At 38.4% G+C, this 72,089-nt stretch overlaps 3 protein-coding genes and 1 long non-coding RNA gene across 5 annotated transcripts; 1 reads left to right on the forward strand and 3 right to left on the reverse strand.

The window, feature by feature from the left end:
* Positions 1-10,414: 10,414 nt before the first annotated feature.
* LOC120108878 (probable serine/threonine-protein kinase DDB_G0291350) lies at positions 10,415-24,524 on the reverse strand. The gene is made up of 6 exons (XM_039122604.1): positions 24,192-24,524; positions 21,583-21,725; positions 18,249-18,392; positions 16,737-16,922; positions 14,251-14,375; positions 10,415-10,966 (listed from the first exon to the last, which is right to left on the reverse strand). Exons 1-6 carry the CDS (start codon positions 24,400-24,402, stop codon positions 10,732-10,734), a joined length of 1,044 nt encoding a protein of 347 aa, XP_038978532.1. The 5' UTR covers positions 24,403-24,524; the 3' UTR covers positions 10,415-10,731.
* A 2,662-nt stretch (positions 24,525-27,186) lies between these two features.
* LOC120108879 (protein NSP-INTERACTING KINASE 1-like) lies at positions 27,187-33,082 on the reverse strand. The gene is made up of 11 exons (XM_039122605.1): positions 32,531-33,082; positions 32,313-32,445; positions 32,080-32,151; positions 31,801-31,944; positions 31,628-31,699; positions 31,469-31,528; positions 30,835-30,932; positions 29,334-29,483; positions 28,879-29,220; positions 28,001-28,380; positions 27,187-27,770 (listed from the first exon to the last, which is right to left on the reverse strand). The coding sequence occupies exons 1-11, from the start codon at positions 32,631-32,633 to the stop codon at positions 27,450-27,452; spliced, it is 1,875 nt and encodes a 624-aa protein (XP_038978533.1). The 5' UTR covers positions 32,634-33,082; the 3' UTR covers positions 27,187-27,449.
* Positions 33,083-47,824: 14,742 nt separating this feature from the next.
* LOC120108881 lies at positions 47,825-53,873 on the reverse strand. 2 transcript variants are annotated; one of them, XR_005510027.1, is made up of 4 exons: positions 53,743-53,873; positions 52,730-53,140; positions 49,582-49,683; positions 47,825-47,980 (listed from the first exon to the last, which is right to left on the reverse strand). It is a non-coding gene; the product is annotated as an uncharacterized LOC120108881 (long non-coding RNA). The 2 variants fall into 2 exon arrangements; XR_005510026.1 differs by lacking the exon at positions 47,825-47,980 and having other exon boundaries at positions 49,197-49,683.
* Positions 53,874-55,486: 1,613 nt separating this feature from the next.
* On the forward strand, positions 55,487-56,557 carry LOC120108877. Its single transcript, XM_039122603.1, has one exon. It carries the CDS (start codon positions 55,487-55,489, stop codon positions 56,555-56,557), a length of 1,071 nt encoding a protein of 356 aa, XP_038978531.1.
* Positions 56,558-72,089: the final 15,532 nt, after the last annotated feature.

A 72,089-nucleotide genomic window follows, 5' to 3' on the forward strand; every position in this document is an offset into this window, starting at 1 on the left:
GGGAAACTCAGCCACCATGCCCCACGTGACCGGCACGCGCGCCCAAGAAGACTACAGCTGCCCCTTGATCCAGTAACCCGACCCCGAGTCGGATATCTTCGGCTTCGCAGCCCGACCCCGAGTCGGCTGCCCCTTGATCCAGCAGTCCGACCCCGAGTCGGATATCTTCGGCTTCGCAGCCCGACCCCGAGTCGGCTGCCCCTTGATCCAGCAATCCGACCCCGAGTCGGCAATCTCTCGACAACGACAGGCTGTTCCCCTGAAGCACGCCGCGACCTTCTGCTCCACTACTCCCTGCAACGGTCGTATCCGGCGCTGCTCCACGATCTCCTGTAACAGCCGTACAAAGCGGAGCTCCACTACGCCCTGTCATGGCCGTACCCAGCGCTACCCCACGACGCCCTGTAACGGCCATGTCAGTGGCAACTCCATCGTGCCACACGATGACCAACCCCCCAGAAGGACCCCCCAGCCTGGTATATATGCTGCTGGGGGGAGAAGGGGGGAGGTAAGCAAGAACTTCCAGTGCATTCTCCTACTGGCTACTATTATCTTTCCTTCTCCTCCAATCTCCTCTGACTTGATCGTCGGAGGGCCCCCACTACCCCAGTGGTGGTGCGAGGCTTGCTTGCAGGTTTTCCGGTGGAAAGTGGAGCGCAATCAACACCAACCAAGGCAACCCAAACGGAACCCCGTTCACACCGCTGTGCCAATCGTTCTCGGTTTGGACCACCAGCAACAGTTATCATTAAATATTATTTTTTAGGCGCAATTCATTTAGTATTGAATTATCGCTTAACTGATATTGATTCTTATTTATGCATACTGCATAACAACATGCACCAAGGAAACAATTCAGAGATGTAGAGTTTCAATAGTCTTAGGTGGGATCATCTTCATCTCAGTCTCTATGGTCCCAGCAGCCCCACAAGCTCCAGCAGCACGAGCCCCAATCCTAACATGAGCCTCCTGCTGACTACCCAGTGGAGGAGGATATTATGGATGAATATCCTATATTAATTTCTATTACAATCTAAATATTTTAATTCATTTGCTTTCAATTTTTTAATGCATATTTTATTATATTTTTATAGATGGACAGGAAAGAGTGAGGACGAGATGGGGACCCACTCGAGCAAAAGATGTGTGGCAGCTTCGTGAGGGTAAAAAGATCATCATCCGATGCAACAAACTAGGGCAGCCCATCAAGAGGGCTGGAAGCTTTTTAACAAGTTTTTTGGGATCGGTTGTGTAGAAAGGTTAGTTGTATCCACTCAACTATGTGAAATGGAATGATATACTTTCTTCGTATAAGGTTGAGCTTCTTTGAGTTGTACAGGTAAATAATTGAATTTGATATTGTATGTTAATTTGCTACAATCATAATTATAATTTTTGATTTAAGATTGTTATAACATTATGTACTTTGGTGTAGACTAAGTTTGTGCTCCCTCTAAAGAGCCATGACTGGGTGCTAAAGTCCCTCAATTATAAATAGAAAGGATATAAGGCAAAGTTGAAAACGAACTACAAGCGCAAGGGTATGACAGAGGAGGAGGTTGCTCGTAATTGTCCTCCTGATGTATACCCTCATCAGTAGAGGGAGCTTGTTCACTATTAGTTTTCTGAGAGAGAATACGTTGTGTATACTCTCTCAATACCTTATATTATATTTATTATTAATATAGATCTTATTTTATATACATCAAATATATTACATTGTTTACTTTTTTTGGCAGACATATTTCGACATTGGTAGAGCTGCACAAGCATCTCAGGAAGTTCCTCACACATCAATCTTGAAGAGTTATGCCAAGGTGTAGAGATGAATTCGTAAGTTTCTTTGAAACTTGAAACTCTTCTATCATATATCACATATCATGGATTAACTATAGCTTGCCAATATACTTTTTGTTGTAAATGGAAGAGCATGGAAGGGAGCCTGGTGAGGTAGAATCTACAGAATGACTCGCACCCACCAAGATGGCAACTTTGTCTGGAAGAAAATGAGAAAAATAACTGTATGTATTCATCTTTGTTTTGTGCAACAATTTTTTATTAGTTTCAGTTTTTTCAAATATTAATATGTGACTGTTTTTTTGAGAGATATAGGACAGGGCTACATCTCTTATTTCAGAACGTGTCAGCGAGTCGTCATCATCCGACGAGGCCAGTCGTGTCAAAGCTTAGGTATTCGATGAATTGATGGGCTCTGAGTGTTATGGTCGAGTGGGGGGTTATAGCGTTGGAGTTATCCCCACTCAGTTGTTAGCAATGAGCCAATATATCCAAGATATCAGACAAAGTAGTAGCCCTGCAAAGGTTTGTAGTCTGAAGGCAACGATGAAGAAGATGAGGCAGAGCCATCATATAGAAATGAAGAAGATGAGGCAGAACTATCATACAGATATGGAGGAGTTGAGGCATAGCCATCAGACAAAGCTACAATCTTTGATGGCTCAGCTTGACCAGATTGCATCTATGTTGCATAGGTTTGCCCCTCCTTAGCTAAATAACTATATCCATTTGAATATTTTACATAATTATCATATATTTTTGTATTAGCATAATGATTTTCGTATTCTTAGCTTCTAAATTTTTTATCTTTTTCTTGTAAATTCTTGATACTTCTTCTACTCGTAGAGATGATGATGATGCCATCGACCCTTGATAGCTCTTAAACTATTTATTTAGGAGTTATATATATATATATATTATATTTTTTGAAGCATATTGTAAATGTCAATTGACAATATAATGTAATCACATTTGACAACATAAATATTTCAAATAATCTGTTTGATTATGTAATAATACGGCTTTTGTTGAGTATACGTTTAGCATATATATGTATACAAAGTTTTAATTTTTTTTAAATAATTTTTTTAAGAAAAATAATTCTAACGACGCTTTAAAACATTATTATAAAAAATATTAGCGACGCTTTCTAGCGTAACTAACTAGCGATGCGATTAAGCATTGCTATTACCCAACACAAAAAAGCGTTGGCAATGGGCAACGCTAATAAGCGTCGGCAATTAGCGACGCTTATATGCGTCGCTAAAAGCCGACGCTTATATGCGTCGCTAAAAGCCGACGCTTATAAGTATTGGCAGTTAGCGATGCTTTCTAAAAGCGTCAATAGTTTTTTTTCAATGCTCACATTGCCGACGCTTTTGTGATGCTTTATAAAGTATCGGTAATAAAACTAACGACGCTTATAAGCGTCAGTATAGGTAATAAAAAGTGTCAGCAATGCCTGATTTTTTATAGTGACATGAACACCGTTGTTCATAAAATTTTACTCCAAGCTAAGATGCATAAAATATTTGAACTTTTCTTTCAGGCATTTCTTCTATGGAGCCAAGTACTATGTTTATTGCCTCATTTCACATGTCAATAGCTTCTTATATTATGAAGGCTGGGCTGGAGTTTAGTGCCCAAGAATTGTAGAGCCCTGAAACTAAAATAACCAAGCAGCCTTTAATTTAAGTTCATTAAACAAACAACAACATATACCAGGGATCAGTGGCTCTATAAAAATTAGCAGTTTTTGATCCCTCCAAACCTTCTCTTTTTCTAGTAAAGAATTTCATGCTCCCTTATAGAATGGCCTCTGTTGGAGGAAAAATGGACCACCCCACAAATACAATTAAAGCACCTAAATTCGACAGCAAGCATGAGACTAGAAGGCCGAGCTCATGCAAGCCGAGCTCAGAAGATCGAGCTCATGCAGGCTGAGCTCATACAGGCCGAGCTCAGAAGACCAAGCTCATGCAGGCCGAGCTCATGCAGGCTGAGCTTAGAAAACCGAGCTCATACAGGCCGAGCTCATGCAGACCGAGCTCATCCAGCCGAGCTCATGCAGGTCGAGCTCATGCAGACTGAGCTCAGGTAGACCGAGCTCGTCGTCCACATACTACGGACACGCTCTGCAACAGTCTCACCGCACCATGATTTGCTTGCTAGCTACGCCACGACATATTTACAGATCGGAGAATCTAAAAAACGATCTACAGGTATCTCTATCTCCAACGTTGCCCCGCTCCGAATAAGGGCGCACGATCGCCAACAGATGAAGTCTGTCTCCTGTATGCGTCTCCAATGATGCCCCGACCAAGCTCGGGATGCCATTTCGACGCTCTTCGACGACATTCGACGCCCTTCGACGACATTCGACGCCATTCGACAACTCTCGACGCCATTCGACGTCCTTCGACGCCATTCGACGCCCTTCGACGCCATTCGACGCCCTTCGACGACATTCGACGCCATGCGACGCCACTTCGACGCCATTCCATGCCTTTCAACGCCATTCAACGCCTCCTACGACAACACGCCCCGATCTGAGTGGGGGCACCCTGCTGAGTCGACCACAAGCCAAAGAAGGCTGCTGAAGTCGATCTCGGAGCAAAGTCGCTTAGCTCGGCTTGGACAGCTCCGCTTAAGGCCGTTAGCTCCGACTGCACGAGAGGTACACCCTACTTAGCACATATAACTCCATAGACATTTGCCTATATTACAGGGCAATCGACGACTGGACTACTTCCTTCGCTCGAGCCAAAAAGCAGCTCGAACTCGGAAGTCGAGGGATAGTGTTGGGAGAAAAATGGACCACCCCACAAATACAATTAAAGCACCTAAATCCGACAGCAAGCATGAGCCTAGAAGGCCGGGCTCATGCAGGCCGAGCTCAGAAGATCGAGCTCAGAAGGCCAAGCTCATGCAGGCCGAGCTCATGTAGACCGAGCTCATGCAGGCCGAGCTCAAAAAACTGAGCTCATGCAGGCCGAGCTCATGCAGCCGAGCTCATGTAGGCCGAGCTCAGAAGACCGAGCTCATGCAGACCGAGCTCATACAGATGAGCTCATGCAGACTGAGCTCATGTAGGCCGAGCTCATACAGGCCAAGCTCAGAAGACCGAGCTCATGCTAGCCGAGCTTATGCAGGCCGAGCTTATGCAGGCCGAGCTCAGGTAGACCGAGCTCGTCGTCCACATACTGCGACCACGCCCTGCAACAGTCTCACCGCACCATGCTTTGCTTGTCGGCCACGCCACGACATATCAACTAGGGACCATACCCTGCTGCGACTGTCAGCAATTAGATGCGCATGATCTCTACGGACCCCCAGCTTACTCAAAATCTCCGGCCATCTACGGCAACTCATTGACTCACTCAACTACGTCCGGTCACCCACAACAACTCATTGGCTCCAGTCCCGTCCTCCACGGCAACGCATTAATTCACACGATCACACTCAATCATGACGGTAACTCATTTAATTCGTCCGGTCACATCACAGGTAACTCAGTATCCCTCCTATAAAAGGAAAACTTCTTCCTTTTTAAAAGGGAATTCTTCGGGATTCTGACTTGGAGACCCCCGCATGCAATATCTCTTTTTCTCCACTAAAGCCCCCTCTGATTTAAGCATAGGAGGGCCGGCGCCGGAAACCCCGGCCACCAGCTTTTTGCAGGTCCCCCGGAGGACGCAGTCCGCCGACGTACCATCTGCACCGGAGCTCCACCTTCTCAACCAGTGGTCATCTCCAGGTCCAATTTCCAGCAACAGCCTCTAAAAACGTTTCTCCCATTACAATTGGATTAATACCTCTGACTTAAGCATTGGAGGGCCGGCGCTGGAAGCCCCAGCCACCGGTTTTTTCCAGGTCCCCCGGAGGACGCGGCCCGCCGACGTACCATCCGCACCGGAGCTCCACCTTCTCAACCAGTGGTCATCCCCGGATCCAATTTCCAGCAACAGCCTCTAAAAACGTTTCTCCCATTACAATTGGATTAATAGCATTGGAGGGCCAGCACCGGAAGCCCCGGTCACTGGCTTTTTGCAGGTTCCCCGGAGGACGCAGCCGGCCGACGTACCATCCGCACCGGAGCTCCACCTTCTCAACTAGTGGTCATCTCCGGGTCCAATTTCCAGCAACAGCCTCTAAAAACGTTTCTCCCATTACAACTGGATTAATATTATTGAGATGCATATGATGCATTCTCAAAGAAGTCCTAATCCAAAATACTGCAAATTAACAGTGGTATAGACTGAACATCACCACCCTACACAGCCATTGCCTATCAATAATCAATTTTTCCATAGCTAGGCCTGATAGTTCTATAAATGATAGTAAACAAAAAATCATAAAGTTGTCCTACGATATTTAACCAGGAAGAGGAGAAAAAAAAAGATTCTTGTCTTTTCTTCTTCTTTTTTTTTTAAGATGAAGGAAGGCTTAGGAATCCAAAAATTATTCAATTGATATAAATTACAGAGTCAAGTTTGAAGAGAGGGTAGAAAACAAGGAGAACTGAGATGTATCCAGTTCCTACATATCAATCATAAGAAGAATTGAGTAACAAAAAGATATTCAGTGATACAGTGAAATCCGCCAATAAGTAATGTTGATCTTCTATACATGCAGAAAAATTTCTCCTTCCTTGGGCAAGTGGAAGATCATTCACTTTCAACCATAAATTTCCAACACCGACAAGCCTTTATGGTTATTAGGAAAAACCAACCGAAATAAGTGAAGATCTCGGGAAGCAATAACTACCACAGAAATTGCTTATTAAGAAAAATTCTTGAATTTCATTCCTTCAAACATTCCCAAGCTAGAGTCGCAATCAACATAAGTAAGATAGGTTGAGTAGGCTTTAAAAGCTTGTTTGGTTCGCGGAAAAAGAAAGAAAGAAAGTGTGGTCAACGGAAAAGTAATGAGATGCATCTTGCTTGATTGGAGTTTTTAAAGAAGAGAAATGGAAAAGTTGTATTCCCATGAGAATATGATTTCCATATTTCATGGAAAAGTCTTTCCCATTAGAAACATGGAAAAATTACTTTTCCGTGAGCCCGGAATCACTTCATTTTTATTTTTTTCCAAAAAAGCCCTTCAGTATTAAAGAGGCATTAAAGACCTAATTTTTATTAAGGGTATAATAGAAATTACATATAATTTTTCAGAAAAGTGGATGATCAACCAAACATAAGCACTCTGAAAATCTGTCACTTTCCTATTGTCAACCAAACATGCCAAAAATACTTTTTCAGACATCCTCTTTCCACGAATCTACTTTCTATGAATCATATTCTTAGAAGGAAAAATGTTTCCTGCGAACCAAACGAGCCCTAAAGATTTCTTCTCCTCCGATCAAGACCAAGAAACTGAAAAGAGTCTTGAGGATGAAGCACACCTATCAAGGAGCAAACGATCTTATAGGTTGATAAAGGAGAATTGAAAGAACAAATGATCAACTGTTTCGATCCATGATTATGCAGAATACACCCTCCAAGGTTTTTCCCAGGTTTCTTCCCAGGCAAATCTATAGTACTGAGTTTTTTTTCTACCAACAAAGACAAAGAAAGCAATTGATCTTGAGAGGGACAAAAAGATTCTAGAAATTGCCTGCAAAACTACACTTATGTCCCCTCGTATTCAAGAATTGATACATAGTCTGTAGAAAAACTTTCATTGGTATTTAGTTTCCAAACCAGCTGGTCTTCATTTTAATTGAACAAAACTAATGATAAAAGAGAAGATAATCGAGAGAATTGGGCTTGAGCATCAATAAGATAACCTGCAGGACTGTTTTAGGTTCCAAGTGGATTTTCTTGAATTAAAGAAATTAGCAATAGTTCCATTTTTCCTCCAGCTTAGTCTGTACAACAAAGAGAAGACAGATGAGAGAGGCATGGCATGCCTCAAATACGGGACATACATGGCCATGCTATCAAGGAGTATCACCCACGATAAAACGAAGCTAACAATCATAATACGTATACAAATCCACCTTAAATAAAAATATGACAAAATAGTCCAAATCCACTACCTGTTAAATAAATAAATACGATCGAGTTCAAAGCGACTAATCCAAATTTAATTATCTAAAGCCCATAATCTCAAAATTTAGAAAGCTATCAACTACAAATTTATAGTCAATTAAAAATACTAAAATTCTCCTCCAAAATCGCCAAGCTTGCCTGCGCGAACTCCAAACCTAGACCATCTTTCATTTCTAGTAAGTAAGTCTTTCACTACCTTGCCGAATCAAACACAAATTTATTCATGCATCAATAAATCATTTAGAGAAGATAACTACTATCATTAAAAAATAAAATATTTCATAATAACAGTATAATCATAAATCAATCATGCTTCTGCATATACATAAATCATGCAAATTACATACATATGATTTCCAATGCGTAAACAAAATTATAAACATGCTAACTTTATAAAGTCATAAATCATTTCTTATTTTGCCACATCATACTTTTTAATAATTCTCTCAGACTAAATGTTAAGGTCACTATCATACCCGTGATAGGGTCGTAATCGAAAAAATACCAGCTACTATTATCCATTTGTGAGGTCGTATGCCAACTACTATTACTAGCTGGCAGGGTTATATGCAAACTACTATTACCAGCTAGCAGGGTCGTATGCCAACTACTATTACTAGCAGCCAGGGTCGTATACTAAATACTATTACCCACTGGCAGGGTCGTATGCCAACTACTATTATCTATTAGCGAAGTCATATGCCAACTTCTATTACTCGCTGGCAGGATCATATGGATCTAGCTCCGGATGTCAATCTACCTCCACTTTCAAGGACTATACATAGCCATCTAAGAATCTTTTGCTATAATTCTTAAAATATTTTTTTCTAAATCAAATTTTTCTTAATTATACATGAATAAATTGCTAAATAGCTATGAAGAGTTCGTAGTTCATAATTATAACCTTTAACAGTAGAACGATCATAAAATTATTCTTTTCATAAAGAAAATACAAATTTTCGTAATTTAGAGTTCATTATTCATAAAAAAGTCATTAGCATTAAAATATTCATTGAACCAGTCTTTCATAACAAATCATGATTTTTATAATATCATCTGCTCGATCCTAAATTTTAAAAAATTAATATCATCAATATTTAATATTATTTTTATATTTTTATATAAATTATAAGTATGAAAAATATATGAAAATTTGAAAACTAATTAGGAGTATAAGGTTTACTTACAAGCTCAAAAATTAGTAAAGAGTATAAGATTTTCTTGCATCTTCCACCTTAGACCTTTAAACTTTACTAGGCGAATCTACTAAATCTTGGTTCTTGTGGAGTTCTCTAGCCTTGATTTTTGATGGGCACAATGTTAGAGAACGGTTAGAGCTGAAAAGTGGGCCGGGCCGCGCCGAGCCATGCCCCTACTCGAACCCAGCCCTAAATTTTTTGGGGGCTTCAAGCCGGGCTTAAGCCCAAAATTTTTTGGATAATCCAAGCTCGAGCCCGGTCCAAATCCGATTGGGCCGGCCCAAATTACCCATTTGGGCCAAAAATAAGTCCGGCCCAAACCCGATTGAAGTTTGATATTTCATAATATTGTTTCACAAAAAAAGGAGCTAATTACAAATTAAGCTCTCTCCTATAGTACATGTAGATGATACATGATACATTATTTTCAGCTAAACCCATTTTAATTTATCCTTTACTTCCTCATTATTCTCTCTAAATAACAACATACAAAAATAAATTGATTCGGACCTAAATCGAACACTGTTTCAGGCCTTATTCGGGCTTAGGCCGAGCCAGTAACATACCCGAGCCTGGCCCGAAAAATAAATGGGCTCTATATTTAAGCTCAAACCTGATTTGAAGTCTTTCGAGTCTAGCCCGGTTTGAACTCGTTCGGGCCAAGCCCGAAGCTTAGCCCGATGGGCTTCGGGCCAGCTTGAGCCTATTTCCAGCCCTAGGAACGGTGAGTTCGAAGGTAGAAAGAGGGAGAAAGAAAGAGGAAGGGGCGGTGGAGGTCTGGATGATAGAAAGAGGTTTTTTATTTATAGAGGTGACCTAGGGTTCTAGCAGCCCTAGGCCTTTTATTTCTATAAGGAGTCATGTGCTTCAGATGAGAAAGCGGACTCTTATTGGGAGTCCATTGCCGCTTATCCTCCTAAAAGAGCCCTAGCGGCCCTAGGTCTCCTATTTCTGTTAGAAATCACCAGCTTCGGATGGGAAAGCAGACCATCGAAGGTCTACTACTGCTCATTGCATGCGATGCATGTCCGGATCCAGCATCTGGGTCGGGCTGGTCATGTGATTTGGACCATGACCAGGCCATCACAAGACATCATAAATCCAACTAAAATAAGGTATTCTGACCATTCCCAATTTTGGAATGTGATTCATTCCAAAATGCTGGAAGGGCATTCACAATATCATGCCACAAATTGGAACATCTTTTGATAGGCTTCCAAGACAGAGAGTCTAAATTTTTTATGATAAGCATACTGGATTACAAAAAAAGAGAGATTTATTATGAAAAAGAGATTCTTCCTTCAGTTCTTACTAAAACTGAACATCATGAAATTTATTATGCATCATAGACAAGGCGCCAAAAAATCCTACAAGATGCTTTGACTTTATATATTGCCTGGAGTTCATTTTACATACGCTCACTAAATTGTTAATTACAAAACCAGCAGCATCCTCAATATCGTATGATGCATTGTTTTATTGGGGACTTCCTTAATATGAATAACATAAGAACTGACATATAATGAACCGAGAACTATAACTGTCAGTAAATTGATGATTTCTGTTAAAACTACAAAAACATTGTATTTTCTTAACAAGAGAGGATAATAATAAGGCCTTCAATCAAATGGCATAAAGATAATGCACTATAACTTGCACAATATTACCCCAGCTAGCAATTTTCATTGAGCTTGAGACGAGTATTTTGATAGGAGCTTGTCAACATGAATGATGATATCATCAATGTTAGGCCGGACTGCAGGTTGAGGTTGAAGCATCCAAACCACAAATTGACGAAGAGGCTCAGGATAAGGGGAGTCTGGACCAGAAGGCCATTTTATCTGCGCATTCATAACAGCCAACTGTAAGCTCCCTCCAGATTCTCCAAGTACATACTCGAAAGGAGATGAGCCGTACCTGCAAGGACCAATATTGCGTAATGTCACAGCTTCATATGAAATCTAGAAGAATTCATTGTTCTGTTTATTCGACAAAATGCTGTGCAACTAATTTGAGATTGACGGATGATGCTATAGCAGATTCATGTGTTACAAGATCAAAATATAAGATGGAGGTGATGGACTAGTTCTCATCCATAAACTCCAATTGCTAACAATAGAAAGGAGTATATTATCCTGACATGTACTTTTCTTTTATCTGTAGTAACAAATGATAACAAAAAATAATAAAAATAAATATTAGAATTATTTGTTCCATGGGGGTTTCCAAGAAGCTGTTCATGCACCTTTGTTCAGTCCTGTTTAAGTGACAATTTTTTTTCAACAATGGAATTGAATGGCCGCTGTCCAAGTGCTGCTAACCTAGGAAGCTAGGGCCTTTGGATACAAAAACCAAATAAGTAGGAAGCACCAAAAAAGCATGATCCGATCCTTCTTGAGAAATTAATATGTTTAAGGTCAGCAGTTAATACCATATCCTGTTCATATATACAAAATATCATGTATCCTTCTCTCAAGGAGATGCTAATCACGTTTAGAATGGTAACGGGTTTCTGATACACAGCTGCAATTGAAAAGTCCATCTAAGGCCCTATTTGGGAGAGCTATTGGCAGTAGAGCTTTTGGAAGTAGAGCTGTTAGAAGTAGAGCTTTTATAAAAAGCTATTTGTTGTTTGGTAACTACATTTCTAAAATGCTGTGGCATTTTAATATGTGTTTGGTAAATAAACTGAGAAAGTACTTTTGTATGACAAAATGACCAATAAAGATATTATATAGTATTATACAACAGAGCATAATAAAATATAATATATATTAATATATAAATATATAATATTATTGTAATGTAATATAATATTATTATAATATAGTACTATAACATTGTATACTATAGGATAATAATTTAATATAATATTAAATTATTTAACATAACATACAATATATTATGATATAATATAATATAATATTATATTTATAGTATAATATAATAATAAAGATATAAAATATTATAATTATTAGCATAAATTAATTTTTCATAATATAATATAATATTAAATTTAACATAATATATTAATGTATTATGATATAATGTAATATAATATTATATTTATAGTATAATACAATAAAGATATAAAATATTATAATTATTAGCGTAAATTAATTTTTCATAATATAACATAAAAGGCAAAGTCATCTGGAGTGTGAATTTCACTTGGTGTTGAAAACTGCAGTTATTTTTAGTGTGTTCAAATACTATCGATATTTGAAAACTATAGCTGGAAATTCTTAAATTTGGTTCCTTTGGTACAAGTTATGGCATACTGATGGAACACTCATCTTTGTTAAAAATAATATTTTTGAAACTTAGAAACAATATGCTTTCAGATTTCTTAAACCATTTCTCAAATTATTTTTTTTTTCTTTTTCTTTCTTTTCTTTTCTTTTCTTTTTCTTCTCTTCTTCCCAAACTTTCCTTTCCTCCTCTTCTTCTCTTCTCCCAACTTCTTCTCCCTTTCCCCTCTTCTCCTGTGAGGCAAGGAGGCGATCGGAGCTCGGAAGGGGGCCGGCCCGAGGCCAGCAGCGCCTGCAGCAGTCGGCCCTCTCCTTCCTGCAGAGGAGACACGCCGGGAGAAGCCGGCCGAGGCCGGCGGCGTCGCAGGATGCCCGCAGCCGAGCCTGCAGCCGCTCCCCTCCTCCCATCCCAGCCCCTCCACCCGCCTCCTCCCATCCCAGCCCCTTTGCCAGGCCACCGCTGGCGACGACCTCGAGTACGACCGCGATCCCCCCCACCGCCTCCTCTATCTATCCGTCTACCCAGGAGGCATCCTCCGCCTACAGATCGACGAGGACACCTCTGCCCCCCGCCGTCGATTCCAGGTCGCCGACGTTCTCCTCCCCGACCTCGACAACCGCCGCCTCTGGCTCCTCCGTCTCTCCTCTTCCGCAACCGGATCCACCTCCTCCTACCTGGCCGATGGCTTCGGGGGGCGGCAGCGGGGGAGAGGGAGCAGGAGAGGAGGAGGGAGAAGAGGGGGAGGGCATCAAGGGCGGTGGCGGGGGACAGGGAGCGGCAGAGGACGAAGGAGAAGAGGGGGAGGGCGTCGGGGGCAGTAGCGGGGGAGAGGGAGAGGAGGGATTACTTTGGCATTGAAGAGGGGGAGGGGGATGGGTGGAAGAGGATGAGGCTGGGGGATGGAGTTATTTGGGAGGAAAAAAAATTTTAGTTGGGGATATTTTGGTCAAAAAAATACTTTCCGACAAAACTGAAAACAGTGTTTTCGGAAAGCTCCAAAATGGAGCTTCTTCCAAAAAGCTGTTTTCAGCTTGTTGGGAAAGCTGAATCAGCTTTTCGAAATTTTTACCAAACACCATTTTTTGTCCATAAGTACTTTTCGATGGCCAGAAAGTGCTTTTCGGCCCTCCAAAAACTCTTCCAAACAGGGCCAAGTCAACATACCACTATACTGTTTTTCTCATCCACATGGAAGATATCCCTTGAAGATAATAAAGATTCCATCATGTGCAAGCATTAAGCTAAATATCCCATAAAATTTAGCTATACGGTTTTACTGGTGTTAGAGCATTGATAAGATAATCATCTTTATAAAAATTGCATCCACAAAGTACAAAGAAGCTCCTACTTAACCCACTGTGAGCTAATTTCTAGAACTCAACTACATGTAAAGTTGTAACTTTAGCAAAATACACCTAGCATATCCTTTTAAATCTATTACGAAAACCAGCTTTGTTTCGTTTACGTTCCTATCAATCTAGTATTACTTCATACCTATTGCATCTATTCTACACTAAATAGTTTTTGATATCATTCTTTTGATTTGTGTATGCATCAGTTGGCATTCTACATTTGTGACAACGTTACTTTACGATTTTATTACAACATGAAGGCATATTAGCAATTGCAAAAGAGACAGTATATATTCTTAGTTTCCATCAAATCATTTAAATGTTGAGTGTTTATTTTCATATACATAGTCATTCTTCCATAGTTGCAAGGATTACAACGATCATATATGGTTTTCTTTTGACGACTAAGCCCCATCAACAGAATCAATTTATGGAAAATGAAATTCTAAAAGCTGCATCATTGATAATTGCGAAATTATGTGTAAAACAAATACCTGCAAAACATGGTATTGATACATGCATAGCTAAGAAGTAATAATTAAGAAAATAATTGCATAAATTAAAGCATAGTAAGATAAGAAACTAAGAAATCCTTACATTATTGCATATAAGGTACATCCAAGAGACCATATATCTGTCCTCTCATCAATGTTAGCATGGCTTGGACAGTCCCACAATTCAGGAGCTCGGAAGGGTGCAGAACAGTGCTCAGCAGCCCATTCCTACACAAATACAAAAAACGAAAATTAGAAAATAAATAACAAGTTTAACACATCTTTTGATTGTTGAGAAGCAAATCCTGCAATTTTTTGTAAAGGCTATCCTGAAAAAACTTAGATTAAGCCAATACTGCAGATTATATCCAAATCATCATGTGCTGACTGGAATCTTTGGATGTATCATGTAATACAATTTTGTGTCACCATTCTATTGAACTGCATGATATTATTAACAAAAGACAATTAACAAAAACTTTATTTAAGGAAAAAATTAGAAAACTATATAAGTTAAGAGGACAGATTGACATCATTTTAGACTATAAGATTATTTGGCGAGAATGATGTAGACCAGATACATGCATCCATGCAAGATAACTAATAGCATTTTCATCATATACATTTATTTGGTAAGAAGAGCTAAATCTGATTTGATTTATGGTTTGGACTGGTTAAAATTTGCTCTTTATGTGTTCTAAGATGCCTAATCATGATGAACAATGTGGACTTTTGTTTTCCGCCCATCATGTATTCTGGCATGCTGACTTCTTGTATCAGCCATGTCGTGTCAACTTGATGTGTAAATACGAAATCCCTACAACTCTGATTTTTGGATTTTAGGCAACTAGGATGTTGAAAGCTATGACAGTTGATGCAAATTCAGAATTTAAATGCCCACCATGAATACTGCATCAGTAGGATTCAGGCATAAATTCTAATGGCATGATCTTACCTAACTGCGTCGGGAATTAAAATCTTTTATCTTCCCCCAGTTACAACAATGCTGCCTCAAAGCGAATATTAAGTCTGTCCACATCACTCACTATGAGATCATGGACCCATTTATCATCATAATCATTGCCATTTATGCGGGATATAGCGCCTTGAGAGATGGTATGACATTTGGAAAGAGAAGAAAGAAAGACAAGGGGTAGAAGGTTTGAAGAACGAACAGCCTATACTTATATGGTCTCATAAAACCTCTCAAATGAAAATCCCTCCAGATCACAAAAGAACCTAAGAGGTCTGATGCCTGTTTGGTCAGTGAATAATCAAAGCACTCTGTAAATGAGTAATATGAAAAATTGTGTTGCATGGGGCCCTATGCATCACAGCCTATACTTATATGGTCTCATAAAACTTCTCAAATGAAAATCCCTCCAGATCACAAAAGAACCTAAGAGGTCTGATGCCTGTTTGGTCAGTGAATAATCAAAGCACTCCGTAAATGAGTAATATGAAGAATTGTGTTGCATTGGGCCCTATGCATCACAATTCTTCATAAACAAGATATCTATCTTATGGCCAAGGATATATTTCAGAATAATACAACTTTATACAAACTATTTGTCATAGGAATGCTAAGTGGGTGATACCTCCCAGCTCACAGGCAGTCCCAATGCTTAGCATCCACTGGTGGGAAAAATTATTTCCTACTTCTGAAACTCTTGGAGCACAATCTGTAGAGGCTCCCCAACGAACTTTTGCATCTCGATACATAAGACTAGAAATGGGCCAGGCCGGGCCACTCCCCTACCCAAGCCAAGCACAAATTTTTTTTAGGCTTCAGGCCAGGCCAGGCATAGGCCCGAAAACTTTTGGAAAATCCCACCCCGAGCCCAGGGTCGGGCCCGACCTGAACCCGATTGGGCCAATCCAAATTATCTGTTTAGGCTAAAAATTGGGTTGGCCTGAACCCGATTGAAGCTTAATCTTTCATACTATAGTTTTACATTTTTTTGATGAAATACTATAGCATCACATTAGCAACCATTTGATGATCAGAAACATGTTTACCAGAAAAGCAAATTGATAATACAATCGGAAATGGCACTCCTATTTTCTAAGCAGTTCATAAACAAGTACCTAAGTTTGGGCTACATTTTGAGCCTGAGTTCGAGATGGATCCAAGCTCCATTTTGGGCCTCATCCAGGCAGGGCCAATGATAAACCCAAGCCCGGCCTGAAAAACATATGGGCTCTATATTTAAGCCGAAACCCAGTCCCAAATCTTTTGATCCTTAGCATGTAGCCTGGCCCCGGCCCAATTCCAGCCTTATCCATACATTGGCCCTTCATCCTTCTCACGACTCATGGGCATCGAATCATAGTTTCTAATAGAATCATTATAAGAAAAGAATGCTTTCCTGGATAAATGTTGCTTTTTTTGTCTAGTTTATTATCACCTAGATACAAAAATAGTAATCCTACTGACATATACTGATATACAAGTAATAAGAGGCTGCAAAAATTTCATGCCAGCAAGAGAAATAAAACTATACAACATATAGCAATAATGTATGAAGAAGTCTTAGTAAAGAAGAAAAATAATCCACATGTTTAAGAATAGAAATAATGGGTTCTTACCTGTATTTGTAATGCTTCTGCACGTGAACGAACTTCTTTCCTTGCTGGACGAGCACTTCCAAAATCCATTAAAATTGCAAGAGGTGGTTGACCCTTTCTATGCGTTATCAAAACATTACCAGGTTTGACATCATTGTGAGCATATGGAGGATCAAAACTGTGCATATGCTTCAGTCCTGCACAAAGCTGTACATAGAAATATGTTAACTGGCATGTCATTCTAATCCATGTATAAAAAGTTAATGGGAAAGAAAACAGTCCAAAATGTACACTATCTGAGAAGTACAAAGACCAAGGTTAAAATTTCAGGGAGGAAAATTCAGCAATGTCCAAATACTTGCAATGTTACATATTGCCTTTTCAAGGGATTGTGCCGTTGTTCTGTTAGTACACTACAGTTCTACTACTTTCCTATTATCTTAAGTTTTCATTCTTAATGAAGTTGACATTGAACTAAAATGTGCTAATTTAGATGAGAAGGAAAATGCTCATGAGTGTTGTCAATCATTTCTTGAAATAAATCAACATCATTGTTTGGTAACCATGTACCTGTTATGTACAAACAAGAAAGGCAATATTTTCACAGAATCACAATATATACCAGCTAAAACTACATTATCTCAGAAGAGATGACTGCAAATTCAACATCCATCAAGCAGTTATGACTGAAACATAGCTATCTAGAATAACTGCTCTGCAATGTGAATCACTTAAAGTATAATTAAAACAAATGCGTATGCTGAGTTACTGGAGAACCATTTTTCTCAAGGGATCAGGGAACCACAGACATTGCAGAAGGTCAGGATTGCAAGAGTGCAGATTTCGGTACATCAGCAGAATAAAGTCATACATGCAAATTAGGAAGAGACCTTTGAAGAAATCTAGAATCATATAAACATGAACACTTCTTTTATATTTGGAAAAGCTTGTTCTGAAGAAGCATGTAATCTAGTGAAGCCTTTCTTTCAGCTCAATACAGCTAGTCCCTCCTCGAGCAGCTTGAGAGTGTTTTTCTTTTGTAATTCGGTTCAAAGTTTGACCTGTAAGTAACATTCTATAAATTTACTATAGTATGCATCATTTACATGATTTATTGATATTACTTATATTTTATTTCATTTCTTCTATTGTTCCCTGTCATTCCAAACTTTTTTTAATTTCTAAGCACTAAAAGAATCATACTTTCCCATGTTGAACGTCCTATATGTCCTAAAAAAGGAGAATATACGTGTGTGTGCATTTATTCTTTAATGAAACAACTAGCATATTTCAACTCATGGATTGGATCCTGATGGATAGCATAAAGGGTTAAAAAAAAAGAGTGGAAGTAAACTTATGATGATATATCCACAAGAGGCATTTAAAGCAAAACTAAAAAAATAATTATGAGATAATGTATTTTTGACAATAATAACACATGCATGCGTATTTTATATTTTTAAAATTAATATGATATAACATTTTCACAGCCAACAAAAATTGCACAAAAGAAGGATGTTTATGGGTATATACCTGTCGGAATATGTCAAGAACAGTGATTGTTGGAAAAAATTCCTTCTTTGTTTGCATAACTTTAGTAACGTCTAGTAAAGTTCCATCCAGATGAACAGGGAACAGCAGGTAAGCTTCATGATTCCGTGATCCTTGCTGTGCGCCCTAGATAAGTATAATGACTAGTAATTACATCTACAATGACACCAAATCATAAAACAACTAGCATATAGGATATCAAAACAAAGAAACCAAATCTTAGTCTGCATATGCAACTAACATGATGGAGCTTCAAAAATGGTAAATGATTTCTCCACCTGAATTACTATGACAGAAGACCCTGCTAGATTATAAACATGGATGCTGAGAAACCGTCTTCTAACATCATGGAGTATGTTGGTAACATAGTGAACTTGTGGATGATAGTTGATCAGCAGAAAAAGACATTCTTAGATCCCTAGAAATTGTGCAACTCTTTTGTTCAGTAATGCATTACTGCAATCAATAATTTTATTGGATACATGGAACAGTTCATTTATACATTAACAGACTGATATAAAAAAGAATTCTTATATGACTATCATGTGACAACAATTTTGATGCTCTTGGTTGCTAAAGAATATAACAGAATGTTCTGAAGTATCCTTCTGAAAATTTTGGAAGAAAAATGCACAGAATACATGTTTATATAAAGCCTAATGTTATAAACTGGATAGTGGCAAAAATGCAGTGCTTCAAATGAAACATAGTAGCTATGCGGAACTAAGAACAATCCAACAACACAAGTGGGCACAGAAGGATTATAGTGCTAGAGAATCATTTTTATCAAAGAAGATTGAACTCTCCGCTGTAACTATACAAAAATAGTAGTAATATCTTCCATCTATGCTTTATAAATTCAATTCTAAATTAATAACTTTTGTTAAGCTAAAATTGACAAAAGGCTACATGACTGGACATTGCTTTGCACTGACGAACATCAAAAATGGGCAGACCAAGAGAGACTAAAGAGCAATAGCATTATTGAAGGGAGGTGGGAAGAGAGAGGGAGAGCGAAAAAACAGTGCTTTCTAAATAATGCTATAATCAAGTATTCTAGGATCCAAATATTAAATTAGCATAGTCGAAGTAGTGGCTACTATGTATGGTCTGATAAACATATAATATTGTTTAGATTTACATAAATTCCGCTCCAAGCGGTTACTCAATTCACCAAGAAAATGACTGATTAATGAACAGCTTTCAAGTTTCAACGGGAACCATCTGATTATTCCATATGGGACTGGAACTGGTCGGTGCAGTATTTTCAATCATGGAATGCCGTACCGGTCCGTACCGGCCGGTACGGGCCGGTACGTACCGGTCCGGCCGTGGACCGGTACCGGAACGGATAAAAAACCGGTATTTTCCGGTTTTTTATCCGAACCGGCCGGTACGGGTGCGTACCGGCCGGTTCGGGCCCGTATCGGCCGGTTCGGAGCCCGTACCGGCCGGTACGCACCTCGTACCGGTGCGAACCGGGCCGGTTCGCACCGGTACGATTTTTTTTTTTTTTTTAGAACCACAGCGCCGCGCGCTGTGGTTTTTGAAACCACCGCGTACCGGCCGGTACGGGACCGGTACCAGCCGGTACGTACCGGACCGGACCGGTACCGTACCGGTCCGGCCGGCCACCAGTACGCCGACCGGTACCGGTACGGCGGACCTTGTTTTCAATAGTAATTTAGTATAAATATAAAACTTTCTTCATTACTCAAGAATTAGTTATTTTTAGCAAAAAAAGGATTAAAACTTAGACCTGGTACTTTGCATAAGAGTTTAAAGATAGTCCCATTACTGACAGAGAAAGACTTAGAAGAAACAATTTGTAAAAAGGGGGAATGCCGATGATAGGATATACCCTGAAGTGGCATGACACCACGATGGGCACTGACCATAGAACATCCCATATAAATTCATTATAGTGAAAAATAATCAAGGATTAGCCAAAAGGCACAAAGATTCTTTGGACAAGACATTAGCATGGCAGGCAAAACTAGCAGGCCCAAATCATGACAGGTGATTTGGTGCACCATCACCCCTAATGGAGCTGTTCCCCTCATGGGTCACACAAGGTTGGTTTAGAAGTGGTTTCGAACCTAAAGGCTATCTAAATGAGTCAGTACAAGATAATTCAAACTTCTGCAAGCCCAACTTAGACCAATTCAGTTAGCTGCATTGTACAATTATACAAAAGAAAGTGCATAGATCTAAGATAAGAGGAGAAGAGGGAAGGAAGATTCATAAGAAACATAAACTGATTTCGTAACTTAACATTGACATGTACTGTCACTTCAAAATCAATTTGTGTTATTATTTTGATTAAAAAAAGTTATTCTTTCAGAGCTTTTTATATGAACAGCATCTTTAAATCTAACAGTTAGATTGGTGTGACACCTATGTACAAATAACTGGTACTTTTTTTAAAACTTTTTGTATTTCTATTTACATTAGAAAGTTTATAATATGTTTCCAAAATTGAGCCACATATAAATAACAAACTTATTTACTAAAACTTACTATATACTGTACTGATAAAAGACATATTTTGAACTTCAATCTTTGTAGCTGTAAGAACTGGTGCTGCACATATAATCCAAGTAGCACAACTTATAATTATTTTTTTAGAATATCTGTTCATACCACTAGCAGTATTGCTTATGAATATATATTCATACCATTCAAGTACTTAAAGACTTTGGTTGCTATGTATGGTTCTGTTTAGCTAGTGTTACCACTTGGCACAAGTAGCATACACAATTTTGGATTTTGAAACCTAGGCATAAAATTATAAGAGTTTCCACACCAAAGAAAGTGAGGGATTGTAAAGATGTTGGTCGTGCCAAAGAAAAATCAACTTGCCACTTAAAACATGGGAGTTTAACCATTAAAAAAAAAAAAGTCGGTGCAGTTTTAAGATGAAGAGTCACTATTATATGCTACAACTATACCAAAAAGACAGGAGATTTGTTGGTGTAGATGTATCATATAACAAAGAATGAGGTGAAAGTAGGATATGTAAAGATGCTAATGTATAGATACAATAAAAAATTCATTAAGTATGTGAGGCATCGATTTTTCCAAAAGGCAAACTTGTGATGCTAGAGTTTTATTGCAAGGTTCGTTACTACACGACAGTTACATATAGAGAATAAGAGAACACTTTCCACAATATAACTACCATGGCTTAATCCTTAACTTCAAGAACAACCTACAGTCTATCTGCATAATCAGTAAGCATGTTTGCTTCTTCAGAAGCATAACAGCACAAGATACTTGAACAGAAATGACTCCAAATGAAATAAAATTGGAGTACCTTAACCGCAATAATTGCATGATCAAGAAGGGGAAGCAGATTAGGATGATTAAATAGGGAAGAAACACGGATCTCCTCCCTAACCAACTCCAACTGCTCCTCGCTTTGAATGAGAATTTTCTTCATAGCATAAGTTCCATCACCTGAAGAAATGTCAGAAATCAAATAAGATTAGCACATCTACCATTGCACTGGTCATATAACAAGCATGAACAATAAGTGGCATGCTCTTAACTTTAAAAATTACAAAAAATATTATATTAAGGAATTAAATGAAATGTTTCTATTGCATATAATGCTACAGAGTTGGGTGAGGCTGAATATTGCCACAAAGCCAGTACAAGCACACTAATACACCCTCCTGATCTTGTCTGCCAGTATAACGTCTTAGAGAGAGAGGCAAAGGAAATATGCCAAAATGGGTTTGGTTTTACCAGGTCATATAACCTACGAAATAACACCATTCATCAAATATCGTTACTATCAAATGAGCCATGTGCACTGCACATGATAGTGTATATAAGTGATAGCAAGGAGATTCGCATATTTGAGAGCCAAGCAATGTTCTTCTCTTTCTCTTTTTTTCCTTTTGTCTTGTCTCGGATGGAAGGGAGACTTCATTAGTTGAATAATTCACCATTATTCAGCACAGGGTAGAGGATCCAAGGTAGAGTTCAAGTACCATCCAATTAAATTGAGCTGATCTCCCTTTCTAGAGGAGACATTTTAACTCCATACTGCATTTCATTAATTGAACTCGAGCCACAGTTCTACTGATACTTAAGCCCAATTCATACAGCTTCAAGATATGTGGCGAGTCAACTAAGTTACAAATCCACACCTTAAACATGGTTTACAACATCTAATAATGACTTAGAGAGTGATATCAATTTTTTTTGGAGGTTTTTACCCATGAATTCAGTAGACACAAGATTAGTTTTTAATAACAAGATAAATGGCCTCATTTGATTTAGGATTTGGAAGTCTCCAAACCTATTTTACTTTAGACAATATGTTTTAAGACGTGTAAAATATGAACTACACTCTGTACCCTTGATTTTTGTTCCACCATGCATTTAACAATGAAGCTCAATCTGTAGGACAATCCTATAAGGTGTTAGTGCCAAAATATCACTTGAAACTTAAATCTCACAAAAGTTCATGTGATGTGGCACAATGCTATGCAATCCAAGAAAACCAGGTAATGCATTTCGAGTGGGTAATTGCTAGCTAGCCTCGAACAAATTCCCCAAACCTGCAGGAACTCAAAGGTGGATTGGTGCATGCCTAAGGTGCACATAATTCTAAGAAAAATAGCACCTTGTAATTTCCAGCAATGTTTAAGGTTGTGTAGGTCTTATTCCATAGCATGAAATATTTAGTTCAACATCCACATAGGTTCTCCTGTCTTTTGATACCAATTACACAAGAACTGCAGCAAGCATAGCCTTGATATTTATCTGTTGCCTACTGTGACTTGGCATGCATCAATGTCTAGGTCAAGGTACTTTAAAACAAATCTGGCCTCGTATCTGTATCTCAAAGAAGACAGTCATGATTAGAAATGCAGTTATTAAAAGGAAAACTATAATGTACTTAAAAATCATATAAATGCTTATAGGGATTATTTTCAAGTTCACAGTATAAATGCCAATAGGGATCACATGCTTCTGTTATTGGTATGCTTAAGGATATGCATCTATGAGATACCTACTCATGTGTGATTAATCCATGCGCAACAGCATATCACCATGTGACACTCATACTTGACTTTATCCGAGTTTAGTTTATCTTTCAAGCTACGTCATCGGCTTAAAATTTTAAGAGGGGGAGAAACAGGAGATTTTCATGGCTAACCAAAGCCTTCATCGTCTCAGAATCTAACAGGCAAAAACTTTTTCTTGCCCAACTCACAATAATAGGAATAATAATTCAACGAAGTGTCAGTAAAACATGCTTCGGATAAACAAAGCAGTGATATTCTCTATTATGAGACCTAACAGCCCGGTATTCTGACCGAGACAGGAGGAACTTATCATAATAAGATTCTGCAAGTCTATAATAAAGTTGCATCTTCCTCAATATTACCAGAAGCAAACATAAACTCGAATCTATCAGCCTTGCAAGATGTAAGAGGAAGAAAGGAAAAAAAAAAAACAACCGAAAATGAAAAATCTTGCTAAAGTTTAAACAAAAAAAAAAATCATCTTTTTGAACAAGATCCAAGAAACTTTTTAACGACCCGGTTGCATCAAATGCTCACTAACTCAGAGATCTTTAACTACGCAACTCAAACAAATAAACAAGGAAAATGCATTCTTTGTATTTCATACTATGATTGGCACGGAAAATCTCAGAGCAATTTAAAGAAAAAGAAGATAAAATTTCTTACCAGCCAGCAGAATTCGCCATTATAACCCAAGGATTTCAAGAAATTAACTCAATATTAGCTTGCAATTTATTGCCCCTAAAAAAATCGCAAGATCAAGAAACTAGTAGATCACTTTAAGACTCAAGGCCCAATTTTGGATGGGAAGAAAAAAAGCGAAAACCCGGCATCAAGAACCGACATTGCAGGCAAGAAACAGAGCTCGGATCTAGAGGCAGACCTGAGATGTGCGAAGGGTCGACGGATATCTTCTTGGCGAGCCCGCCGCCACCCCCACCGTCGGAGACGACCTCTTTGACGAGGTAGACGTAGGCGAACCCCCCTTCGCCGAGCTGCCTCAGGATCTGGAACCGGTTCTCGTTGATCCAGACATCCCCGCCAGCGTTCACGGCGTCGTATAAGGCGTTCAGCCCTGAGAACGAGCATCCCATCGTCTCCCCTCTCACTTCCTACTCCTCTTTTCTCTAATGGCGACCGCACTTTATTACATGCAATGCAATTAGGGTAGGATATGATGGGAGTATCTTATTCCTCTCTTTAGGCTTGCCCTTCTCCCATTGCAAGATCCTTCCTCAAAGTAGATCTTAAGTATTTAGTGGCTTCAGACCTAAAAAAATGTACCTTTTGAGGATTCATTGACACCGACTTATGGGCCCAAGTGCTCATTGTCCAACCGAAACTTAGGCCCAGGCCGCGGGCTTGTTCTCAAACTGAGAGACATGTGGGTCCAGGCATGGTGTAAGTCCTCACATATTCATTTTTAAGATTTTTTTATATAAATATTCTTCTAAAAATTCAAATTTACATACATACTATCTTAAAATTTATATTAATTTATGTATCCTCATAAACACTATTTTTTACAAATATTTCTAATATAACGTCTTGTTAATAAAAGCCATATTTATTTTAATTAAAAATAAAATAAAATTTTAAAATTATTTTTTTTCGTCCTCCATCACGATCGTCTTATAAATATTTCTTTTTGCACATCTAATCATTACAAATATTTTAATAATTTTAATTTAAAATTATTAATTTTTAACAGTATTAGATGGTGTGGATACATATGTAAAAATAAGACAAAAAAAAATAGAATAGCAAAACAAGTATTTTATGATGGTATATATGCAAATATCAATTTGAAAAGAGTATTCATGCAAAATTTGATATTTAGGAGGATATTCATGTAAAAAAAAAATCTTTTGTTTTATATAGAGCGGAAGGAATACGAATGTGTTTGATAGATGAAATCCATATGTGTACGCTATATTTTTTGGGGGTATCCAGATACACTTCCATGCCCTTCGGGAGTTGAAGAGAGATCTAAAAGCGTGAAACATGGCACATGTAGTATGAACGTACCAGTTCTCTCGACTAATTTATGGGGGGTTAATTCGGTGCACGTAGATCTGGTCTGGAGTTAATATCCAATGGAAGGTCAAACCAAGTGCAGTAACCAGGCTCCACGTTGGAGCTTGTTTTATTTGTTTTCACATGTTGGTTCGACTCTGATAGAACTTTTGTGTGCGTGCGTGTGTGTGATCAAGAACCTCCAGTCCAAGGTCTTAATACGTGAATTATCTATGTCAAATAAATTTTCATGTTCTATGAGATGAAGGTTTTCATGACCCAGCTAACTTTACTACATTAGCATTATTCCGTAGCTTACGCGCCCTATTTGGTTTTCTTAATTATCTTTTTTTTTAAAACATATAAAATTCGATATAGAAAATAAATTTGGTTATTCTATTTTTGTATCTATTTTTTTAAATAACTTTCATTATTTCTATAATAAGTGAAAGTGAAAAATTTACTGACTCCCCGAGCTTCGTTGATCATCTCTCCGCCCGATATTAAGCTGTTTTCCATCCCCAGCTATATCGCTGCCCCATTCCTACAACCCTCCTGGCTGCTCTTTTTGCCTGACATGAAGCTCTCCCTCACTTATGAGCATGTTATCATGCCTATACCCTCATTGTTAAAAAAAGAAAAAAAAATCAAATATATTTTTTATTGTCAGAATTCTGTGGCAACAATGCGGCCTTAGGTTTTTTTTCTCCTTCTAAAAAGAACTTGTCTAATCATCACGCCCTTATGTTAGTCAAATCATATTTGAGAATTGGTTAAATTCAAATTTTTTCAGCTTAAGTAAGTTGAGACACTGCCAATTTCTTGAAATTATTGGATATTAATTCTATTTAATTTTTTTGAGGAATCAATGAACAAAGGATATAAACTTCTTGGTGGTCATGTATAATTTTCACTTTTTATCTCTGTTTATCTTCTAAAGACTCTGATATTTATTCTTTTACATCTATTCAATTTTTAAATATTTAATTTATGGAATTCCTCTAACACGTGTGACTCCTCCAAGTCAAGTAAATTGGTGCAGATAGGACAAGTCTTTCGTGAATTTTCCAACCTTGCTCTTACTACCAATAGACCAGGATTTGGTTGGGCCTACTCGTGTGCCGTTCGGCCCAAAGTACCATGCGCGTTTCTCAGCTCTCACCCAGCCCAGGCTCAATTCTAGGAATGCGATCAGCTCTGAGAGAGAGACTCGAACCTAGCCAGGCCCAACCATGGACCTTAAATTTCGAGCTTACTCGCATATAAGCAAAGCCCAATAACTACCCAGATCCGCCCTGTTACCAGACGTGGTAGAACCTGATGTCGTTGGCTCCAGATGAACAGCGAGAATAACGTCTCTCCATCGTGCATGGATGCAGACCAACTTTTGGTGATGAAACTCCTCCGTTTGTCCAGCTTTTTGTCCCAAAAAGTGCCATTTTGTTCTCCTCCCCGTGATACATCCGGTTTGTTTGTAATGGACCCTTGATTGATCGAATTGCTGCATGGAGTCTTAGGCAGCAAATAAACTCTGTATTCTTTTCCTTATTCAACAAAAGCCGGGTTGTCATTACCTTCCTTTACATCAAAACAGAGTCGCCTAAAACCAAATGAGACCAAATAAAGTAGATTATATCTTCTCCTTTCTCAAGCCAGCATCTCCAGTGACCCATTAACCATCTATTGCATGATAGAAAAAACTGAACTCAACTGGCTATATTTGCCTGATCAGAGATTGGGTAGCAACAAGCATCCGAGTTCCCTGCATCTGGGAGCATTCGGTCAGTGTCTCTGCTGTGGCGACTCAGCTTTGTCTTAGAAGAGGATCTTCATATAATGAACATAAAGCTGCACTTGCTGCAAACGAAGGAACCAAATTGCTTACAATTCCCTTCTTATGATTCAATCACATCACCTATGCACTGTCGCAATTCATGATAATATCATGTTATTCTATACAAAATGCTCATGACCCGTTCGCATTCTTCAACACTCGATCAAGACTGACTTAACTACCTCAATAGCTATTAAAACATAGTGGCCCTGATATATACTACACAAACTCGTCTCGTACAACGGTCATGGCTTGTTTATCTGCATTAATTCTCTCTTTATTATCGATTAATTACCTCGGGCCAGATAGCTCCATTGCTTGGACCAGCAGCGAGGAGTCATCAGTCAGGTCAGAGTAGCGTTCTGAGGAGGAGACTTCGGGCATCTTGAACTTTGGGGCCTCCGCTCTCTGAGAGGCTTCCCATCTCTCTGCGAGTCCATCGCCTTCTAGCATGCGGACCACCTCGGACATTTTGGGCCGGTGGCTGGGGAGATACTGCGTGCATAAGAGTGCCACTTGGACCGTCTCTTCGAGCTCAATCCGATCATAGTCATTCTTCAGGTCCTTGTCTACAAGCATGTCGAGCTTCTTTTCTTGGTGGATTTTCTTCACCTGAAAGGTTAAACAGGCAGAGAACATTTCTTACATGGTGATTGAGAGCATAAATGGCCATTTCAGCTGTGGTAGGGGATATCAGCAATGTCGAGCATAAGGTGGCTGAAAAACAATGGATGAATTCGGACTGCTTTACACACACACAAACACACACACACACATAGAGAGGGAGAGAGGGAGAGAGAGAGAGAGGTCATCAAAAAAGAGTTTGTGAAGTTTGTGCTTACCCAATCAAGCATGGCTCCTTTCTGGTTTGCTGCCTTTCCAAATTCCATGGCTCTTAGACCGGTAATCAGCTCAAGGAGAAGAATTCCAAACCCAAAGACATCAGTTTTCTCAGAAGACTGGCCCGTGGAGAGATACTCAGGAGCTATATGCCCGACAGTGCCCCTTACAGCAGTAGTCACATGGGACTCCCTGTGATCAAGAAGCTTTGCAAGCCCGAAGTCTCCTACAACAGCCTCACAGTAGTCGTCCAGCAATATATTAGCAGCTTTCACATCTCTGTGAATGATCTTGGGATCGCACTGCTCATGTAGATAGAGTAGACCCCTTGCAGCTCCCAAAGCTATTCTCTTTCTAGTGCCCCAATCCAGTGCTGGTTTTGCTGCAGCAAATATAAAAAACTAAAAGATTCAGGGTACATTCATGTATACGAAATTGGTAAGAAAGTCAAATTGGTCTTCTTGGACATGCTTGATCAAGCTGTTATAAGACTACCATATGGAGTTCCATTGCATGCTAGAACAAGATGATCTCTAGGACCCAATCTCTAGGAGAGAGGAGTTGACTTACAATTTGTGTACTGTTATACAATATATCTCATGTCATAAAATTAAAATTTCTCATCTAACACCATTGTCCATGATTCCTTTTATTGAAGTCATGGTATATATTTACTACTAAAATCTCAACAATTGCCATTATCCTATGTTGTCGTTAGTCCCTAATAAGAACCATCAAGCAACAAGGCTCAAAAAATTAGAGGACTAGATTCAGTTTTGACATCAGATAGCCGTACAACATTTGAATCCTTAGGATAACGACTCTTGCAGCTATGAACGAATCATGATGTATGCACTATAGCTTAGGCACAACATTTTACCTTTGAGTCGGGAAGCAACACTTCCATTAGACATGTAAGGATACACTAGAAGCCTCTCTGTAGGAGTCATGCAAAATCCATACAGCCGGAGTAGGTTTCTATGCACTGCTAAGCTTATCATCTCCACTTCAGTCTGGAACTGGATCTCTCCACCAGCAGCATTTCCATCCTTCAGCCTTTTAACAGCTACCAATGTTCCATCTTGTAGCTGACCTTTGTACACATTTCCGAAGCCACCTTTTCCTAGTATGTTTTTGCTGCTGAAGTTATTTGTTGCAATCTGAAGCTCTCTAAATTGGAATCTTCTCAGATTTCCAAGACAAACGTCCTCATTGTGTTGATCTGAAAGTGATATTATGCTTAGTCTAGATGGATCAACACAATTTTTTCATGATTTCAATCAAAAACTTAGAGAAATGATTCGTATCTTTTGCTTATCTTACATTTTCACTTACCATTTACATCAAAGAAGATTTGTTGGTTATGTCTTTGCCTCCACCAAAGAAATAGCCCAAACCCAAGGCTAAGTAAACAGATGCTTCCAAGGCTGGAAACAAATGCAATGATGACTTTGTGACTTTTGGGTCTTCCTGGGGTTGGAGAACCTTAAGTAAAAACAGAATGAAGATCAAAATAATAGAAATGATAAGCCCAAGCAGTATAAAAGGTGTTCAATCATGACAAGCACTAGCAAGAATAGCAATTACAGAGTAGAAGAACTAATCCCAGCAACTTGAGCATAACTGGAATAAAAAGATGGTTGTAAATTAACCTTTGAGAGCTTGTGTTGGCGTGTGTTTAGTCCCATACCGTTTGTGCGCTAGAGGGATTTTGGATACCTATACAGAGCCAGTGAACCCAAATAATACTTTTCGGCTAACCTTTTTGGATGAGGTCTTGGATTGTTGCAAAGGATATTGGAACAAATCCGGCCCTTGATCAATGTAGACTAGACGACACTACAACATGAGCTCTTTTAGGGCTGACCACAAGTCGACTTTGGTGTTTCCGATTGAATTTGAACTCAGGCTAGCAAGGATGCCAAGGCTTAAAATAGGGAGAGTATATAAGAGCCCATATTGGCATATGTTTAATCACCATATTAGTTATACATTAGAAAGATTTTGGATACTTATACAGAGATAATGAACCCAAATAATATCTTTCGGCTAGCCTCTTTGGGTAAGATTCTAGGTTGTTGCATAATAATTGCATGTATATTTTTATGCAGAGAAAAAAATATGGAAATAAATTTGTAAAAACGCAAAAAAAGAAACTCAAAATTAAACGTGCTAAGAATTTGACTGTACAATAAAATCTGTCATCTATAAATGGCAGAATGATGATGACGGCACTTCCGCAGGGAATTTTACAACAAAGGAGCAACAGGGAGTTCATCTAATGTCCAGAACTGTCCAAAAATCTTTTCGGGCAACGAAATTGTAACTGTTAAATTGCAAAAGCTGATCAGGACTTCACTGCTGAAAACAGATCAATTTCCACTTCCAATCTATTACATGCATCAATACTAACCCATTAGCAATTATTCTGTGAATTTAGATGGCTTGGCAGGAAGTATATTGGTGGCAGTATCAAACTGCTAGGTGCAGCGCAAGAGCTGATGGCAATGAAAGAGGCAAACATTTGGACTAGGTGGATAGAGATATTCACAAATAACTCTTGGCAATCATATTGCTGACTACCAAATTCACATTATATTTTCTAATTCTGTATAGAGAGCCAGAGTTTCGGAATTTAAAGATTTCGTCCTACATATACTGGTTGAATTTCAATTTAGAAACAAATGTTACAAATTATTAGATGCAAGCTAACCATAATCATATGCCAAATATCAATCCCATGTAACCAAATAAAGTAGTTCATTCAGAAAATATTATGAAGTAAAAAAGAAGAAGATTTTTTTTAAGTGAAAAACTGTAGAGTTAGAATCAGTACTTTGTGAATTATTCAAGTTGAAGGATATTGGCATATGTACAGTCCCATAGCATTCTTGCTCCGAACCAGTGGCACAGATTAAAGGATTCCCAACGATGCTGCAGCAAAATTAAAGTTAGCTTTAAGTTCAGCAATGAATCTTCTTTATCATAGAGGTAAGTGGGAAATGCAAGAGCAGAGCATATTAAATAAAAAGAAAACCAAATCAATCGCCTATTCTGCTAATAAGTATTGCCCCTAGACCCTGGTGGAAAGAATGATGGTTTGCCTCTTTATATTTTAGAACACTCATTTATATATTTCATGGACAAACTGCAATAAATAAATAAAGAAATAAAAGACTGGCCATGACAAAGGAAACAGCTCTCAACAGGTAGGAAGCAAGACCATGATAAATAATTGGGCTAGTCTTGATGGTTACATTTATGAATAAGATGCCTTCTTTTTTTTCAGCATGCTTTTGCTGAAGTGCTTTTTGGTGATAACTTTATGAGCTTGTTGCTCAGTTTAAGAACCCTGATCAACAGAATGTGCATTTAATGCAGAGTATAAAAGTTCAGAACAGGCATGAACTACTCTATAGAAATCCTCAAATAAATAGAATCCATACGAAGAAGGAAAGGGAAAGACTTACTTGAATGTTCTAGCTGGAAACCTGGGTACAGGACCCCTCAAATTATTATAAGACAAGTCCCTGAAGCATGAAAACCAGAGAGTCCCTTCCTTGGGTTAGAAATGATCAGAGGAGAAAGAACTTGGTCAACCCCAGTCGAGAGGAGCCAAAAAGACTTACAGAAAAATAAGTTGTGTGATTTTAGCCAGAGACATAGGAAATGGTCCCGAGAGGCTATTATTGTTGAGCATCCTGCTCTCCACCAAAGAGATGAGAAGAGAAAAGAATTAATAAGACATTGGCACAAAATTACAGAAGCTGCTTAAAAAGGTTTTCTGTTTATCTCCACTTACAGGTATCGAAGGCTTCTCAGGTTGCCTAATGAGGAAGGAATTTCACCAGAAAAGTAGTTGTTGGAGAGTTCGAGCGTGCGAAGCTTTGAGAGCTTCCCTATCTCTGCTGGTAGCGGTCCTGATATGTTGTTGTTCTGCAGAAGCCTACACAAGCATTCCCCACACACCAAGTGAGAGACAACTCCTAACCAAGATGTGCTCAGGAAGAGAAATTGAAGACAGGACAAGAGAAGAACATATTTAGAGAGAGACAGAGAGAGAAGGGGAAAAAAAGCTTACACAGTCTCAAGATTGGTCAAGTTCCCTATGCTTGGAGAGAGTGTACCAGATAAATTCTGGCTTGGAGTTCCTCTGCAACAATGCCATCAAAACAAATTCAAAACCTCCATTCCCATTGCCTCCCTCACTTTACAAAGAACATAGGTGTCAAATCAAGAAGAAAGCATGCATTTTATCCCCCCAACATGATGAGAAACAGAAGGGATTAATTAATAGAGGGTGATGGGAATTACAGGGTAGTGACTAATTTCTGAGATGAGCATGTCACCATAGTCCAGCTGCAAGGATCAACAGAGTCCTTATCCCAGTTCTCAAGAACATTATGCGGATCCTTCAGAAAGGCTTTTATGCCCATCAAAGCTTGCACTGGAACAGAAAAGCAACGGGTCAAGGGAAAAGTCTATCTCGCTTCATTGAAGAAGATTGGGAGGGGAAGAGAAGGAGATGCTACCTTCAAAGTTGACACCCTTAGGCGAGAGAATAGCAGCTGCACAAGCCCAGGACCAGAAGAAGACCATCCAAAAGATCCAAGCTTGGCCCTTCTTTGCCCCCATGGAACCCCCAGCCTCCCAAGAACACCAATACAACGAAACTACGGCCTGCGAGTGGTTTTGAAGCTTGCAAGGGGAGGTTGCAGTGGAGTCAGTCGATCAAATCATTGATGAGCTCTTTCTTACCTTCATCTCTGATTGTTTTCTGGCTTCTGCGATCGGACCAAGCAGGCAGCCTTCTTCATGCCTCTCTGATGTCAGCGAGCATGACAAAGGCTAGGCTTTGGTGTCTCGGAAGCATGCGAAGAAGAAAGGAAGGTGGAGCACAAACATGCCTGCCACTGGGTTTTGGCAGAATGAGGAAAGTGGGTATAAAAAATAGAGAAATCCAAGGAGCTTCGCAGTTAGTAGTGCAATGGCGTATGATGCTTCAAAAGAATCAACAACAGAAAACTCCTTGGTGGGCGGGTCGGTTGAATCGCTTGTTCGGGAAGCGTGTTTGGGAGAATATAATGGCAGAACAAAGAACGAGTAGTTTTATTTTCTTGAGACTAATGGGAGAAGCGTGTTTGGATACGTTATTTGATGTGTGAGAGAGAGAGAGAGAGAGCGGAAAATTCCTCTGCTACTTTGAGCGTGTAAAAAAAGAAAAAGTGTAAGAAATAAGCAAAGTATGATAAATAAAAAGCCACGGGATCACGGCACGCCTAAATTGCATAAAAGTTGCATTCTGATAGGGATGAAAGCTAATAATATTGAACGGCGCTACGTGTACTAGATCCATCGTACCAGCTTAGAATCTAAAATAAATACCAAATAAATAAAATAAAAAATACTTAAAAAATTTAATTAAAAAAATATTTAATTAAATTGAGTCGGTTCTTCACTTCTTCTACCCCACTCTAAAGAAGACACTAAAAGCAGAACATCATATAGGTGGATGTTTGATTTCTATTCAAAATTAAAAAACCAACACTCATTAGACGATAAGACTTGAAAATTGTTCTAAAAGAAACAAGGAAGCATAATAGAACTTGGAATAAAATCTTAAAATCATTAAAACTAATGACTAACTAAATAAGAATTCTAATATGATTATGACTTGACAATAAATTCCAACACTCTCTTGCAAAGTCCATGCCAACAATATTAGACTTATTGATGTCGTGAAACATAAGAGTAGCTATTCGAACGAGCATTGACTCTACAGTCACATTGTTGAGACTCCGAGCATCCAGCTTATTCGAACGAATATCAGGTTGCTAGTTACAATTGCTACTTACCAAGGTATTGGCTGTTACATGCACACTTGTAAAATCATCAGTAAAGTTTTGGCTATATTCACATATCTCCACTTGAGAAGTTTCACGTATTTGCATACAATTGGCTTTTATATATGAAATCAAATTCTCATGCATTGGGTCTTCTACTAGCTCGAACTTTGAAGTAGCTTCAAAATCAATTGGTATGGTAAAAACCTTGTCGAGTACGAGGCATAACATGAATCTCTCCACTAAGCATGTCTTTTTCCTGCTTGATCACTGAAACCACTTCAAAATTAGTCGGCTTTTCAACCTCTTGGCTGACTAAATCTCCATAAGAAATATCCATTTATTTGATAGCTTTAACACAAAACTCTTCTGCATTATTTGATTCCTCAGTAGGGATCTCTACGGACAAATCAACTGTAGTACCCATTGACTCTTTCTGAGCAATTTTAGAAATAACTAGTTCTTCAATCATGATCTTTTTTAAACTTGATACAATATCTACCTAATCAAGCTCTTCCTACTCCAGATTTTCTTTAGGATTTGGCTGATTCTCAAGCTGATCAACTTTGTCATGCTTTGAGTCTTCCGAACTTGAACCAGTCTCCAACTAATAAAGCTCCCCCTGATTCAAATCTTTATCTTTAAGCCAATTTTGTTCTCGATCATCCTGATTTTTAGGGAAGCCTATAACTAAAATTCAAGCAACTTTAATTTAAAATGTCTCACCCTACTTAAACTTGAGTGGACAGTCGCAAGAATATCTTGCGCTTTTTTTGGCTCTTGTATACCCTAAATATGGAGATAATTTTTTCTATCAATTGAAACTTGAATAATTCACATCACCTTTCTTGATTTTAGATTCTTCTTCTTTTTCACAACCTCATCGTTGAGAATATCTGTTGGCATCGTCTTTGACTCATCTAAAATATCCTATAATTTTTGTCTTATTAAATAAGACTTGATAAGAGCCTTCCAAATTGGATAACAAGTGTTGTTCAACTTGTGGAGAGAAATAGTAATAGCAAAAGCAGCAATATTAATGTTGGTGAGTTATGCATGTTAAACCCATTGGGAGAGAAAGTAGTAGCAACAGCCATGATGATTTATATTTTAAATCACTAAAATAAGAGTGCACACACTTGCCATGATGATTACCGGAAGCTTTCAACCACGCCGAGCTACGAACACACGAACCACAAATAATCAATTCACCGCTCAAAAAACTGCGCTCTGAATGAATCTGATCGAAGCCGCAAACCGCTCAATCAGTCTCCAATCTTGCTCTGATACCATATAGAACGCCACGCTATGTAGAGTAGATCGACCTTATTGACCCAAGATCTAAAACAAGCACCAAAAAAAAAAAAAAACAGAAAAGAGATGCTTAAAAAAACTAATTAGAGTAGAGAAAAGTATTAATTAAAAAATTGAACTATGAAAAGTATCTTCCACACTTCTTGTTAAGAAGGACAACTTTTACTCTCTTTTTTTTTCTTTTTTTTCATGCCACTCTAAATGGGACGCCAAAGACCTCTTTAAATAGAGCACTGTATGGGTGAATATTTGATTTCTATTGAAATTTAAAAAATCAATATGCACTAAAAAATTAAGTTTGATAATTATTCTAGAAAGAATAACTAAATATAATAAAATTAAAAATAAAATTTTAAAACCAATTAAATTAATAGTATATTTAATAAAAATTGTAATAGAATTAGGACTCGGGACGAATCTGACGATGCTACGAGGAAAAAACGTTAGACGGACCCAAAGGTCCACATAATATCGTGCACCCAATTCTCTTCTGCCTGATTGATGGACCACAGTTTGGATGAATTATTGGATTGAAGCACCGTAACAAGCCAGATATTTTAGCAGTAGGATCGATATCTTTTTTGTTTTTCGAGCTGTCACAAGTTAGGATCTCAGCAAAATCTAGTGTTCGTGCCATTTTCTTTAGTCCATGTAACACTTTTTTTTTTTGACTGATGGGGACATGTATGAGTTTGGCCGATCAATTCGACGGTCTCAAGGACAGCATGGAGTTGAAAACATGAGTGACTTTGGACCTGTGATTATTGAAGCACCCTCCGAGGGGGCATGATCTCCCATAGGAGGCCACAACAAGGTAATTAACCAAGACAAGACCATCCTTATGGGACACAAGACATGAAAAACATCTAAATTTAATCGAGACAGCAGGTACAGTTACAATCTAGGAACCCGATCCAAAAATCTTCAAACTTTTTAAATATTTAAACATGAAGAAATGAATTGCGGAAGAAAGCAGAGCTTGAGGGTGGAAGCAGGGGATGCAGAAAAAGAAAAAAACCGAGGAGGACAGGTGGGGTAAAGTGTGGTTTAATATTGGTTTATGTCCCGAGAATCCAACATTCCCTGGGTTTGGCCATTCATTAAGGTCTCAAATTCCGTCGTTTTATCGGGCTAAGTTGTGGGTGGGATCTCGAGATGCGCGTGGAAGCATATCTTTGTTGGGCGCTCCTTGGCGTCCTTTCCCATATTATATTGGTGTTTAGCATTAGAATAAATAGGAAATTATCTCAGGTAGTGTGTGGGGTTTGCGTTGCTTTATGGAGTCCCCAACTGAAGTCCTTTCATCCGGACATTCACGCACCCTGATCGACAGGTCAGGAGGCTGTCAAAATTCAGAGCGAAACGCATCAGAGATACAGAGAGAGAGAGAGAGAGAGAGAGAGAGAGAGGAAAGCAGAGCAGAGCCATTTGAAAGCAAAAGCTGCAGCTCTCTCTTTTTTTATCCACTCTCTCTATCTCCCCCCTTTGCTTTTTCTCGTATCCATATACGCAAAAGGAGGATTTTTGAGAGCTGAGATGATCTAGGACATCTCCATCGACAGCCAATATTGCGAAGTTTTGTGCAGCGGTCAAAATATATCAAAATCACCGTCCATCTTTACGTAGCTCAATTTCGATTACTATTTAGCAACATCATTTTAATATTTATTTACTAAAATATCCATTTTTTTAATGTAAAAGAGTAAAAAAGAGTCATCCGATTTTTATTGAAAATTAATCGTTTTTACAATAGAGATGAGGAGCAGAAACTAAATGTCTAATAATGGAGAAAAGAATTTCATTCAGATTAATAAATAAAAGCATTTATTGTCTGAAAGTTTCAAACAATCTCACAAAAATTTTCAAAAAACATACCAAAATTCAGATTGGTCACAAGCTCCAAATTGCACCGAAGCTTGGAACTTCATTTTAATATTTGATTATTAAAATATCTGTTTGAGTTGGAAAGAATACCAATTGGTTTGATTCTGAGGTTGTTACATACATTACTGTATATGTATAGTATGAAATATATATAAAGTTTCGCGAGCCAAATGCTATGCTATCTTGAATAGTATATGCTGTCTGTAAACAGTATGTGTTTACTGTTCTATGAGAATTTTTATCTTTTTATTTCATGACAGAGGAGAAGAGCGGTGCTCGTGATCCACCGTTTGCTTTCTATTGCCTCTGCTGCGCCAGGATGCTATTTTTATTATTTTTGAACTCACATGACTCGATATAAATAGTAATGTTATTAATATATATACCATCTTTTAAAATAATAATATGCAAGGAACGTACTACAAAATTATGTTATCTGTGTTGTGCAAATAAATTCGAAAGCAGAGTGTACAGAGAGATGGGAATATAGAAGTTCATATGGTTGGGTTTAAGGTCTATGTTCATGTTAGATGAACAGAGAAAGCCGCACCAAAAGTATAGAAAGTACAAAAAGGAGAAAATAATGGTTACCAAAGTCTCAATCTCACAAGTGCTTGAAAATCCTACAATGTAAAAATGTAATCTCAAATGTTGTGGAATTAGGCAAAATCTACCTCCAAGTATGCTCCACTCTTGAACCCTTGGATGGGTCAGTGATGAGACATCACAGGATAGACCTCAGAGCCCAAGTCAAAGGCTTGAGTAGTCTATCCTCTAAATACAAAACACCATAACAACTTGAATAAAAAATATTCAATTATTGTCGTTTTGTTGTTATGACATGATATCGTTCTAATGTTCATCTCAAGAAAGAAATGTTATTGTTTCAATGGCTTATAGTACCCAACGTCATATAGCAATACAATAATCCAACAAAAATTAACTATATTAGTTGGACCCTATCTATGAAATTTGAGATATATATATATATATATATATATATATATATATATATATATATATATATATATATATATATATATATATATATATATATCTTCATTACAAATTTTATTAGTTCAATAAATTGCAGTTTTCTTTGGGTGGAGGGAATCTATTATATCTATACAACAAGAGACTGACAACATAATTTTGGAAGGCGACTCCAGGACCACTATAACATGAATCAGAGCAGGGACTGAGCTCAGGGCACAAGCCTTCACCTGGCAGATGCCCAGAGGCTCATTTCAAGCTATACTGTTGTGTGATCAGACACATCTGCAAGTCAAATAATGGTAAAGCTGATTGGATGGTTTCTTTTGTGCAAATGGCAATGTTATGGTGCTATGGGAGTCTCTAGTTCCAGTATCCTAGGGATTCTGAGACATACTTGTGACTGATGCTAGTGGATGCATATATTCAAAAGCCTTCTAAATCATCCATCCCACACGAACCAATCTGCAGGATTACCATGTTGTTATTGAGATATCTAAACTCTCTCTTTTCCCATCCAATTGGGCAATTGGCAGGCATCCCAAATGGTTGTTCCGATGTCATTACCACCCTAGCAAGAACCTTTTCACCATGGTCCAAGGACTAAATTCTAAATCACCCAATTAAACTTCTAATGCTGCTACTAAGTATATATGTAACATATATGCACTAAAAAAAAAATTTGATTGTTAAAATCACCACATGTCCCAAAAGCTTAAGCTGGTAGGATGAGGTAAATTTATTTATATATTTTATATTTTTTTGCACTTCCTTTCATATATGGACCGGACTTCTCTTTAATGGATGAGCCCAATATGTGAAATTTTTAATAATGGAGTTAAAGAGTGTGGAGACAAGGTTCAAACTCAGAACCTCTATTTTTGATACTATGTTAAAATCACCACTTGTTCCAAAAACTTAAACGAAAAGAATAAGATAGATTTATTTGTATATTTTATATTTTTTTATGCTAATACTTAATTACATGCCATAATCAACCAAACCCGGACTGAGCATCATTTGAAGAGAGAAGAGATGGAGATTTCAATAGATCATGCATCAATTGCCAACGGTACAAGATGCCGTTTCGAGTCAAAAAAGAAGTCGAAAAGAGAGCAAGCACTAATGGGAAGTCGAATGAGTGATAAATTATTATGCTCATTGCTACTTGGAGCTGGTGGGTATCTAACAAAGAAATAACGTACTTTTGCCTTGGCTAAGTATGGAACCACATGCAATGCTTTGCCACGTGTTGGGCTCTAATGAAAGCTTCCAGATTAGCTGCACGTCCTTAGATACCATATGTCCCTCATTTACGCAAGCGGGCCATACCGAGATTCCTTCTTCTCTTTGCCACATTAATAATACTTAGTTTTCTATGCAAAGTTTAGTGCTGCAATGTTTTGAATTTGTTGTCCGACCTTTAATTTATTATTGAATGCATCCATATGTATGATATGGATTGGTGCTTGCCTATGGGTTGGATGGCAAAAAAGAAAAAGAGAAAAAAAAAAAGTTGCCCTAATAAGAGTGATAGAGAAAGAAATTCCGGACATTTCAAAGTGGCATTGGTATTTTCTTGCAGCATACTAGGTGAAAGCATCCACCCATACTTTACAAAGTTTAACGCAGCCTGGCCTTAGAAACGCGCACTTGCATTTCTTTAGGGGAAGAACATCTGTGAAAAGCTTTTCCCAAAGTAAACATCATGGGAGCTTCCTTTTGATGAGCAATGCTCATGTATTGGCCCTTTGAAGCGCTGAAAGGGTGCATCCTTCTCTCCAAGTAATAATCATTGCTAAAAGTGAGCAAGCATAAATTCCTTCAGACCACTAGCTAAAGTTAATTTACAGAGCTTCAGCAATAAGCTTTTTCTTTGTCCTTAGATATCTCGGTCTTTCTTGATGAAGTCCTAGAAGTGAGTTTATGTTAATTTTTTTTTTTTACCGAAGATTAAAAGATTGAGAAAGGAACGTAGATGAAAGCTTGGAAAGGTTGTCCCCAAGAACGATCATGGAGCCCGATATGGGAAAAATAGGCGTGGTCCCATGGCCAAGCATGGGTCCAAATCCTTTCCTAGGGATAGGTGTTGACGGAAAACCCTCTGAAATGACCCCCACAAAAGCTTATCCTATTGTCGTATAGATGAATTCGCCTTCCGCGTGATTGTTTAGTCTGGGGGACTTGCATTCGCTTGTCCTCCACTTCGCACGGCTTTTTAGGCTTTATGTCACTCTGGTCATTTTGTTCTTAGCCAAGACATAACTATAAGGTCCCCAAAAAAAGATGTATGTATGGTCATCAATAATAACTTCATGCCATGTAACTCAAGGAGAATGTTTGGTCCCACTCAACATCTTATTGGTATTTTCTCCTCCTCAAAGATGCAGGTGCGCCAATCTCTACTAAAAGTACAAATAGGCCGCGCAGCTCGCAAGCTGTTTGAGCTCGACTTAAATTATCGACTTGATTCAACTGTTACCGAATTTGAGTAGTACAATACTCGGCATGAAAGCTCACAAATTGAATCGAATATATATTTTTTTAATAATATTATATTATATTTTATATTTTATATTATTTGTTTAATATTTTAAATAGAATATTTTATTTTATTTTATTTTAGCTATTTTTTAATAATAATCAAGATTCGAATTCTAACTCAAATATGGCCCGGCTGATATTCAAACTGAGTCAAATCGCCCTCGAATATTGTCCGTACCAGATTCGAGTTTAGCTATTAAGGCTGATCTTTCTTGAGTTTAATTTTGAATTTTAATATTTTAAATTGAGTTGATCTCGAGCCACTTTGTGAAAGCACAATTTTGATGATGGAAATTGGAGCAGTGCTTGAGAGGTTGAGCCATATGTTCCATGCATGCCCTTTTTGTTCCCGATCCTCTCTTGAGAGAACTGCTGGCTATCGATATGCGGTACGCAAAACAATAGCAATTGACTAAATTTAAATTGTAACATGCGATCATAAACGTCGGTCAAAAAAATAAAAAACTCCTAATACGATGTCCCCTCTATCGTGACAAGCTTCTGTCACTTGGAAACAAAAATGGCAGCGCAGGGAGGACGATGCAAGTAAATGACGGTAGGAAAAGGCCACTGCAAGTGTCAAGAGCAATAGCTCCTTGTCAGCCACCGGTTAAAAAGATCTGACTCAAGGATCATCGATTCAGATCGGATTGGTAGAATATATACTCAGTTGGAATCGCTTGTATTCGAGCAAATGATTTGACAAAGCTTGGCCATTCGTCTCAATAAATAAGTCGGCTGAGTTTTTAAATGGATCCTTAACCCAACTCAATCAAATATTTAGAGTTGTCCTTAAAAAAAAAAAATCCTTCTATCTTCAAGTATACTTAAATTTACAGATATATATATATATATATATATATATATATATATATATATATATATATATATATATATATATATATATATATATATATATATGCGCGCGCGCGCGCATATTTTTATATCAAAATTGTCTATCTGTATTAGTGTATAAACATATACTAGCATGTAAGTATACATTTTCATGAGTTCGACATTGTATTGTATTAGTTATTTTTGTATTCACTCGAGTTCACTAGCTCGAGTCACCGACCTACTTGGATCACTGAAAATCCAAGCGACGATTACAGCTAGTCGTTCTCATACACATCCTACTTTTTTTTTTTTAACTCTAATGATTCTTACGCGCATCTTGTAAAGTTTTAGAAGCTGGCTATTATTAGTTCCTCTCCTGAATTATGCATTCTATTCTTGAAAAATGGATAGTAAGTAAATGGAGAAGGCAGCCCGATCATTAGGTTGCCCATCATAAATACCACATCATCTTCTCTCAGAAAACCCCGTTATCACTTTTGTGATCCACATGTGGAATGAAAGGTATGCCGCTGAAGAGATGACCAAGGGTGTTAGAATTCATTGATTGATTGATTATGCATTTTTTAGCCGGCCTTACCAAAATTCATCTTAATTGATTTATGATTGATTGTGCCAAACTTAATCGGTCCTATCAAATTTTGTGAGCCTTCTAGTACTATATAAAGGCTACTCTTTTACATTGTAATTGACAGGTAGAAATACTATTCTCTTTCTTTTCTAAATATTTCGATAAAGGGGATGATGTTGTGGTCTAATGAAGGCGATTTTTATGTCCTTTGTAGCATCTTTATTTATACACCACATCGCAGGCGTTCTTACTTCACCTACGCCCTTTTTGAATGCAGACCAAAAACAAGTCCTTTCTAAAAGGTCTAAGAATGATTATGTCGGAGTGCTTTCGATGTTGCATTGCCCTTTTGTTGAACCTAATGATTTAAGAGATCATGGCGCCTTCCCTACCAAAAGTCTGCACTCCATGTAACACAGTCTCGCTCCAAGCCGTGGAGCTCATTGATGAAACAAAATATCCAAAACTTTGTTGTCATTACTCTGGAAATTGTTTGTCCCCCCTTGTAGAACATAGCCAATCATGACTGAAATGGCTGCAACCAGGGCACTTTTTAATTTTTTTTTGGCAGCACACTAACCAACATGCAATGTCTTATCTATTTCAGGCCGCTCTTATGATATTAGAACCCAATTTTTCGTTCCAAGCTAGACGGAGCATGCTTGACATGCATGTAGGAATGCATGAAGGAGTAGATATGCGTGAGAGAGATGCCTGGGGCTAAGATGGTGTGGTTTGAGCTTAAATTTAGAAAAATTATTGCGTGCACGGCCATACTGATACATGCTGCCGATCGCTGCACTATATAGCAGTGGCGCATCACCGAGACGAGCATGCGGCGAATGGATTCATGCATAAGTATTCAAGTGATTGGTGGTGTACACCAGCATGGTCATGCATGCAATGCAGGGCATATGTTTAACTCGTTTGTTGATTCTTGCATTAGTCGCATGTAAAACCTGACCTAAGCATGATCTGGTGAAACGCACCAAACCTTTTAGGGCGAAGTATACTGGTCTTGGCTTGGCCAACCTAGAAAAGGAATCAAAACCAAATAAGGGAAAATTAATTTCAGTTGTTTCAGTTGGGTTGAGACTATATGATGACAAAGAATGAGCCCTCTTCCTCCATCTTAAAGTAGAGCAAATCATTTAATGAATCTGGTTTTGCCTTAGCGCGAATCATTCCCATTCTTTGTTCTTCTCTATAATTGGTTCTGATTTTGCTTGACCCCTCTTTCTGAGAGTTTGTTAAGAGGGAGAAATATTCTATTTGAAGGGTACTCACCACAGTGGTATGTAAGGGACATCTCCTTTCACCTGTACCCAGAGGGTGATGTAATCTTGTTTGTCCAAATACAAAACAAGTTTGCAGAATAGCAGCAGCCTGTACTCGCACATTTTAGATGTGGTAAATCTATGCACACATGTAGACTTAGCACTTCCTTATAGAAGGACATGCATGAAAGCAAGTTATGCATATCATAGCTCCTCAGCATCTTAACCTTTTGATTCAAATTGGGCAGAACTTATTTTGAGGTGATGTAGCAACTCTGCCATGCTAAGTCCACAAGGATAACCAAAGTCTGGTATTACAGTATTAATATACACATTTTTTTCTCTCAAAGGAAACACTTTATATGTCACGCACCAAACTCATCGTCCGGCTTGGCCATATGACACAACCGTATGAATCCTAGAGCAATATCATAGAGATTATGCAAAGCCTATGAATGAACAAAATTTTCAATGGTATCAGAATAATTAAATTAATTATAAAATTTAACCATAATAGCTGAACTAAATAAATCCATCATTAGAAGAGTTTACTCAATTACAGAATTTCAAATGTTTACTGATATCAGAAAATAAACTAACTAATTAATAACTCCATCACTCGAACTTCATGCCTAATCCAATCGAGACTACGCATCCCATGACTTTGAAAGAAAAAGGAAAGAGATGGTGTGAGCTTTACACCCTAATAAGAATTTTCCGCACTCACTCCAATATATATAAAGTAAATTTAAAATAAAGATTAGCTATGAACCATTTCAAAATACGGGCAAAAATCATAAAATCTCGTACCGACTATTTGGATATCTCAAATAAATCTATATAAATATGCACACACATATGTATGCCATTAAATATATATCTCATTCAAAAAAAAATATCAGGTATATCATGAAAATAGTTTTATATATCATATTTTTGATCAATAGTTATCTTTCTGATTTTGACTGTCTACGGTCATGCTTCGGCCCGTGATTAGAAAAATCCTATGCTCTAGTCTATGGTGGCAAATCATAATGCCACATTTCGGCTCGTGGTTGCAAACCAAAGTGTCACAATCTGTCTCGTAACTGACAATCCATAATATCCATACTTAGGCCCATGATGGCACATTAAAGTATCACGATTCATCCCATAATTGGTAATTTATAATTTGGTTGGTTCCATTCCTTTTACTCGGCAATCAAATTATTCAATTTCATCTGTGCCAAAGAAAATATAATTTCATATTACATTTCTTGCCAAATTCCAAAATAACGAGCATCATCTTCTAAACAACCAAAATCATTAATATTTGATACATCTATACAATAAAGAATTGTATATTTTTATATTCATATCAGAAATCAATCAGCAATCATACAGTGATATATCTATACAATAAAAGTGTATATTTTTATATTTATGTTAGAAATCAATCAACAATCATACAGTGATATATCTATACAATAAAAGTGTATATTTTTATATTTATGTTAGAAATCAATCAGCAACCATATGGAAAACAATGCAAAATCTAAAATCATCGACATGTTATAAAATACATTTTATCTAAAGTCTACTAGTGACAAACTCAAAAACAATGTCTATCCCACACCTTAATCTAAGAACCAGGGTATACAATACCTTGCCTAATGCTTTCTTACCCGGACGGTTGCTCCCTTACAAAATCAAGTTTTATCTTCAGATTAATCATAAATAATCATGGTTAATATTGAAATATTATAGATGGATGGGTAGATGGCTATACAACATGGGCTTGGGGTTCCTGGTTATGCAATATCGATTTAGAGCCTCTGATCACAAAATGCTAGCCTCTAAGATCCCTCCAAAGGTCAACCGATCAACTTGGGTCTACTCAGATATCTAGACCCTCCATTGGTCCATAAAATATCTAGAGAGAAAAAGAGAGAAACAGATAGAAAAAGAGCGAAGAAGAAAGAGAAAGAGAAGAGAGAGAGAGAGAGAAAGCAAGAGGAAGAAAGAGACCCACAGGTTCTCTTCTCAAGAGAGAGAAAGAAGAGAGCTCTAAATTGACAACCATCGGTGACAATTAGACTGCCAACAACAGCCAAGGGACTCGAAGATGGATATGGAAAAGGGATTAGGGTAGATTACCTCGTTTACGATGACAAATCGATGATGACTTGCCAAAAACGCTCGATGGAAACCAAGAAGATTTCAACATATTTCACCAGCAATTGATCGGGGTTCGAAAGAGATGCCAAGAGGGAATAGCCTTTTATAGATCATATCCTAGAGTCTTCACCAAAATCCAGCGAGCCCTAGGATCCCCATTTTTTGATGGACGTGGGGAAGAAGATGACTCTCATCAGAAGTCTTCCTCCCCCCTCTCACATGCGGGGTGCATGCTAAGCAGCCCAAGTGGCCAATCCAGACCAACTCTAGCCTGACTAGGCCTGAATAAAACAAGTTCTCACATTCTTTGTCAAGTTTTGAATTTTAGTACTTCATCAAGGTCTAATGTCTCGAACAAGATTAAGTACCATATATATATATATATATATATATATATATATATGAAGAGAGCATATCCAAGTCAAGACAATGTCATTCGAATACTCTATGAATATGCTTGGTTAGAAGATGTTGGGCTCTGAAATGCGAAGAAGAATGAGACTTCCATTTCCACTATTTGGTTGGAAGAAGTCCCATTCCTTTTTCAGATTCTGAAAGAAATGAGAATGCTCTAATTTCTGAAAATCCAACCTGAACTCTGCCCTAATATTCAAATTCCATGCCAATTTCGATTCTAGTCACAAACCAAATACATCAGAAACTATAACTGTTTTTTTTATTTCCATCCATTTCGATTCCAATAGCGAACCAAACACACCGTACATGTATGATGCAAGCCTAAACGGACAAACAGCAAATCCCTATGCATTCACACCTTTTGGGATCCCCCCTCCTTTGGAGCAATCCGCTTGTCTTCAAAGGGTTGATGGAATCTTCCTCAACACTGGGAGGCAAGACTGAATCCAGGCAGGGGAAACGAAGGACAAAGGATCTCATAAACCTTATAGCAGGTTTTAGCTGAAAGGAAGGTGGCAGTAGATTCAAAAGTGGGGTTTTTTTTTCTACCCAAAAAAAAAAAAGCAGATTAATGCCCTGATGCAAGCGCAACACGTCTGTAACATTGAATCAGGTATCTCTGGCCATCAGCTAGCGTACAAAACTCAGCAGTAGTAGCAGGTGGCTCGGTGCGACCGGTCAAAGTGTATTGCTTATCTAACTCTCAATTCCACGGCCCAAAGCTCTTTTCTTGGCATTTGCAGTACCCCTTGGCCCAGCATATTTGTTTGTTACAATGGAACATGTGAGCCACGTACACAATGAACAGATGCTGCCTGGCATGCCACGTCAGTATCTGTCCATTTTTAACCTGAAGCACTTTGAAGAGGTGCCCATGTTCTTACTTGCCCTCTTGACATTCCAGTTTTGGATTACCAGCTGTACTTCGATTCAACATCTCCTTCCAAAGATTTCATAATTTTTTCTCCAAAAAATTGAACCCATCTCATTAAAATAATAAATTAATAAATAAGTCAAAATATTTTATGATCTTACTGAATGGCCGAGGAAAGAAGAAAGGATAACGCCACCAAGGTGGTAGCCTAGTGGTACTCGGCAGAAATTCTAACCTTAAGGTCCCAAGTTCGAATCGCTGCGGCGACGATTAAATTGTGGACCGAAGCTCACTACTTTGGCCACTGCTTGGACTTGAGGTATAGGACCGCTCTTGAACCGCTAGTAGCCGGGGTGGTGCCGGATGTGACGTACTCACACTTGGAACTCGAGCCAGAGCCCAGAGGGGTAGCTGAGCCGGGCCCATGGGTGGGGAGGGTATGAGTAAAACCGGTCGGGGTGCCCAACACACGGCCATTTCTGCCCGCATCGAACATTCTCCTGGCGGGGCGGAGGCCCAGTGAGGGCTGCTACGCGGGGTTGGGCTTGTCCCTTCCTCCCCCCTACTCCTTTTTCACTAGAAAAAAAAAAAAAAAAAAAAGAAGAAAGGATAATCTTTTTTTTTTTCCTTGACATTTGCATTTATACGTTGGTGGTACCTTGGTGTTTTTACTTTCCGTTCTTAAAAAGCAATTTTAGGCTACATGGTAGGAATTAGGCCTCCGGTGGAAACCCCGAGAAGACACCAGAAATAGGCTAGCTGGCACCTTATCATGCATGAATACTAAGCATGCATAACCACTAACAACCACAATTAGACTAACCATACAAGGGTTGGATTTTGGTTGCCCGACTCGATTCAATAGGATTCGTTTCAGATCCTTGGTTCAGTCGCTCAGTTTTGAATCAGAATCAATATTTGCCTAGAGCAGGTCACAATAACTGGATGTGCAGTCCAGTTCCTTGGTGTGCTGACTCAGGAACAGCTACTTTGTCGGTCAAGTTGGGTGACGTACTTGGGTTGAGCCCCTAATCCAAGTTTTAAAAATATATATTATAATTTATAAATAACCTTTCACTCGAGATGGCAAAACAGTAGAAGTCAAAAATATTTAAAAAAATTGCTCTAAACAAACAAATCAGTGAAATAATTCATCCAGCATCCAGCATCCATCTAACATATCCATCATGTTGGAAAAACAAGAATAACGGAAACAGCTTTGGTCCTTTGTGCCCCACAAGAACACACAGCATCTGCATCTTGCCCATTGACATCGACAGCACATGAAACGGAAACCATAATAATAACATCAATAACAATAATAATAATTGCACGAGCAAGCGTAGCATTCTTCCTCTTCCCATCAGAAGAGGGAGGCTGTCAGCTCGTTTACCTCTTCTTCTAAAATCTGGTTGCAATCAGGTTTTAAAATTAAACTGGTATTCAATCATGTGATGGTCCAAAACCAAGATACTGCCGAACCCTATCCTAAGACAGCTTTTTCACTTATTTGAGTTAGTGATGGGTACGTTGCTCCAAGCAATGTTTTAAAACCTGGACTGCTGATTGAACCCGAAGAAAATGACCAGGTTATGTGTCACCTGTTCAACTGGGAATGAGCCATAACATGATAAATATATTAACTATTAATTATTTATATATCTAAAATTTAATAAAGAATTAAAAGATATGTATGAAAGAACTATCTAGTAACTTTCAGAGCTTTGTTGCACTTTCCTAGAGGGGTACTCCTTGAATTACATGCTACGTGGTACTTCGCTTAGAGAATGGCACTTCACAAGCCCTTGGGATTGAAAATGGTGAAGCTGCTTCACAAATTAAGTATATAGGCATTACCTTGCATCGACAATGCAAAACCAAATATTTAACAGTAGGGTACTCCTTGAATTTACATCTTGTCTAGACTTTATATAGGAAGGGGAATACAACCGGCGGGCCCTATATTGGATATCGATTACTAACATTCCTAGACTTGTTCTCAGGCCCCAGAAGTAATGGAATTTTGATATTCAAAATTACAGTTGTGCACTATTTAATATTAAATGACATTGACACAAGCAGTCTCTGTTGATGCAAACAGTGTCTGCATGAATATAAAGTTAATAGATGTTTATACCATATGATTTGTGCATGTCATGGTGTGCTTAACTATTACAAACACACAAATTTGATAGGCACAGGATTAGGCATGAAAGAAGGGAAGAGTGGAGGCCACAAGGATTTCATCAGCAGAAGGGTAAAAGTAGGAAGATCATGGTCATTTTAACTTGTTATCTTCAAATTTATACCATTAACCGCATGGAACACATATACAGAATTCAGTTGACCACATTGAAAAACTGTGATACACAAATGACTTGCACAACATCTACATGAGCAGACATGGAAATGCATGCCGTGTTGTTGGGCATATAAATTGCTTGTGTTGCTAAGGACTTCATGGAAAGATAAATGCATCATTAAAAATAATATCTTGAAAAATAGGATATGATATTAAGTTATTTACATCCTAAGGGCTTAAAATAGTTGGTTTGGAACTAAAAAGCAGCCAATATCCATGCAAGAACCTATAGATTATTTTGATAACCTGACCGTAAGTTCTTGAAATGAAGCAGCAACTAGGACTATTAAGTTCCATACACTGCTAAGAATGGCCCAGGCAGGTAATCTAAGTGGGCGAAAGAATATTAAATCTTTAAATTAAAACCATGAGTTGATGATGGCCTAGAACCCGGCCTCCTTATGGATACTATGGTATATATACATGGCCAATGCATTTGCCCAGCTACCGAAATGAAAAGGAACAAAAAAACGCTAACAGGGTACAACAGACCTCTTTTGAAGGAATATGTATGGAATATCAGCTTCCTCATATAAGATGGGCATATGTGTTACCACATCGATTGAGGAAATGTTTCCTGCTATAACATACAATCTGCATCCACCAAAGATAATCAGAATATTAAACATATGCTACCCGTGAAAGTACAAGGAAAATAACTTAGAAACTGACATACACTGTATAAACTTTAATTGCAGTATGTGTATTAAATTCTCGATGCATGAGCCATTAAGCTGGTAAAAGATGAGAGGATAAAAATTTTCATTCTTATCAATGCATGCCAACCACATAATATAAGTATCTACTATTCAACATAGTTCAACATATTGGGATGTATCCATATCATCCAATAATTATGTTTTTTTCTACAGGTGATTTCCAATACTCTACGTACCTCCCTTGTTTGTAATAAAGTAGGCCCAAGATATCCAAAACATATTGCAATCAACGAATTCTGGAATAAATTTGATTTCTGATACATAAAGAACAGTACCAGACAGAGGCATGCAACATCTCAAAAGTCTCCCCTGTTCACAAATCTTTTCAAATTGCACAGGTAATGTTTCCACTAAACAGCATCATCACATAACAGGAGAGAATCCATAGGTGTCCTAAATGACGGCATAAATTTGGCAAGCACAATATACTACACAATATTTAATGCAGCACTGTTCAAATTATTCCACAAAGAAACTAAGATTTTCTCAACATCAGATTTCGTCTCAACAAAACAATTTTCAGCTTTGTTAAATCATGTCACAAACATGTTAGTTATTGTATTGAAGACAAATTAAAGTATCAGAACGAATTGAGATGTCGAGTTGATTGAAAAGCTATTGTTGGCGGCAAAAACGTTGTTTTTCAGCAGAATCAAACATCAGTCAGCTAAATCTGAGAAAAGCTCTGTTTCTTATATTCTATCTCAAAGAAACGAGGTTCATTAACAAAAGGTTCATTAGCAAACATATCAAGATGAAGTCTGGGCAGAAGAGTTCTATTCCAGGTTTTCAAATCCAAAGGTCTCAATCACCTTGGTGGTTGGCCAATACCATGATGGACTGAGATCTTGGTTAATCTGGGCCAAGATGGAACCAAATGGGAAACACCGAGATATCCAGGGTCCTAGCCAATAATATAGGATCATCGATATCGAAATCTCAGCAAATAAAGTAAATATGAGAATACAATTATACCAAGGCACTGATTTGAATATTTATAAATACAAGATTAATTTAAAACGGTAAAAATTGACTAGAAAATGTCAATTGATTTTTATCATGCCAGTCAATTTATCAGATTATAGTGATTTTTATTGACCAAGATAGAAATGGCAGAGGTATTGATTATATCATCTCAATCAAAATGAAAACCTTGGCTCTACTGTAAAGATATGAAACCAATTAAAGCCAGTGCAGTAAAATTTTTAGCCAAACTTCCAATGTATAAGCAGGGCTGGTTCTACTTTGATTATATTCAAGAATGTTCTCAGAGTTGAAGCTCACTGGACGTGCTTCAATTGAGAACAACCACCATAAAGGCAACAAAAAAAAAAAAACAATCGGCTTTTCCTTCAGAAATGTAGAAACATATAGAAAATATGTATTTATGAAATGCAGTGGGCTTTTTATTATTGATGGACATCCCATCACATACCACCACTCCAGTTCCCAATTGAAGCTGCAGTTGACCTTGCACTTTGGTTCACAACTCCCTACTTTAACTTCCTTTGCATGCTGATCTAAATCATTGCCACAACTAGGTTGTAGATGGTGGTTGCCAAATTGCTTTCCAAAAGAATCTACTTCTAATTAGTGTAGACATAAATTATTGTACTTTTTAAAGCCACAAGTTTATGAAAAGTAATAGATAACACTAAGAAGACGTCTACAGGTCAGCTTTAAGAAGACCTTTGGTATTGCTATTGATTATTAGAGAACTCATACAACATGTTATAAGGAACATGGGGCATAATACAAGTGGTTGTAGTTACCAATGTCAATGGTACAGGTTTAATCAAGAGAAATAGATGGCTGAGGCACAAGGTCGGAGGAACCGATGCCTGACCCCGTATCGGTTCTCCGGCGTTTTTAGAAAGAAAGGCCAACCAACCTATTTAATCTTTTCAGGATTTTTTTAGAATTATTGTTCCAAGATTTTTGTTTTAGCCAACCCATCGAATCTTTTCAGCATTTTTTTAGAATTATTGCCCTAAGATTTTTGCTTCAGCCAACCCATCAAATCTTTTTAGCATTTTTAGAATTATTGCCCTTACAATTTGCTTTATTTTTCTTGTCTTTCTACTTATGTGTGGCTCGCTCTTATTATATAAAGGCCCCACTCCCTTGTATTGGAATCATTGAAGTTTTGAGTAATCAAATTATTCCACAAATTTTCTTTTGGTGTGATCACAAGAGAGCAATGTGCTTGCTCTTCCCCTTCCATCCTTCTTCGAAGGCGACGTGCTCGCCTCGACCCGCTTCCCCTTCGTCATAAAATTTATCAACAGAACTAACTACCTTTGAGACAAGAAACTCTAGAAGCATATGCCTCCACACCCTAAAAGTGTTATGATACAACCAAAATAATCCTCTTGTGACAAAGTCATTCACCATCCAGATTATACTTGTATCTCCCAATACTCTAGAATCCCCTTGAACAAAAAGTGTCTCTACAAAAGCCTCTAGAAATACCACAAACAATAACTAAAGCAATAATCAGAATTTATCTTGAATACAAATTCAATCAAAAAAGGTAGTTGATACAAAAAAGTTGCTTGATACAAAAAAGTTGCTTTCTAGTATATGACACCGCCTTCAGAAAGCTCATCTGCTAAACATCATCAATCTCTGATATGAGGCTGGGCAACTGATTAACAAGCAGACCATATGACCGGAAAAGATCAGTATACAATTAAATAAAATCTGTAAGTTATCCTGACTAACAAGATTATGAAGAAAAAGCCAAGCTATATAATCAGAATCATTATCAAAGGCAAGAATCGCCTTCATATAAATTATATCTCCGAAGCATCAGACATTCCAATGCTGGAAAATTTAATCATGCATCACCAAACAAAAAAAAAAGGAAAAATGTCAGCAAATAGTGACAATTAGTGCTTATAAAGTCTAAAGATGCTCACTGATACAGTCTAAACGCCTCCATCTTCAAACTCTTGCAAGACTGCAACAACAACAAGAACAACAGGAGTTATAATTAAATTCTATCCTGAATGGCACAACCAGAAGAAGAAAATACCCCTTAATCTAATAAAAGGTATGAAATTCCTTCACAAAAATCATATTTTACAAACATTGACAATATATCGGGCCAAGTTCAAAAACTCATTAACAAGCGAAACATGGAGAGGATAAGGGTCATTAAAGGGTGACAAGACTGAATTTTCGATGGAAACGGAGTTTTGCGAATTCTCCCCAGAACTGGAAGATCATTTCGAGATCTTCGAGCATATTCGAGGGTTCAATGTTACTATTGTCACTTTGGCAACCCCCTTCAACACAAGACGCTTCCACCAGTACCAGCCCTTAAAAATCTGCGAATATAGCACAGGTAAGAGTTAAAAGATATGCTGACTCGTAAGAGTATGAAAAGCAAAAAAAAAAAAGAAAGAAAAGGGAAACGCCAATTTATACAATCAAAATCTTAATCAAAGGTGAGATAAATCATGCCGATAAGTCTGATCGCGCATCGACATACAAATCAAGAATCAAGAATTAGAAATTCGTTGAAATATAAAAACTCTAAAACAAGAAAAGCTCCAGCATTCGATCAGAATTCTAGATGGACCAACAAGAAAAATAAGAAGACGACCGCAAAAGAGAATTAGCCTCTCAGTGCGGCGCCTTCTCTTTTCCCTCGCTCCTCTCTCCACTCTCCTGACGCTCTCTCCATCAGCGTTCTCTTGGGAAGGAGCTTCTATATTTATAAAGAATTCAGAGCCCAACGCTATATCATCTCGTTTTCTTGCTAAGTTACCATTGGCATTGTAAGTGCGTTAAAAATCAAAACCCTGAAAAAAAAATCCTCCAGCATTCGATCAAAACCCTAAACGAACCAAGAAACAGGTAAAGAGAAAACGAGAAAAAGGCGAAGGATGGAGAGAGCGAGGAAGGAGAGCACTGAGAGAAGGATCACCAAGAGGATTCTACAGCGTGGTGGACCTCCCGGTGCAGAGCCTTCTTCTTTTCCCCTCGACTCCCTCGCCTTCTCTTCCCCCGCTCCGCTCCCTTTCTCCTCGCTCTCTCCATCCCCCTCTCCGTAAACGATCCCTGAGACGAGAAGGGGTTATGTATTTCTATAGGCGGTATGGCTGTGGGCCCCGTAGGTGTGACTTAAACGCGGCCGACGAGGCTCCGTTTGAAAACTTAGAATTGAGGGGAAAGAAGTGGATCGGTCGGAAAAGCTAAAAATTTTGGTGTTTGGAAATTTTTAGTTAAAAAAAAGAAAAAAAAAAAAAAAAAAGAAGAGAGAACAGAATAGGATAAAAAATTTTGGGCTCCAATTCTCTTCTTGCTTTTCTTACATAAGTGGAAGAATTTGGAGAAAAAAAAATGGAACTTAATAAATTTTTTATAATACCTATTTTGTCTTCAAATTAAAAAAGTACTAAATTAAAAGGATAAATATATCCTAAGGCCGTAGATCCAATCCGACCCAATCCGATTTTTTAGTGAGTTGGGTCTGGGTCTAAAATTAAGACCCAAACAAAGATCTAGATTGGGTTGGGATTACTTATGATCCAGTCCGACCCGATCCATTTGCACCTCTACTTATCACCTCTACTCATAAGCATACCCCTTTTATAATAAGGGTATTTTAGTAAAAGTATTAACAAGGTATGTTTTCTTCTCTTTTCTCTCCAAACTCTCAAGCAAGAGGAAAGAAAGTACTTTCTCTTCCCTCCTAAACCTTCCAAATAAGAGGAGAGGAAAATCTATTATATTCCTTTCTTTTCTTTTTCCTTCTCATTAAAATTTTTCTTTCTTTTCTTTTCTCCCCAAAACTCCGAAATGGAGGGTAAAACTTGGGACTTAATAAGTTATAATTAGATTTTCTTTCAGATTTGTGTTTGTGCAGTCTGCAGTACTTTTGCCGACTTCTTGTGAACCTTTGGCTTCCTAGCTACGAACTTACAATTTAGAACTAACTCAAGCTTAAAATAGGGTATCATTATTAGTTTCCGGTCAGCATATTTTATATGAAACTTTTAATCTAGAGACGTATAATAACTTCATAACAGTAACTTGGGAATATGCAAATAATTTTTGATTAAAAGATGGCTGTTATGAATCCACCGTATTTGGATGGATGACCACTTAACCTTCACCTCTTGAGTTTCCCCACCTCTTGGGTTTTCCATCTTTTGTAACTCCTAGATGTGCCCCTTATCCCTTGGGGATGTCTACATTCATCCACCTTTTCACCTTCTCTTGTCCTTTAATTGTCTTGTGATTATGACTATTATATCTCCTCTTTATAACCCTAGGCCTATAAAAGGGTACCTTGAGGAGGATGAAATGTACACAAGTAAAAAGAGAAAGAAAGGCATTAGAAAGAAATGGAAAATACTATTAGTTCATGAAGAACTAATTTTCTATAATTTATGTGTCTTATTTATTTTCTTGTCTCCAATCTCTTTACCTTTTATTTCACAACACGTTATCAGCACGAAGGCTCTACCAATTGTGGAAGTACATGGTGTTCTTTCTACAAGAAAAATATTTTATATGCCATTCTCCAATCAGTAAGTTTCTTTTTCAAATTAGATTCTCAATATCTAATTTATGTTTTTTTTTATGATTGACATAGAATGGTCAAATTGTTCACTTGCAATTTGTATGATACAAATTCATAATCCTATGATTCTTGTTTGTAGAGAATGTCGAATCTTACCAAACTTGAATTCGTTGCTCTTGATATTTCTGGCAAGAATTACATGTCTTGGATCCTTGATGCTGAGAACCATCTTGATGCAATGAACCTTGGAAATACTATAAAGGAAGAAAATCAAGCATCCCTGCAGGACCGTGCTAAAGCAATGATTTTTCTTCGGCACCATCTTCATGAGGAATTGAAAACTGAGTATCTAACGGTAAAAGATCCCCTCATTCTGTGGAATAATTTAAAGGAGAGATATGAGCACCAGAAGTGCGTAATCCTCCCAAAAGCTCGATATGATTGGATGCACCTGAGGTTGCAAGATTTTAAGAGTGTTAGTGAATATAATTCTGCACTCTTTAAAATCAGCTCACTTTTGAAATTATGTGGTGAGAAAGTCACCGATGAGGATATGTTAGAGAAGACATTTACTACTTTTCATGCCTCGAATGTGCTCCTGCAGCAGCAATATCGAGAGAGGAAGTTTACAAAGTATTCTGAACTTATATCTTGTCTTCTAGTGGCGGAGCAAAATAATGAGCTTTTGTTAAAAAATCACCAATCTCGTCCCACTAGTTCCATACCATTCCCTGAAGCGAATGGCACATCATTCCCTGAAGCGAATGATAAATCATTCCAAAAGAATCGTAGATATGGGAGAGGACGTGGTAGAAAAAATTATCATGGTGGCACCAGAAGTGAAACCACCAAAAAGGGAAATAACAAGCGGGATGCACCGTACCACCAGAAGTGGAACCACCAAAAGTGGAATAACTCAGATAAAAGAGAAGGCTCTCAGAGTAAAAAGAAATTTGAAGATGTGTGTTATAGATGTGGTATGAATGGACATTGGTCGCGTACCTGTTGTACGCCTAAGCATTTGGCAGACCTCTACCAAGCCTCTTTGAAAGAAAAAGAACAGGGAATTGAAACAAATTTTGCTGAACCATCAACACATTTCAAAACCTCTGATGGGGTTGATATTACTCATCTTGATGTTTCTGATTTCTTTGAAGATCCTAGTGGTAGAATTGATCATTTGATTGGTGATGGAAGTGTTTCCTTTAATTAGTGCATTTTTCTTTATCATGTTGTAAGACTTTATGTTATGTTTTAAGTAATAAAATTTTACATATGTTTTGCATATTTGTAGAGACATGGATCTTACTGATGAATTGAATGGTGATGATGTTTGTCTGGTAGACAGTGCTACAACTCACACAATTCTTACAAATGAAAAGTATTTTCAATGCTTGAAATTAAGCAATGCCAATGTCAATACCATATCGGGTTCATCAAATTTAATTGAAGGTTCTGGAAGAGCATATATTATGTTGCCAAAAGGCACAACATTTTGTATTAACGATGCTCTATGTTCTTCAAAGTCTAGAAGAAATTTATTGAGTTTTAAAGATATACGTCGTAATGGTTATCATATTGAAACCACCGACGAAGGCAACAAAGAACTTCTTCTTATTACTCAAATGAATTCGGGCCAGAAGCTTGTTTTGGAAAAGTTGCCTGCTTTCTCATCTGGGTTGTATTATACACCGATGAAAATGATTGAATCAAATGTTGTAATGCACCAAAAGTGCACTGATCCAAAGATATTTATGATTTGGCATAATCGCCTTGGACATCCAGGTTCTATAATGATGAGGAGGATTATTGAGAATTCACTTGGGCATCCATTAAAGAACCAGAAGATTCTTTTACCAAGTGATTATCTATGCTCTGCTTGTTCTCAAGGTAAATTGATTGTTAGGCCATCCCCCTCAAAACTTGTTGTTGAATCTCCTTCATTTTTACAAAGAATTCATGGAGATATTTGTGGGCCTATACATCCATCATGTGGACCATTTAGATATTTCATGATTTTGATTGATGCATCAACTAGATGGTCACATGTTTGTCTTCTTTCTACTAGAAATGTTGCATTTGCTAGACTTCTTGCTCAAATAATCAGATTGAGAGCACAATTCCCTGATTATCCAATTAAGACAATCCGATTGGATAATGCAGGTGAATTTACATCTCAAGCTTTCAATAGCTATTGCATGTCAATTGGAATTGATATTGAACATCCTGTTGCTCATACACATACTCAAAATGGTTTAGCTGAATCATTCATCAAAAGACTTCAGTTGATTGCTAGACCTTTGCTTATGAAATCAAAATTACCTGTTTCTGCTTGGGGACATGCTATATTGCATGCAGCATCATTAGTTCGAGTTAGACCGTCTGCTTATCATAAATATTCTCCCTCGCAACTTGCATTTGGTCAACCACCAAATATTGCTCATCTTCGCACTTTTGGTTGTGCTGTATATGTTCCAATTGCACCCCCACAACGCACTAAGATGGGTCCTCAATGTAGACTTGGTATATATGTTGGTTTTGATTCTCCATCTATTATTAGATACGTTGAGCCCCTTACAGGAGATTTGTTCAAGGCACGTTTTGAGGATTGTCATTTTGATGAAACAGTCTTCCCATCATTAGGGAGAGAAAAGTCGATGCCTGAAGCACGACGTGAAATCACTTGGAACAATTTGCCCTTATCTCAATTTGATCCTCGTACAAATCAATGTGAACTGGAAGTTCAGAGGATTATACACTTGCAAAATGTTGCAAATCAATTACCGGATGTATTTACTGACACCAGAAGTGTAGTAAAATCTCATATTCCTGCTGTTAATGCTCCAGCAAGGATTGAGGTCCCTGAAGGACAACTTGCTAATAAAGCAGCGAATGAGTCTGACGCACGCCTGAAGCGTGGAAGACCTATTGGATCGAAAGATAAGAATCCTCGGAAGAGAAAAGTACAAAGAAAAAAAACTGGAGCTCCTGAAGAGGCCATACCCACAAAACAGACCATAAAATTTGGTGCTTTTGAAGAGACCATAACTCCCATTCTACAATCTCCAGGAATACAACTTCCTGAAAAGGAACCTCCTGAACAGTTATCCCCTGAAGAGGAACATATACTTGAAAATAATGAGATCTCAATACATTATATAAGTACAGGAGAAATATGGGATAGAAATAAAACTGTTGTCGACGACATATTTTCATTTAAAGTGGCTCTTGACATTACCAGAAGTAATGTTGGCATTACCAAAGGTAATGAGGAAAGTGAGCCAAAGACCATCGAAGAATGCCGACGTAGAAATAATTGGCCAATATGGAAAGAAGCTATTGAGGCTGAATTAAGCTCATTAGCAAAAAGAAAAGTTTTTGGACCTGTAGTCCAAACACCTGAAGGTATAATGCCCGTTGGATATAAGTGGGTATTTGTACGAAAGCGTAATGAAAATAATGAAATTGTGCGATATAAAGCACGACTTATTGCACAAGGTTTCTTGCAGAAACCTGGGGTTGATTATGAAGAAACTTATTCCCCCGTTATGGATGCAATTACATTCAGATTTTTGATTAGCTTGGTAGTTACAGAAAAATTAGATATGCGACTGATGGATGTGGTCACTGCATATTTATATGGATCATTGGATCATGATATATATATGAAAATCCCTGAAGGATATAAAATGCCTGAAGCATGTAATTCAAGTACATCCCGAAGCATGTATTCTATCAAGCTTCAAAGATCTTTATATGGGTTGAAGCAATCCGGGCGCATGTGGTATAATCGCCTCAACGAATATTTATTGAAGGAGGGATTTGAGAATAACCCTATATGCCCATGTGTTTTCATTAGGAAGTCAGAATCCGGATTTGCTATTGTTGCAGTTTATGTTGATGATCTTAATCTTGTTGGAACTCCTGAAGAGCTCACAAGAACCGCTACTTATTTGAAAAATGAGTTTGAAATGAAAGATCTTGGAAAAACAAAATTTTGTCTCGGTCTGCAACTCGAACATTTTCCAAATGGAATCTTTGTTCATCAGTCAACATATACAGAAAAAGTTCTGAAGCACTTTTATATGGATAAAGCTCATCCTTTGAGTACCCCAATGGTTGTTCGATCACTTGACGTGAAGAAAGACCCATTTCGTCCTCCTGAGGAGGATGAAGAAATTCTGGATCCCGAAGTACCATATTTGAGTGCTATTGGTGCACTAATGTATCTTGCAAATTGCACTCGACCTGATATAGCCTTTGCAGTTAACTTATTAGCAAGATTCAGTTCTACTCCAACCCGAAGACATTGGAATGGGGTCAAGCATATTCTTCGTTACCTCCGTGGAACAACTGATATGGGATTGTTTTATCCTAATGGATCAAACTCACAGTTGATTGGATATGCAGATGTTGGCTATCTATCTGATCCACACAGGGGTCGATCTCAAACAGGATATTTATTTACTTGTGGAGGTACTGCTATATCATGAAAATCTATGAAGCAAACATTATCTGCTACTTCTTCGAATCACTCAGAGATTATTGCTATCCATGAGGCAAGTCGGGAATGTGTTTGGTTGAGATCACTAATTCACCATATTCGAAAAAGGTGTGGTCTATCCACAATCAATGATAGCCCAACAATCTTATATGAAGATAATACTGCTTGCATCACCCAGATTAGAGGAGGCTATATTAAAGGTGACAGAACGAAGCATATTTCACCTAAGTTCTTTTATACTCATGAACTTCAGGAGAAAGGTGATATTGACGTCAAACAGATACGGTCAAGTGAAAATCTGGAAGATTTATTCACCAAGGCATTACCAACCGCAACATTTAAGAAGATTGTGTATAACATTGGAATGCGACAACTTAAAGACCTTTGATCATGCATTTTTCAGGGGGAGTCAAGGACCTTGAAGATTTTATGCCGATTATACTCTTTTTCCTTCGCTAAGGTTTTGTCCCACTGGGTTTACCTTTGCAAGGTTTTAATGAGGCAATCCTAAAGCACTTGGTGGTACACAAGAATACTGTACTCTTTTTCCTTTGCCATTGGTTTTTTTTCCACTGAGTTTTTCCTTGGCAAGGTTTTAACGAGGCATATTCTTTGTGTGTGGTCATCCAAGGGGGAGTGTTATGAATCCACCGTATTTGGGTGGATGACCACTTAACCTTCACCTCTTGAGTTTCCCCACCTCTTGGGTTTTCCATCTTTTGTAACTCCTAGATGTGCCCCTTATCCCTTGGGGATGTCTACATTCATCTACCTTTTCACCTTCTCTTGTCCTTTAATTGTCTTGTGATTATGACTATTATATCTCCTCTTTATAACCCTAGGCCTATAAAAGGGTACCTTGAGGAGGATGAAATGTACACAAGTAAAAAGAGAAAGAAAGGCATTAGAAAGAAATGAAAAATACTATTAGTTCATGAAGAACTAATTTTCTATAATTTCTGTGTCTTATTTATTTTCTTGTCTCCAATCTCTTTACCTTTTATTTTACAACAATGGCCTTATAAATAACCTTTTTTCCCGACATTGATATATAATTAAACATGATGCTGGCAGGACTTGCAGACTTACAAGGATTATGAAGCATGCTCGTTGAAGGACTTCCAAGTAATTGAAGGCTAATAGAGGGATGCTCAAATTTCCTACAGAGCATGCGATGGCTCTATAATTTCAAGCCTCTCCCGATAAAGTTGGTGGAATCGTTTCTTTCTATTTCCTGTGCTCTCCTCTTCCACCTCCTCTTCTATACTATCTTCTCCTCAATTCTGTGGCATCTACATTCCTTCTTCTGCCTTTTTACTTGCCTCCTTATTGCCACAGAATCCTGAATTGAAGTCGAAGCACAGTTTGGAACGACCTTGAGGTCGGCTAGAACAAAGTAGGATGAAGTGATTGAGGTGTGCTAGAGCTAGCTTCATCTAGAATGGCCTACAAGAAATCTGCTTGCCAGAGAGTTTCCGACGGAGACCCTCCAATGTTTAAATCATGATAGAGAGACAACAGTATGAAAGGAAGAAAGTTTAGCAGAATGGTACTCTCTGTGATCAATATTGTATTACGTCTTCCTTGTGTGTCATACCCGAGGTCTCCCAGACTGCTTATTTATATAGGAGAGTCAATTTTGTCGTTACCTAGGTCAGCATGCACCATAGTCAAATGGTGGCCAAAGTATGGCCTTAGTGTAGGTTGTTAGAATAATCAACTCGAAAAACTCAAATAATTCACAAATAATTTAATATCACTGAAACAATTGGTTCTGATCCGTATCTCTTTGATGTCATTTTCTTTCGATCTAAAATAAAATAAATAATACCTGTAGATCGGTCCGAGGCATGTAATCACTGTCTTTGAAAGAGATTCACCTCCATACGTGCACCGGATTCTGGCGATCCCTTCCCAAGATACAACGGACCGTTGAATTTGTAGGCGTGCACATTACTACAATATCTTTTGAACTCAGCAGGAACTTTTTTGTATGCTCGTACATAATAGATTTAGAGTCAAAGGACGAAGAGAGATCGGCGAAGAGGAGATCCCAACAGTAAGATCTCCCCTCTTCTCTTCTCCCCTCACCGCTTGAAAAGAAAATGAGAAAAGAAAGGAAAGAAAAACCAAAGAAGGAAAAGCCCCTAACGCATATGAAAAGGAGGAATTAAATGAGGGTGAGAGGGCTCTCCTCTCTCTCCCACTTCGAGTAACGTTGGAGCCCAACGTATATATGGCATTCACAATGGGTTTAAATGAGTTTAAACGAGGTGGAACGGTTTCATAACCGTTTCAAATTTCAAAACCTCTTACATTCCCCACCATTTTGAAATTTCAATTTTTTTTTGAGATAATTCTGAAAATGTCAAAAATTTTGAAAAATTCAAAATACGAGCATTCGGTACACTTATTTTTCGATGAAAGATGTCTTCTGGACTTGAATATTCATCTAGTTGGTATTTCACCATCTACACCCGTTCGAAGTGAGCAAAGTCTTGAACTTGGACTTTATGTATAGATTTTAAAATACCGAACAACTAAGAATTGACCCTACATGTGAGTTCCATCGGGGTAGCGCATTACGGCCGTGCGCAAATATCTTATTTTCTGACCATCTCTTAGAGAACAAGCCTTAATTCTCTATTTGACTGCGGCCCTACAGTCACACTCACATCAGTGATATATCCAAGAGTATACTGCAACTCTATATCTTGCTATAATAGCTTTGATATCATTAAGGCATTACGGCATCCTCTTGTCTAGTGCAGTTGAGCACCTACTCCATAGAGACGGGTAGTGAACTGAGTTTACTTTAAATTTGGTGCTCCTACCAGCCACTCGGTCAGCTTATTTGTCCCATTGAACCTATATCTTTCAAAATTGTTAGAGTAATTAACTCAAAGAACTCAAATAATCCACAAATAATTTAATATCACTGAAACAACTGGTTCCGATGTGTACCTCTTTGATGTCGTTTCCTTTCGATCCAAAATAAAATAAATAATACCTGTAGATTGGTCTGAGGCATGTAATCACTATCTTTGAAAGAGATTCGCCTCCTTACGTGCACCGGGTTCAGACGATCCCTCCCCAAGATACAACGGATTGTTGAATTTGTGGACATGCACAGTACTACAAAATCTCTTGAACTCAGCAAGAACTTTTCTGTATGCTCATACACAATAGATTTAGAGCCAAAGGACAAAGAGAGATCGACGAAGAGGAGACCAACAGCAAGATCTCCCATCTTCTCTTCTCCCCTCACTGCTTGAAAAGAAAATCAAAAAAAAAGGAAAGAAAAACCAAAGAAGAAAAAGCCCCGAACGGATATGAAGAGGAGGAATTAAATAAGAGTGAGAGAGCTCTCCTCTCTCTCCCACCTCAAGTAACATTGGAGCCCAACGTATATATGGCATTCACAATGGGTTTAAATGAGTTTAAACGGGGTGAAACGGTTTCATAACCGTTTCAAATTTCAAAACCTCTTACATTCTCCACCATTTTGAAATTTCAATTTTTTTTTGAGATAATTCTGAAAATATCAAAAATTTTGAAAAATTTAAAGTACGAGCATTCAGTACACTTAACTTTCGATGAAAGGTGTCTTTCGGACTTGAAGCTTCATCTAGTTGGTATTTCACCATCCACACCGATCCGAAGTGAACAAAGTCTTGAACTTAGACTTTATGTATAGATTTTAAAATACCGAACAACTAAGAGTTGACCCTGCATGTGAGTTCCATCGGGGTAGCGCATTATGACCGTGCGCAAGTATCTTATTTTGTGAGTGTCTCTTAGAGAACAAACCTTAATTCTCTATTTGACTGCAGCCCAACAGTCACACTCACATCAGTGATATCTCCAATAGTATACTGCAACTCTATACCCTGCTATAATAGCCTTGATATCATTAAGGCATTACGCCATCCTCCTGTCTAGTGCAGTTGAGCACCTGCTCTATAGAGATGGGTAGTGAACTGAGTTCACTTTAAATTTGGTGCTCCTACCAGCCACTCGGTCAGCTTTGTCCTATTGAACCTATATCTTTCAAAATTGTTAGAGTAATCAACTCAAAGAGCTCAAATAATCCATAAATAATTTAATATCACTAAAACAACTGGTTCCGATGTGTACCTCTTTGATGTCGTTTTCTTTCGATCCAAAATAAAATAAATAATACCTGTAGATCGGTTCGAGGTGTGTAATCACTTCTTTGAAAGAGATTCGCCTCCTTACGTGCATGGGATTTTGGCGATACCTCCCCAAGATATAACGGACCGTTGAATTTGTAGATGCGCACAGTACTACAAAATCTCTTGAACTCAGCAGGAACTTTTCTGTATGCTCATACACAATAGATTTAGAGCCAAAGGACAAAGAGAGATCGACGAAGAGAAGACCAACAGCAAGATCTCCCCTCTTCTTTTCTCCCCTCACCGCTTGAAAAAAAAATCAGAAAAGAAAGGAAAGAAAAACCAAAGAAGGAAAAGCCCCTAACGGATATGAAGAGGAGGAATTAAATGAGAGTGAGAGGGCTCTCCTCTCTCTCCCGCCTCAAGTAACATTGGAGCCCAACGTACATATGGCATTCACAATGGGTTTAAATGAGTTTCAATGGGGTGGAACGGTTTCATAACCGTTTCAAATTTCAAAACCTCTTACATTCCCCACCATTTTGAAATTTCAATTTTTTTTGAGATAATCCTGAAAATGTCAAAAATTTTGAAAAATTCAAAGTACGAGCATTCAGTACACCTAGCTTTTGATGAAAGGTGTCTTTCGGACTTGAACCTTCATCTAGTTGGTATTTCGCCATCCACACAGGTCCGAAGTGAACAAAGTCTTGAACTTGGATTTTATGTATAGATTTTAAAATACCGAATAACTAAAAATTGACCCTGCATGTGAGTTCCATCGGGTAGCGCATTATGACTGTGCGCAAGTATCTTGTTTTGTAAGTGTCTTTTAGAGAATAAGCCTTAATTCTCTATTTGACTGCGGCCCTACAGTCACACTCACATCGGTGATATCTCTAAGCATATACTGCAACTCTATACCCTGCTATAATAGCCTTTATATCATTAAGGCATTACACCATCTCCTGTCTAGTGCAGTTGAGCACCTGCTCCATAGAGATGGTTAGTGAACTGAGTTCACTCTAAATTTGGTGCTCCTACCAGCCACTGAGTCAGCTTGTTTGTCCCATTGAACGTATATCTTTCAAAATTGTTAGAGTAATCAACTCAAAGAACCCAAATAATCCATAAATAATTTAATATCACTAAAACAACTGATTCCGATGTGTACCTCTTTGATATCATTTTCTTTCGATCTAAAATAAAATAAATAATACCTATAGATCGGTCTGAGGCATGTAATCACTGTCTTTGAAAGAGATTCGCCTTCTGACGTGCACGGAATTCTGGCGCTACCTTTCCAAGATACAACAGACCGTTGAATTTGTAGACATGCACAATACTACAATATCTTTTGAACTCAGCAGGAACTTTTCTGTATGCTCGTACATAATAGATTTAGAGTCAAAGGACGAAGAGAGATCGGCGAAGAGGAGACCAACAGTGAGATCTCCCCTCTTCTCTTCTCCCCTCACCGCTTGAAAAGAAAATGAGAAAAGAAGGGAAAGAAAAACCAAAGAAGGAAAAGCCCCTAACGCATATGAAGAGGAGGAATTAAATGAGGGTGAGAGGGCTCTCCTCTCTCTCCCACTTCGAGTAATGTTGGAGCCCAATGTATATATGGCATTCACAATGAGTTTAAATGAGTTTAAATGGGGTGGAATGGTTTCATAACCATTTCAAATTTCAAAACCTCTTACATTCCCCACCATTTTGAAATTTCAATTTATTTTTGAGATAATTCTGAAAATGTCAAAAATTTTGAAAAATTCAAAATACGAGCATTTAGTACACTTATTTTTCGATGAAAGATGTCTTCCGGACTTGAACCTTCATCTAGTTGGTATTTCACCATCCACACCCGTCCGAAGTGAACAAAGTCTTGAACTTGGACTTCATATATAGATTTTAAAATACCGAAAAATTAAGAGTTGACCCTGCATGTGAGTTCCATCGGGGTAGCGCATTACGGCCGTGCGCAAGTATCTTATTTTCTGACCATCTCTTAGAGAACAAGCCTTAATTCTCTATTTGACTGCGGCCCTACAGTCACACTCGCATCAGTGATATATCCAAGAGTATACTGCAACTCTATACCCTGCTATAAAAGCTTTGATATCATTAAGGCATTACGACATCCTCTTGATTAGTGCAGTTGAGCACCTACTCCATAGAGATGGGTAGTGAACTGAGTTCACTTTAAATTTGGTGCTCCTACCAGCCACTCGGTCAGCTTGTTTGTCCTATTGAACCTATATCTTTCAAAATTGTTAGAGTAATCAACTCAAAGAACTCAAATAATCCACAAATAATTTAATATCACTGAAACAACTGGCTCCGTGTGTACCTCTTTGATGTCGTTTCCTTTCGATCCAAAATAAAATAAATAATGCCTGTAGATTGGTCCGAGGCATGTAATCACTATCTTTGAAAGAGATTTGCCTCCTTACGTGCACCGGGTTCAGACGATCCCTCCCCAAGATACAACGGATTGTTGAATTTGTGGACGTGCACAGTACTACAAAATATCTTGAACTCAGCAGGAACTTTTCTGTATGCTTGTACACGATAGATTTAGAGCCAAAGGATAAAGAGAGATCGACGAAGAGGAGACCAACAGCAAGATCTCCCCTCTTTTCTCCCCTCACCCCTTGAAAAAAAAATCAGAAAAGAAAGGAAAGAAAAACCAAAGAAGGAAAAGCTCCTAACGGATATGAAGAGGAGGAATTAAATGAGAGTGAGAGGGCTCTCCTCTCTCTCCCGCCTCAAGTAACATTGGAGCCCAACGTATATATGGCATTCACAATGGGTTTAAACGAGTTTAAATGGGGTGGAACGGTTTCATAACCGTTTCAAATTTCAAAACCTCTTACATTCCCCACCATTTTGAAATTTCAATTTTTTTTGAGATAATCCTGAAAATGTCAAAAATTTTGAAAAATTCAAAGTACGAGCATTCAGTACACTTATTTTTCGATGAAAGGTGTCTTCCGGACTTGAACCTTCATCTAGTTGGTATTCACCATCCACACCCGTTCGAAGTGAACAAAGTCTTGAACTTGGACTTTATGTATAGGTTTTAAAATACCAAACAACTAAGAGTTGCCCTGCATGTGAGTTCCATCGGGTAGCGCATTATGACTGTGCGCAAGTATCTTGTTTTGTAAGTGTATTTTAGAGAACAAATCTTAATTCTCTATTTGACTACGCCCCTACAGTCACACTCACATCGGTGATATCTCTAAGAATATACTGCAACTCTATACCCTGCTATAATAGCCTTGATATCATTAAGGCATTACACCATCCTTCTGTCTAGTGCAGTTGAGCACCTGCTCCATAGAGATGGGTAGTGAACTGAGTTCACTACAAAAGAAAAGATATCTTCCGGCGATTTTTTTGGTCTCTACCGACGCTTTTAAGCGTCGACGAATTTCCATCCCACGCACCCCAAAGCGTGGGTCAGACGTCGGGCAGGTGGGCGTGGGTCCGGTTTTTGCCGATGCTAAGAGAAAGCGTCGGCAAAAATTGGGATTTTCCGACGCTAATAAAAGCGTCGGCAAAAACGACATTCGCCGACGCTTTAAAGTATCAGGAAAGCCCAAAGCATGCCCAGTTTTGGATTTTCGCCGACGCTTTAAAGCGTCGGCGTAGGCGTGCCACAACTTTTATTTACCGTGTATGACTCTGTTCTGGTGGAAGCTGGTATTGCTGTATTACCAAATCGAGACAGGTTGACTTCTTAATTAGCATCTTGAGATTCTTCCTTAGAAATCTCAACATGTCACCGATCCTGCCTGTGAATTTTCTATTAGTTCAACGGTGAAAGATTGTTTCCGTTGTATCTTAGGAAAATCATATCCTGTGGAAGCACCGATGAACAGTGCGTTGAGCCACCAAGATTCCTTGGTGCAGAGAACTGATCAGAACATTGGAGCTCTACGTCTGCACCATTTCTGTGCTTATTAACTTGTGAGATTTGTTCTTTAACCAAACAAGCAAAAATTAGGAAGAGCAATTGCTGAATGCTGGATTGTTTTTCTAGATGCAGCATGTAATTGTTTTCTAAATATGCTTACCATTCTCCTCCACCAAACATGCCTAATTTTCATGTAAATATTATTCCATCCGAAACTGCAAGCTCTTCTACAAATCTAATCAAGAATCCACCATACCACCTGGCACTTGCTGCATAATCTTTTTTACCATACAAAACAGCATCTTCTCTCAAATCTGGAAGTAAAAACAGTGATAATAAATGTAATGCAATTATAAATAAATAAATGATGGGATAATTTACTTCTCGAGCCTCAACACCAGATCAAGACAGAGGTGCCAGCCAGCAAACTAAAATACAATCGGTCATGTCCAATTCATCAATCATAATTTTCTCTGAATTATATTAGCAACACAATCACATTTCCATCATTGTAGTTTGTACTGGCATGGTCTAAATCAGATTTCCAATCAATGAGTCGATAAAAGTAACATTTATATATGACCAATCATTCATTCGAGCAAGCTCTAAAAAACTCTTTAACCGGTTTGCAGGAAATTTATAAGAAAATGAGTTCATATTGAATAAAATAAATTGCCCTACACAAAAACTATCTATAGCTTGATTGGAAAACATATTTGGGCATCATTATCTAGAATTTACACAGTATTTTATTACATCAACCACAGTTACTGAGACAAGCAAAACATTTACTTGGAGTCCTTCAGATGTTTTGGTAATGATCTCCAAATAAATGGATGGTATACACCTACAATAAAATGGCACATATTAGAGGTTCTAAGCAATTTAAAACAATCAATTCAAAATTCACAAGAATCCCCCTTTTTTTTAGCAAAATAGAGGGAAGGACCACAATACATAAGAGTTCCAGATGTTTGGAGCACTTAAGAAGCTTCATTACCTTAGGTATTTCAAAGCCAAGTAGTTCAATTTCCCACTGAACATATGCTCCTTCAGGAACACTAGAAGGCCTGTTCATGAAATCTCATTAGTATTTTCAAGTGTTTTGTTTAGAAACCAAGATAGCCAATTGGTTCAGAAAATTGACCTCGTAAACTTATCATATGCATAATCTGGAGGGCAAGTAACAAGCGAGATCTCTTCAGAAAGCATTAAACGAACACAAATCTCCATACTGAAAGTAACAAATCTTGCGTTAAGTTCCTAGGAATACTCTTGACCACTCCTATGAGTAGTGAAGCCAAGGGAGAGAGGTTAAAATGTTAGGATTCAATTCCCTCTTTACTTACCAAAAGTGCAGGTGTGGGAGCAGATTCAGGTTCAAATATGGGGAAGCAGGTCTTTTATAAAAAAAATGATAAGAAGATGGAGGGACAAGTTTCCAAAGGATATCAAGAAGCAGGTGCAGTATCCCACGTGAAGACTTCTACTACTGAGGTTCCCTCTTTGAGACTATTCTTAGTGTTTTACAGTAAAGATAAAGAATCAGGATAAATCTCATGTCCATGCTGCATATTAATCTATGCTACAAGCCTATATAGTGTATACATGGTACATAACTAAACATTATCCCAAACTAGTTGGGCCCGGCTAACATAGTGCATACCTATATTAAAACAGAATACGATCCATACAGATACAGTGGGATGCATTGCAATCATAGAATACCTATATTAAAACACATTCATCAACCATCTCTGACAATAAAAATGGGTGTTAATATTCGTAAGATTATAGTTAGAGATGACTAACAAAATATTGGTAGATGTTAGAGAATACTAGTTTTCAATCATAGAAACCAACATGATTCCAAAAATATCATCACCACACACATACACAAATAATTATCCTTCATACGTATTGGGAGCCCAAACTACAAAGTCCTTATGAATACCTTGGCATCTTAAATTGATCATAAGGACATTCTTGAGGAGATAAATTTGCTTCAATAAACTCGCACTTCACGCCCTGTCCCCATTCCATCCGAAAACAAGCCACAAATTTCATACCAATTTGGAGCCTGCCCTAACTATGATAATTTCCGTTCCTCAAATATGTCTAGTTTCTAGACCTGCTCAGATCTGTAGATATAATCAAAATGTGGGGAAGGATATCGAGTATAATTTGAACTAACCTTTCTCCACCATTTACTTTTCAAACAATTTGAGTTCTCAGTCAGGGGAAGGGGCGAAAAGAAACCGGCATATTAAAGAATCAATTAACACAAGAAAAAAATGGTACAGAAGAAAATGATACCTCCAGCAATTCCACGGAGCTTGGGGATTCGACGGTAGAGGGGCAACTGTCCACCCTCGAAGCCCTTACGGAAGCTGGGCCTTCTCTTGACTGGCAGCAGAGAGCTACAGAAGGCGGAGGATGGCTGGGGTGCGGGCGGCGGCGAGGGCGCGGAGGCAGGGGAGGGCCTCGGCGATGCCGCCAGAGCCGTGCTCCATGTCGACGACCACGTAGTCGTAGCCAGCGAGGCCGGCGATCTCGGCGAGGGTCGGGGAGGAGCGCAGGAGGAAGAGGCCGTAGAGGATCTCGCCGGCGATGAGGCGGGACTTGAGGATCCGCGGTTCGGGGGAGAGAGGGGCGGAGTCAGGATCCAAGGAGGCGGCGAAAAGGCGGGCGAAGACATCATCGCCGGAGCCGTTCTACTTCTTGAATCCGGAAGGGGTTAGGAAGGGGGGGCGATGATGATGAGAAGGCACCTTTTATGGGTTAGAGAGAGAGAGAAGACGAGGAATGGGCGAGAGAGATGTGGGTAATACTACTGGTTAAATAGAGAGAGGAGGGCGGTGGCCGGGAAAACGGAAATCCGGAGAGAGGAGGAAGGAGGGATGAGAGAGATGAGGCTCGAGGGTAGAGAGAGAGAGAGACTGGTGTGTGAGGGTGGCTTCCGACGGGGGTGGTCAGAAGAGGGTTGGGATTTAGCCTGGTGCGTTGGCTTCCGATGACGCATTTTAGCGTCGTCTTAGGTTGGAGACTACACCGACGCTTATTAGCGTCGTCTTTTGCCGATGCTTTTTACAAGCGTCGGCAAATTTTGATGCTAGATCGAAAATTGCCGACGCTTGTAAAAAGCGTCCGTAAAACCGACTTTTCCTATAGTGGTTCTCTCTAAATTTGGTACTCCTACCAGCCACTGAGTCAGCTTGTTTGTTCCATTGAACTATATCTTTCAAAATTGTTACAGTAATCAACTCAATGAACTCAAATAATCCGCAAATAATTCAATATCACTAAAACAACTGGTTCCGATGTGTACCTCTTTGATGTCGTTTTTTTTCATCCAAAATAAAATTAATAATACCTATAGATCGGTCTGAGGCATGTATCACTGTCTTTGAAAGAGATTCACCTCCTTACGTGCACGAAATTCTGGCGATACCTCCCCAAAATACAGCAGACCGTTGAATTTGTAGACATGCACAATACTACAATATCTTTTGAACTCAGCAGGAACTTTTCTGTATGCTCGTACATAATAGATTTAGAGTCAAAGGACGAAGAGAGATCGGCGAAGAGGAGACCAACAGCAAGATCTCCCCTCTTCTCTTCTCCCTTCACCGCTTGAAAAGAAAAGAAGGAATTAAATGAGAAGGAATTAAATCAGAAAAGAAAGAAAAGAAAAACCAAAGAAGGAAAAGCCCCTAACAGATATGAAGAGGAGGAATTAAATGAGGGTGAGAGGGCTCTCCTCTCTCTCCCACCTCGAGTAACGTTGGAGCCTAACGTATACATGGCATTCATAATGGGTTTAAATGAGTTTAAACGGGGTGGAACAGTTTCATAACCGTTTCAAATTTCAAAACCTCTTACATAGGTGACGTATGGTGCTAACTGTGCGTCGAATGCAGAGTTGTTGCAACGACCAGTCACTGTCTCAACGACCAATTGCTAGGGCTGTCAGTCCCTATCGGCACGCGTCAATTGGTTCCTCGGTCAGAGGCGAAGTTATTCCCCTCAGACGCTTGGTTCCTCGGTCGAAGGCGAAGTTGCCTACCTTGGTCGATTAGCTCCTCGGTCGGAGGTGAAGTTGCCTACTTCGATCTGTATCGAGGTCGTCGAGGTCGATCTAATTTGAGATCAAGGTGTCTAATATTTTCTCTATCGCTCCTCA

This window comes from Phoenix dactylifera, unplaced genomic scaffold (genome assembly GCF_009389715.1).
Source record: "Phoenix dactylifera cultivar Barhee BC4 unplaced genomic scaffold, palm_55x_up_171113_PBpolish2nd_filt_p 001612F, whole genome shotgun sequence".
Lineage (NCBI taxonomy): Eukaryota > Viridiplantae > Streptophyta > Magnoliopsida > Arecales > Arecaceae > Phoenix > Phoenix dactylifera.

Bases quoted from the DNA above. Each gene is read 5' to 3' on its own strand.
- LOC120108877 (XM_039122603.1), top strand. From the start codon at position 55,487: ATGTCGAATCTTACCAAACTTGAATTCGTTGCTCTTGATATTTCTGGC.
- LOC120108879 (XM_039122605.1), bottom strand. From the start codon at position 32,633: ATGGGGGCAAAGAAGGGCCAAGCTTGGATCTTTTGGATGGTCTTCTTC. The intron at 32,446-32,530 runs GTAGCATCTCCT...TTTCTGTTCCAG, and splicing joins TAAGGGTGTCAACTTTGAAG to TGCAAGCTTTGATGGGCATA. The intron at 30,933-31,468 runs GTAAGTCTTTCC...ATTTTGCTGCAG, and splicing joins TTTCCAGCTAGAACATTCAA to CATCGTTGGGAATCCTTTAA.
- LOC120108878 (XM_039122604.1), bottom strand. From the start codon at position 24,402: ATGGGATGCTCGTTCTCAGGGCTGAACGCCTTATACGACGCCGTGAAC. The intron at 21,726-24,191 runs GTCTGCCTCTAG...ACATTTCTTCAG, and splicing joins CGACCCTTCGCACATCTCAG to GTGATGGAACTTATGCTATG. The intron at 16,923-18,248 runs GTATATACCCAT...TTCTATGTACAG, and splicing joins TTCTTGACATATTCCGACAG to CTTTGTGCAGGACTGAAGCA.